We start from the raw sequence: 72,089 nt of genomic DNA, 5'->3' as shown, positions 1-72,089 counted from the left end.
CAATATTTGCAACTACAGGGGTCCCATGTGCAAACATTGCTGCACTCAATTCAGGCATGTCTGCATCCAATGTAAACATCCTGCCCTTCTTCTTCCTCCCTTTTGCTATCAAGCAACCGTTATTTTTCATATCCTCAACAAAGCATCCATGAGGATTAAATATGACTTGCAAGCCCTGCTCAACCATTAGACCAACAGAAACTAGATTCTTGGTGATGTTTGGGACATGAAATACATCAGACAGGTATTTCTTTTTCCCATCCTGCATAGACAAAGGAATTTTACCAATCTGCACAATAGGATGTGCAGTATCATCACCAGTCTCCACAAATCCTAGTTTTTCCATTTTCCTTGCATCCTGCATCCATTCTGCATGACTTGTCATGTGGTTTGATGCACCTGAGTCAACATACCACACATCATTTCATTCTTCTACACTTGTCATAGAATTGGTCATGTGTTGCACCATAAATAGATGCTCATTTCTGTCATCACCTTGTCTACTAGAAGATGCATAATTACCTTACTGCAATTTTCCATTCATAATGTCATTCTGCTTTTTGTAGTAGTCCTTAGCCATATGACCCATTTTACCACAGTAGTAGCATTCAACATTGTTGTTTGCATTTTGGCCTCTCTGCCATCCACCACGGCCTCTTTGGCTCCCCCTGCCTCTAGAGTTACCACATCCTCCATAGGACTGGTTTTCTTGAGTTTGCTGCACATACTGATTTCTACCACGGCCTCCTCTACCTCTGCCTCTACCTCTTCGAGCATTTGAGTAGAAGACAGTTTCTTTTAAAGTTCCTCCTGAAGAAGATGCACCCCCATTTCTCTGCTCTTCAAAAATTAGAAGAGCAAACAACTCTTCAAAATCAAGAAATTTTTCACGGAGGGTAATGGATGTCTGGAATTGTGCATAATCCTTTGCTAGACCATTCAAAGTCATAGAAGCTAGATCATCATCTTCCACTGGCGACCCAATGGAAGCAAGTACATTTTTGTCAAAGTATCCCTCGCCTCCTTCGGCATGCTTGCATCTTGAATATGCACAATCATAGAATCTGAAATACTGATAGACAGCCAGTACATAACTTTTCTGGCTCTCTCATGCCAACCTTTAAATGCGTGCAACTCTTGTTGATTGGGAACATTAGGAATAACCGGTTCTTGTTCAGCTCCAGTAATGAACTCCCAATAGCCTTTTCCCTTAAGGAAATTCGTCATTCTAAACTTCCATGCTTGGAAGTTGTTCTTGTCAAGCTTTTCAGTGACAATCTGTGAAAGAGCATCAGACGCCATTACAAAACACTGCAAAATATTCTGTCACTGCAAAAAAACACAATGTCAAGCTTGACCTTGAGAAGGTAGAAGCCATCCTCAAGCTCTCCCCACCAACAACCAAAGGTCAAGTACGCTCATTTGTCAATCTAGTAGGATACTACCACCGCTTCATTGATCAATATGTTGCTTTGACACGACCCATGACTATGCTAATAAAAGATGGGATTGATTTCTCTTGGGATGAGGATTGTGATCATGGGTTTGCACAAATCAAGAATGTTCTGGCTTCAGAACCCATTCTACACAATCTTGATTGATCAAAGACTTTCTATATCAATCCTGGGTTTGGTGAGCACACTCTAGTGGGTATTCTTCTCCAGCAAGGGGAGGATCAGTTCATGTATCCTATTCGATTTGCTTCTCGACAATTGCTCGAAACTGAATGATGCTACTCTGAGGCTGACAAGCATGCCTTGTCTTTGGTGTTCTGCATTGAGAAATTTAAGCATTATGTGGCTGGAAAGTCCTTCATTATAATCTCTAGCAATGGTCTTGCGAAGCAGGTTCTTCAATCACCAAATCCCATGGGCCGGTTGGCCAAATGGTTGGCACTTCTACAAGAATATGATTTGTCTTTCAAAATTGTAAAAGGGGGTTGTTCCAAATTGAAGAATGCTTTGATTGATCTAGAGGAGTTCCTCGATGTAACCCTTGTAGCAGCCATAGAAGTTGGGGATCCATGGTATGGTGGTATCTATAGGTTTTTGATTGCTTTCTCCTTTCCTCCGAATAGTACTTAGTCTAGCTATGAGAGAAAGAAGATCCAAAGAGATAGTAGGCGCTACACTCTCTTTGATGGGGTCTTGTATCGTCAAGGCATGGATGGGGTACTAAGACGGGCCATTGATCCAGATGAAGTGCCTAAGGTATTGAAGCATTATCATGATGGATTTTGTGGAGGCCACTATGCCACTGACTATACACCTAAGAAGATCTTACATGATGGATACTATTAGTCGACCTTGTTCAAGGATATCACTTTGTTTTGCCAAACCTGTGAACCATGCCAATTCTTTGGTAGGAAGGATTTGTGTCCTAGGCAACATCACCCAGTGATGTCCATCCATCCGGTTCAGAAGTGGGGAATAGATTTTGTCAGGCCCTTGCCCATGACTGCCCACAAAAAGAAGTATCTTTTGGTAGCCACTCAGTATGTCACTAAGTGGGCTGAAGCTATCGCCCTCCCCGCTGCAAATGGTAAGGTAGTTTTAAATTTCATATTTGAACGTATCTGCACAAGGTTTGGGACACCCATGGAAATAGTATCTGACCATGGGAGTCCATTCTTAAATGAAGTAGTGGAATTGCTCATGGATCGCATGGGTATTGATCACCGCACTTCTAGCATCTATCATCCAGCGTCCATGGGACAAACGGAGTGGACCAATGGCCTCCTTTGTAAAACCATGGGGAAAATGGCCATGGGGAACATGAGCCAGTGGGATCGGGTCACTGAAGCTGTGTGGGCTTACAACATCACCCATAAAACGTCTATAGGTCACACTCCTTTGAGTTAGTGAACAGTACTGAGGCAATTTTACCACCAAAGATAGAGGTTCCAGCCTTGAGATTGGCACAAGAGTAGATGATGATAGAAGATGAATATGTAGAGGCCAGATTGGTACAACTTGAGAAGTTAGATGAAACTTGATGCCTTGCAATACACCAAACAGAGATCCAAAAGAATCGACAAAAGGCCCGCTTGGATGCTAAGATTTGCAAGGGATGGGAAAGACACTTTGCTCGGGGGGGTCACTATGTATAAACCCTCTATACCACGTGCGTTCAAGGCCTATTTCTAAAATCCCTTACCTGTAAATTTTTCATTAATAAAATGTACCCCTTTTCTATACAAATCTGTGTATATTTATTTCTGTAAATTTTAGAAATAAAAAATATCCTTCTGTTGAACTCACGTGATAGGGTTACATATGATGAGTGACCCCCCCTGAGACACTTTGTTGAGGGGGATGTTGTGCTATGCTTTGATAACATATTAGACCACCAAATGGATAAGAAGTTTCTGCCACTGTGGACCGGTCCATACAAAGTCATCAAGAAACGTAGCAATGCATCTATACAAGTTCAGGAGCTGCATGAGCCATATGGCAAGAAGGTGATCAACAAGCGTTATCTCAAGCCCTTCTTTGTGCGTGATGGTCCCAGGCATGGAAATGCTGTGCATTCCCTACCTGGGGGGAAACTGTTATGGACAAATTTGACCAAAGTAAAAAGGCATAAATATGAGTGTGTGCTTGTATAGCAATAGTATAATAAAATATGGAGTGCATAGGGCCCAGGGTTGAGGTGGCAGGGCATGACCATGTGCCACCCTTCCACGTAAGAGGACCCATAAGGTGTGTTGTACATAATCCATGGTAGTAATATTATAAAATGTTAAGGTGGCATGGCTCCTCCATGTGCCACCCCTCCACCTAGGGGGTCCCATGCCTGCATTTCGTGAGATATGACCCAAAGTCCATGGGAGAAGTAATATAAAATAGGTGGAGATGGATATTATATTGGGTTATTCCCTCCATATAGGATAGGCCCATGTGGGGGAGGTATAGAAGGTCCAAGAGTGCAAGTTACATAATGGGGAAAGTAGGATGAGGTGGCAAGATTCCTTGTGCCAACCCTCCACTTGTCCTCCTAGATGTTTGAATGTATTATAAAATTAGGAAGAGACCAAGGGAGTATCATAGACTTGGGATATGGGAGTTGATATATGTGGAAAAATGTGGCCAAGCATTATCGCACACAATTGAGAGTGCGTAACCGCCTAGCCCACATGGGAGACTCTTCTACACACACCATGCATGTGGGAGGATGCATTTATTGGGAGAGACCCTCTCTCTTGGCTATAAAAGGAGGGGGCTATTCCTTGATGAGACACTCTCATTCTTGTAAATTCACCTAGCTAGTACTTTGATTTCCCCTTCCCTTCCTTTCAAATAAAGCATGACCCTATTCCCTTGATGTCTCCATCTCTACATTCCTCCTCCACCCATGTACATACTCCTCTTTCCCCTCTCCCTCTCCCCTTGTGCCATAGTCTCCCTCTTCTTTTCCTCCCCTCTTAATCACTTTTTCCCACCCATGTTAACGCTCCTCCCCTCATGTTCCCTATTCCTCTATGGCCCTCGAGCGTTATCCTCTAGCCTCTTGTCTTGATTTCTTTTCTAGCTAATAACGCACGCACACATCTTATACATGGACACCCATGATGCCCACAAAAATTGCCCCTCCTGAACTCCCACTCTAACACACACACACACACACACACTTCCCCTTGGGGTCCCTTGTAGTTTTTTAGTATGCATACTCATCCCCCTGGGGGACCTATGTAAAGTTTATGCATGAGAACACTTTAGAGGAAGAATTTGGGATACATTATTAGCATCGTCCCCCACAAAAATAACTTGGACTTGTGATCGGGGGGTTAATCATGTTGGAAAAGGTTATGACCAAGCATGCATGATCATGGTCATGGGAAGATCCTTATGAGCAACCATGCATGCTCATGGTCATGTAGGGCGTCGAGAAGAATGAGCCTTAAGTGTGGAAAGTATTTCATCAATGTATGTCTACTAAAGCATTGCTCTTTTGCAGATGATGGATATTATTGGAAGTTTATTAAACCCACTTGAAAGGAGTTTGAAATTTCAAATGTAGTATATAAAAATATGAATCTTTCTTATATTTATGATAGTTGGACTAGAGCTCATAGGGCTTACCTTTGGTGGCCTCCCCCCCTAAGAATATATAGGACTTACTTTTGATGGCCTTTCTGCTATGGAAGTATGAGCTTAGCCCTAAAGGCCTCCTTGTCTACTTCTTACAATTTTAAATGATTAGTAATCGAAGGCATACCTTGAGGACCACGCCTTCACCTCTTTCATGAGACCATAAAATTGAGGAATTTCCTACCTTGTAAATTCGTGAAAAATACATGATTTTTTTGGAAGGAATCCTATGTGTAAGGATAGATAATTACATTATATCTATCCTAGCTATAGGCAGTTCAATGGTACATGTGCAGACATGAATACTACTTGATGGGAAGTACACGGTGGGGACTGGCATTAACTCTTGTGTGTACAAGCTGGCATTGGCTCTCTCCATCACGCTCTCCAGTACACTCTCTTGCTCCATCTGAGCCTCACCTCGCCAATGCCTCCAACCCCTTTCACTCCTCTCCTACCTCCTTCTTACTTACCTCCAATCATCTCTCCACAAAGCGAGACTAGAGCCACACCGGAATGGGGAAAATTTTATTGTGAGCTTTTTAATGCGAGCTTTTTTTGAAATTTATCAAAGTTTGCGAGCTTTTTTAGAGTCCCATAAAAAAAGACCTACTAATCAAAAAATAACAAAGTAATTACATATTCTATATCTATGGATTTATCTTAGGAAATACCAAAGCAATTAGCAATTCTATGGACTAAAAAAGACAAAGCTATTAATCCAAGTAATTTATATTGCAAGTCAGTAACAAATGATATCATATATAAAAATGAGCCATCACAATACTAGCAAATATGTATTATGCATTCAAGTCTATGGATTGTTGCTAAGGCAACAAAGGGTTAATAAAACTTCAAGTAAGCATATGCCAATTTTCATGTAGTTCTATTATTTGAAAAGGCCAAAGCAATTAGTAAAATGTTCCACGTTCAGAACATTGTGTTGACTCAACACAACAAATTTTGAGCAAAAAATATTGTCACATAAAAAAGTGGGCTATCATAACACCAACCAAGTTTATATTTTGCATTCAAGTCTATGGATTGATCGTTGAGATCCTAGGTCGGCTAAGCACTGATGAAACATCCATAGTGGAAAGGGTTGGTTGATGAATAAGTATGTGTTGATTTGGATCCAATCCCAATACACGGATGAAGATGTAATAGATATGTTTGCATGCCAGGTAAGGTTTTTGACCCAACTCTCTTTTTTGAAAATCTGGACATGTACACATGGGTTCAGTCTTGATGTGCACATCGTAAAACATCCCAGCCTTGTCAGACCCTGTTGTTCTCAAATGGAAAATACTATGATGAAGAAGCTCCACTGTCATTTCTCCCATGACAACAACGTGCATAGATTGAGCACTAGCTATTCTTTTTGTAGCCTCCTTAGATATGCCATGCCTCCATTTTGTGGTTCTTACCGATGTGTGTTGAGCTAAATTCCTTGGTATGGATGCTGACCCTCCATGTGCATCACAAAAATTAGTTGGCATTGGTGCTGATCCTTGAGGTACATTTGGTGTCCTCCAATTTACATGGGCTTGATCCACTATTTGCAGTCTAAAACCAGCCTTGATGAGATTGCCTATCTCCTCACTTGTGATGTTTGTTTCCACATCCACCTTCCACACAGATGAACGTTTAGGAACATGCATGATATTATGATCTGGGTGCCATGTATGAGTTACATCATCATTAAAAAACCACATCCATTGTGCTTTTGGTCCTCCTACCCCTAGATGCCACCGTTCAGAGTAGAAATAGGGTGCCACCACTGTTGAGAGTTGTGGTGCCATGAGCACTTGTAGAGCAAAGGTATGAGCAAAGGACAAGCTGCCACATGGCATGGAGGAGATATCCCACATGTGAGCAAGCAAAATGGATGTAAGTACCCTCACCTATAAAAGGGAGGTTCATTTGAAGTAATATCAATCAAGCACTTTGCACTATCTCAAGATTCTCTTTATGAGTCCAAGTTAATCTATCTTGGAACCTAATTGACTTGAGATACATGTCATGAGCACTCTCTTCATTATGCTTGCACTTAGGTTGCATCCTCCGTAGATTAGTGTTGTATTAGGATGTTGTCTTAGTGACTAGGAGAGTAGGATCCTCACTTTGTCATGGTATCAGAGCTTAGGTCTAGTTCTCCTAGATTAGTTTTTAGATTGAGGTTGAGTGTTCTCTTTTAGTGTTCATTCTTTCATTCTCCCGTTGAAAGAATTCCGTCCATGAGAGTTGAAGATTTCCGTTCTATTCTTTTGTGAGAGTTCATTGTGAGCTTGAGTGTTTCTTGCTGAGAGAGGAATTTCCATCCATTCATTTGCCAAGAGAGAGAGATCCTTGACCTTGCTTGAGAGAAAGACTTGTTAGTATTATTCATTCATTTTTTTGAGAAAGAAAGCATTGAGCTTCTCCCTTCATCAAACGAAGCCAACCTCTCTGTTAGCCTACAATAGCAACGGCCCTGCAAGCTCCAAAGGGAGACAACGACCTCCAAGATGAGCTAGCGCTCTCGCTCCAACAACAACAAGCGACACAACGCGGTCTCCTGCAGCAGATTATTCATATCATAACGCGGTCTCCTGCAGCGACACAACACGGTCTCCTGTAGCAGATTATTCAACAGGCTATCCGCCTTCACAAAGCAACGCCAACACCCTCTTCAACGAGTAGGCATTTAAGGAACAACAACGAGCTGCAGCCATCGCCAACAACCAGCCGTCTGAGTTGCGAGCTTCTCTCGGTTGAGTCGAGCTCCAAAGCCATCATCGACGAAGGCTCTTGCACAGCTTCAGTGCCATCCAAACGAGCAAAACAACCTACAAGGGACCCCTGAGCTCCTCTCTAACGAGCGCGCGCTATAAGCCCAAGATCTCCGTCGCACGCCGTCGTCGTCCCTGCAGCTTGTAAGTTTTTCAAGCTAAGGTTCACCACATTTTGACACGTGGCAATCAAAGACGAAGACACGTGGCAGATAAGCCACTAGTCTACAAAGGGCCACGTGGCAAGATAAGGTGGTAATGTTAACTGTGGTTAAGTTAACTGTTCAGGTCAGTTAAACCTTGGTACAGTCTAAGTAACTGTGGTTAATTAAACTGGGGTAATTGGTCACTAAACTGCCACCTAAGCACACAGCCCCTACTAAGCACAGTTTGTAAGCAGCATGTGAATCTATGTGCCACATCATCAAAGGCCCCTCTTCTTCACAAAAGCTTCAACAAGCCATAACTTCCAATCCAGGAAGAATTTGGACACACTCCAAAAAGGAAAAGTGATCGTCTTTTCAAGCTCTACGCACCTGTCAACTCAGATTTTCTGTATGCAATTAGACACTGCCAGATTTGAAAGTATCATCAAACTGGTAAGACCTTTGCAATGGCAATCCGCACTCCAACTGTTGAGAAGTTCACCGGGGATGGATTTCACACATGGTCTACACAAATGAGATATCTTCTGATGCACCAAAAGCTTTGGAAGATTGTAAAAGAAGATATACCCACTGCACAAAATGATGCTTGGAAGGAAAAAGATGAAGCAGCACTATCACTCATTGGATTGCACTTGGGTCCAAACATAATTCATCATATAGACTCTAAGGATCATGCCAAGGATGCATGGGATGAGTTGAACACAGTGTTTGGTGCAAAAGCCAAAAACCAAGAAATCCATCTTAAGATTGAATTCTCTGGTATGCACATGGGCTTCAATGAATCCATGGCACAATTTGTCAACAAAATCAAAAGCATTATGACTCAACTAGAGGGCATAAATGCAAAAGTAGGAGAGAAAGATGCACTTGCAATTCTCCTTAAAAGCATGCCTGCAGAGTATAGTGCATTGACAACCACTTTGAAGAATTTGCCAGATCCAAAGTTTGAAGAATGTGTATCCTCTCTTCTCGAAAAAGAAAGAGAGTTAAAGGCATCGACATCGACATCAACATACAACAGCTATAATGAAGAACAAGCACTATTCAGTAAAACATCAGTGAAATGCTACCATTGCAGAAGGATGGGTCACTATCAAAGTGACTGCAGATTGAAGAACAAACCAAAGTGTCACCATTGCAAGAAGCTCGGACACAAGGAAGAAGATTGCAGATTAAAGAATCAACAAGTCAACTACGCGGAGTCATCATCAAGCCATGAGCCAAAAGGTGACATCAATGGAATGTATTGAAAAGCAAAAAAACCTTGCCAACCTTGCCTATGTTTTGTAATCAAGCCTGACCACCTGAGAGTAGCTATGAAAGCACCCAGGGGAGGTATTGACATGTAGAAGCCACACTTGACCACCTTAAGTAGCATGCATGCACTAAGGGGAGGTGATGGATTTGTAACTCACATCTGACCACCTTGCAGTAGCCAAAGGATCATGGCACTAAGGGGAGGTGTTGAGAGTTGTGGTGCCATGAGCACTTGTAGAGCAAAGGTATGAGCAAAGGACAAGCTGCCACATGGCATGGAGGAGATATCCCACATGTGAGCAAGCAAAATGGATGTAAGTACCCTCACCTATAAAAAAGGGAGGTTCATTTGAAGTAATATCAATCAAGCACTTTGCACTATCTCAAGATTCTCTTTATGAGTCCAAGTTAATCTATCTTGGAACCTAATTGACTTGAGATACATGTCATGAGCACTCTCTTCATTATGCTTGCACTTAGGTTGCATCCTCCATAGATTAGTGTTGTATTAGGATGTTGTCTTAGTGACTAGGAGAGTAGGATCCTCACTTTGTCAACCACTCCTTGTGAACTACTTTGTATATATCGATTACACTTAACCTTTCCATCTATGAATCCAAGACACTTCACTTTAGAGTTTTTGGAGGTCCTTCGAATTGCCCAAAAGGCACGGTGGATAGGCACCTGAACAATAGAGAGGCTACTAGGAAGGCCTCCTTGTCTCATAGTTGGAGCCGTTGGGGCTTGTTCTCTTGTGGGCATGGTCTCATTCTGAGCTCCTTCAGCTTCCCCTACCATTGCCATGTTTTTCCCATGATGTTTTTGTAGACTCCCCTTGAACTCCACCGTGCTCCATTGTGGAAACCCTAACATCCACTGGTTGGGTATTACCTTGTGGTTTTATTGAATGCCAATCTCCACCTGTCTCGAACCTAATTTTTCTCGGCTGCCCTCTTTGCTTATGATTTCTGGTCTCCATCACATACCCTGGCTTATGTGAGGTGTTTTTTAAATGTATACTTGATGGTGGATGGGGTGGAAGAGTGTATACTATGCACAAGGGGGGGGAGGATATGAGTGGCAATAGGAGGCAAAAAATTATGGAAGATATGTCCATATTCAAAGTAGAAGGGAGGAACTATGGGAGACATGTACATTTTAAAAGTGTATAATTTGAAACTTTTGACCTCATATTTGGATTCCTCGTCGAATTCTGGTCATTTTGAGTACCAACATGACCATATTCTAATAAAAATTGGAAAAATGGTGTTTTTGTCATTTTGGCCTGTTTGGGGCCTGTTTTGAGTCTGCGCTAGAACACCATTTTTCCAATTTTTATCAGAATATGGTCATGTTGGTACTCAAAATGACCGGAATTCAAAGAGGAATCCAAATATGAGGTCAAATCTGTCAAATTATACACTTTGAAAATAAACAAATTTCCCACATGCTCTCCCTTCCCCTTTACATTTAGTAGATGAACATAACTTTCACATTCCTCATCCTCTCTCTCCTCCTTGCACTCCTCTTTGCATACCTTATAAGTTCCCCCTCTACGTTCTCCACTATGATAATGAATATATGTTCCAACTCCCCTCCCCTCCCTTCTCCATGCCACCTTACCCATGCGCCCGTCCCTCCCCCTTTCCTTTATCTCCCCTCCCCCCCTCTCTCCTCTTAACTGCAACCACAACCCAAACTTTCAACCCACCCCACTCCATGACCCCCCCCCTCTCTCTCTCTCAGGTGAATGAAAAGCTCGCAATATTCATGAAAATTGAAAAAAAGCTCATGACAAAAAGCTCACCAAAAAATCACACCCCACCGGAATGTGTGAGACGAACTATCATCTTCTCGCGTAGCTCAAGACATACTGTGGTGTGGAGAAAATGGCGAACTACATGAATGAGGCTCACTTCAATCCAACTCATGAGCATGGATGAAAACCATGTCATTATGGCCTTCTCTCGGCCTTCTCCCATTCAGCTTCCTTTCATCTTTGCCTATTAACTGTGTATACTCTAGTCTAAAGCTACTATTTGTAATTCGATGCTCCAGAGAAACCTCACACAAAGCTCACATAGTCTAGCTACACACTTTGGATCTGACTGAGATCTCTCTAGTTGGATCTTTTTGGTTAGATAGTTGTGGAGGCAGCAAGCTAAATTTCCTTAGACTGAGGTAGCTTAGCATAATCACGATGATCACAACCCACAGTTCTTCACCAAAGCTGCAAAGCCAGTCCTGTAACTTCATCGAAATGCTCCTTTGAATTACGTAATTTTTCATACGGTTGACAATCGAGTGACAAGCTCTCCATCGATCTATCACGCTCCCCAACAACTACTATTAAAAGTTACTTTGGACACTTCTCGGCCAAACTCATCACTTAGGGGAGCTTCCAATGCTGCGTATTATAGCTATGTAGATCTTGGCGAGATATACGTAATTACTTACAGTGGTTCAGTCCACCACTATGCATAGCACTAGTACATTTTTTATAATTCACGTCATGTATATGAGATCGCAGGGACATGTGGGAATTAGAGAATCTCATTGTCTGTTTGGAAGCCGTGAGCACTGTTATCTTGGACTCACAAGTCACGTAGATAGCTACGTGACAGAGTAGCATATTACATTGGCCAATCTACAGACATGATATAAGTGCATGGTCTGCCAAAACAAGGAAGATAAGGTGCCCTACCTAATAAGGGTCTCATTAAAGGTCCCCTACCATTGGATTCTCCTTATATGGTTTCCTAGCCGATCGCCTAATTTCCTAAACTGTTAAGTATATGCATGTGGGGAAATTTTATTATGTTAAGAGGGAAATTTCACTCTTGAACACTTTGTTACCACAATTTGTTACTTGGGAATCATACACTTGCACTAATGCACCCTTCTACTTGGGATTCCTATACTTTAGACATGAAGTCCATTGCTTGAAAAGAAGAGTATAAAGATGACATTTCCTTTATTATAGAGATTGATGACTTTGTTAGGTTTAGGATTTGGGTGACTTTGGTAGGATTGTATTTTGCAAAAGTACCTTTGGAATTCCCCTTTGGAATTTATTTCATTTTCTTTGTTGAGGGACAAGTTCCAAGGTTAAGGAGGCATTTAGCCTAAATATTGATAATTGGGATTCTATAACTCCTCATTTTCATGGTACTTCCCATTGTTATAATTTTGATGTATGCATAAATTTAATTATGATACTGGTAGTTAGAAAATGTCAACACGAAATCAAGAAAAGGTATAAGTATATAGAGGTTATATCTGGATTTTTTGACCTTGGGAATTCCCTTGGACTTGGTTGGAACTCCCATATTTATGGTTTATTTGAGATTCCCACTTATTACTTGGATTTCACTAACATTTTATATACATTTCTTCATATCTTTAATTGCCCACCTTTGATTACTATTGAATGCTAAAATTCTAGGATTTGATTATGCTAATCTAGATCGAGTGACATGAATAACAACTGTGTGCTGGCATTGAAGCTTGCAGTCCCACAATTCATAGTGTACATTTCTAATGTGCTATGTTTGTGGATGGGTGCAGGTGAGTTGGCATACCTCTCCATCAGATTTGCATTGAAAATTCTAAGGCATGAAGATGGTGTTGGCAACTTCAAAGTGTACTCTACAACGGATTATTTCCAAGTACTAGTAAATAAGATTGAACATTCTATTGGTGCCTAGCCATCAATATTGTTGTACTTCTTGCAATGTTTTGACATGAATGTGATTATGCAAATTGACTTTCACTTTGTAACTTTTTCAGAAGGAACGATATGATATGAATTATACTCACTTAGGTAGTATTAAGAGATTGGTTAACAATGGATTACTCTCAATGAGTGTTTGAAAAAGACAAGAGCGGATGTTTGCAATTGATTTATTTTAACATTGGAAACTGGTCCAGTAGTGTAGTAGGATAGTTGTTTGATAGGAAAAACACACACTAGTATGGCCATTGTAAGATTTAAAAAATCTTATAACTAATGGCTATACTTGGGTCGACTTGTTTCAACGGAATTAAGTTTCAGGCATGATTGTGGCATGGGGACCATGGGACCAAACCCTTCCCCTAGTTTCTAGGCCATGATGCTTGGACCAACATCAAATTATTGGACGCATCCATTGCCCATGATATGGAAAGTCTAAGAGAAGATGTAGTTCCTCTTAACATATATGATATTCACAATTAGTCTCCATATATGAGAGATAATCTAGCTAAAAGCTCAAAGTGTTTATTCTCATAAGAAGATTTTTCTTTAGATACTCGGGATTGATACCCTCGACAAACTGGTCGAGCGTCTTGCACTTGATACAATCTATGAATATCCCTGACCTACTGGTCTAAGGACTCTTCCATGACTATGGAAATTTGGCCACCCTCCATGGACTGGTTAGAGAGGAGTGATACTTTATTTACTTACTTTTCATTTACTCGTTGGAGAGGATTAAGACACTTGTATATCCATTCAAATTTAAGTTTATGGTTATGACTTAATCTAGGGCAGTAGTCTGACCCAATCCATTGTGATGGGCGGACTGCTGCCCTCACTTGGATTGTAAGTCAGACCTTCGAGAATGCGGTCGATGGGAAATACACACACACACACACTTCCCCTTGGGGTCCCTTATAATTTTTGAGTATGCATACTCATCCCCTTGGGGGACCTGTGTAAAGTCTATACATGAGAACACTTTAGAGGAAGAATTTGGGGTACATTATTGGCATCGTCCCTCACAAAAACGACTTAGACTTGTGATTGGGGGGTTAATCATGTTGGAAAAGGTTATGACCAAGATGCATGCTCATGGTCATGGGAAGATCCTTATGAGCAACCATGCATGCTCATGGTCATGTAGGGTGTTGTGAAAAGGAAAGGAATGAGCCTTAACTATGGAAAGTATTTCATCAATGTATGTCTACTATAGTATTGTTCTTTTGCAGATGATGGATATCATTGGAAGTTTATTGAACCCACTTGAAAGGAGTTTAGAATTTCAAATGTAGTATATAAAAGTATGAATCTTTTTTATATTTGTGATAATTGGACCAGAGCTCATAGGACTTACCTTCAGTGGCCTCCCCCCGTAAGAATATATAAGGCTTACCTTTGATGGCCTTTCCACTATGGAAGTATGAGCTTACCCCTAAAGGCCTCCTTGTCCACTTCTTATAATTTTAAATGATTGGTAATGGAAGGCATACTTTGAGGACCACACTTCACCTCTTTCATAACCATATACATGAGGAATTTCCTACCTTGTAAATTCCTGAAAAATACATGATTTTTTTGGAGGGAAACCTATGTGTAAGGATAGATAATTACACTATATCTATCCTAGCAATGGGCAGTTTAATGGTACATGTGCAGACATGAATACTACTTGATGGGAAGTATACAATGGGGAAGTTCATGTGGAGACTGGAATTAACTCTTGTGTGTACAAGCTGGCATTGGCTCTCTCCATCACACTCTCTTGCTCCATATGAACCTCACCTCCTCAATGCCTCCAACCCCTTTCACTCGTCTCCTACCTCCTTCTTACTCACCTCCACCAATCACCTCTCCACAAAGTGAGACTATAGCCACACCATGAGGGAGGAATGTGTGAGACGAACTCATACTGTGGCATGGAGAAAATGGCAAACTACATGAATCAATCCAACTCACGAGCATGGATGAACACCAGGTCATTATGGCCTTCTCCCGTTTGGCTTCCTTTCATCTTTGCCTATTAACTGTGTATACTCTAGTCTAAAGCTACTATTTATGATTCGATGCTCCAAAAAAAGCTCACACGAATCTCACACAATCATGCGCCCTAACTACTCATAGCCTTCTTTTGTTACATGCATGTTCCGGCTGTCCCGCTACCCTGGATGTCCTATTGCTTGCTAGCCGTCCCACTATATCGGTAGCTGCCCTGCCCTTTCAAAGTATAGAGGCCCTCTCTCTCTTTGACTTTGTTCAAAAGAGAGAAGCCACACGATTGTCGGTGACTGTGCCCTCATGTAATTTGCCTCCACAATGTCTACATTGGATGTAATTGCATGCCCGCGGCCAATGCTTCTACCTTTGTGGGGATGGACTTGTAGGTCCTTTATAATTCATTTATTAAATCTTTTTATGACCCTTCAAACACCCCTCCCTCCCCCCCCCCCCACACCCCTTTTTCCTTCTTTTCTAACCTTTATCTAATTTCTTAAAAATTTATATAACTTATATACTACCTACACTACCTACTTTTACTATTATTTTCATTACTATAATCATTGCTTTTTGTCCGTCTCTTTTGTGACTTACCTTTTTCTCTTTTATATGAAAAAAACATCAATGTTTCATAGGTTGTTAGGAAAACCATTGTTACTTCATACACTACCTTAGCAATTAATTTTCTGGTTAATGTTTTAATTTTATTTAGATTTTTAATTAATATCTAAAATTTTAGTACTTTTCTACGCTTTGTTTCAAAATGAATTCATTGATTCCCCTTTCTCCTCCTTTAAAAATTACATGTACGAGGTTCCAAGTTAATTTACTTTTATTCAACACTCTTCTCATAAACACGTACTTATTCCATTTATTTATACACTTTTTAATCTACATCAAGCTTGATAAGTTTGTGTTTTGGCTTAGATTTTTATTGTGACCCCAATAACAAGGGAGGGGTGTTTATGACACTTGTCTTCCCAACTAAGGTTAAAGCTGGTTCTCACCAATTTTCTTGTTGGATGGTGGTAGGTAGGCAGACTCCCCTCTTCAATTAAAGTGATGCTTGCCAGGACTATCCAAGCTCAACTTCTATATAGTTTCCACAAAGTCATTTCTACAAAATGGCCCACTACTGGTTTCCTTTATAAACAGGGATTCACCGACTTGTACAAACTTTTCCAATTAGTCCTATTCCATTGTCTAGCTTTGCTCTTTTGTCTTTTCAATATGCAAAGGGGTGTTGTATAGTCTTCCATACACGTGCGCGCGCACACACACACATACACACACACACATGTACACACTATTAGTCGGAAAAGAAATCAGGACTAGAGGCTAGAGGCTAAGCATGGCGACGCTCGAGGGCCATAGAGGAAAGGAGAACGTGAGGGCAAAACGTTATCATGGAAGGGGAAAAGGAATTAGAAGGGGAGGGAATGAAGAGGGAGACTATGACACAAGGGGAAAGGGAGAGGGGGAAGAGAAGCATGTACATGAGGGGAGGAGGACTGTAAAGATGGAGACATCAAGGGAAGAGGACCATGCTTTATTTTGAAAGGAAGAGAAGGGAGAAATCAAAGTACTAGCTAGGTGGCTTTACAAGAATGAGTGTGTCTCATCAAGGAATAGCCCCCTCCTTTTATAGCCAAGAGAGGGGCTCTCTCCTAATAAATGCATCCTCCCACATGTATGGTGTGTGTGGAAAAGTCTCCCATGTGGGCTAGGCGGTTACGCACTCTCAATTGTGTGCGACAACCCTTTGCCTCATTTTTCCACATAAATCAAGCCCCATATCTCAAGTCTATGATACTCCCTTGGTCTCTCCCCAATTTTATAATATGTTAAAACCTCTAGGAGTACAAGTGGAGGGTTGGCACAAGGAATCTTACCACCTCATCCTACTTTCCCCATTATTTAACTTGCTCTCTTGGACCTTCTATACCTCCCCCACATGAGCCTATCCTATATGGAGGGAATAACCCAATATAATATCCATCTCCACCTATTTTATATTACTTCTCCCATGGACTTTGAGCCATATCTCACTAAATGCAGCCTAGGTGGAGGGGTGGCACATGGAGGAGCCATGCCACCTTACATTTTATAATATTACTACCATGGATTATGTACATCACACCTTATGGGTCCTCTTACGTGGAAGGGTGGCACATGGTCATGCCCTGCCACCTCAACCCTGGGCCCTATGCACACCATATTTTATTATACTATTGCCACACATACAAATACACACACATATTAATGCCTTTTTCCTTAGACAAATTTATCCATAGCAACTCTCTCTCTCTCTCTCTCTCTCTCTCTCTCTCTCACACACACACACACACATATTCTAAAATTCAACTAAATATTTTCATTTATATGATTGACCAAGATACGATTTTCTATTACCTTTACTATTATCTAGAGATTTACTAGATCCTTGGATAAATTTTGCACATTTTACCTTGATCTTGGGTCCCATCATTGGACAACAACAAGGGGTATATTATGGGATATGGAAATACAATTTTTAAAGCAAGAGAGCCCAAGATCACACACACACGTACACACACACACACACACACACACACAAAAATTTTGCTTAATAAATATCTCATGTTCACACACAAACACACACACACATACAAGCTTTTCTATAAAAATTTCCACCCTTTTCCTCCCCTTTTCCCCCCCATTTTTTTCGCTTCTATGTTTAGTATTTTTAAAGTTTTTTTAAAAAGAAAATAATTAATTTTAATACTCCCTCTTTAAATTAGTATCTATTTCCCCCTTTTCTTTCTTTTTTACATTTTAATTGTTTCAATTTTTACATTTTATTAAACCCTTATTAAATTTATTCTATATTTTATTTTACATTTAAACTTTATCCCTATCCCTATTATTTTCATTTTAATTATTCCCTAGTTGATAAGTTCCCCCCTTTTCTAGCCTGGTTTTCTTAGTATCCCAAAACCCTTTTAATATTTTCATTTAAAAGTAATTTTCCCTTTTTCCAACTCCTTGTATTTTTTGATTTTAACTAAAACCTCCTTTCAAAATCCCTCTTAATGTTTTTAATAAAAAACCCTCTAAAAGAAACTACCCCCACATTAAGCTTCCCATGCACCTAACCAACCCCTTACCTTACCATTAACGCATTTTTCCTCTAGCCCTAACTACCCCGTGCACAACTGCATTTAATCACCTCTTAAGATTATTGATGTATAATAAAATACCATATTTTATCGCTATCAAGTTGGTAACTAGCGCTCTAGGGCATCTACTTACAATGTACTACTTAGTCTACTTACAAGAATGAGCTAGAATGACCAACAATTTAAACTATAAATTCTCTTGTATTTTCATGTTGTTTATGGGCATTTTGGCTTAATTTAATTGGACACGAAAGCATTTTTTATAGTTGGTAACGACTCATTAAGACCACCAACCTTACACCGTTAGGCACCGCCACACTTATGCACTGCCACCTTCTTTTTTTCTAAATAAACCCCACCTCTTACCCCACACAAACTTGGTCATTATAACAGCCACGGTTTCCCTTATCTCTCCTTACTCTGCTTTTTTTCTGCTCACACTCTCACTTGGGCTCTCTTGCTTTGGCGTCCGCGCTCTACTTGTTCTAGCTCCTTTCAACTCCCTAGAAGTTTGCCATTTTGTGCCACCTTTACACATGTTCTCATCTTCAGCCCGCCTTATCCTTCCCTCAAGTTCTTGTCGCCTTCGCCTTTTTCTTGCTTCTCCTTACGTTTCGGCTGGCCTATTGAACAGTACACGGCCTGTTCAAACTTTGACGTTCTTGGACTGCTTGATCTTTCAGGGTTTCATTTAGATCATCTTGTTGTTAGTCATCTAAGAGAAAGGTAATTGCCAAACCACGTCTTTGGTTTCTCTTCTCTCCCGGTCCTATTGTGCACTGTGTTTCTTTTACTCATGGCCGGTGTATTCGCATTGGTGGCAAGCTTGCCACCGTCCCTCTGAGCCGACTTGCTCTTTGCTTTGCCGTAGTAGTTATCTCACGGTACTTGCTCTATGGTGTTTCTACACTACTTTACAATAGTGAGCTTGTCTCGGAGCATTTGCTTCAGCTAGGGTACGTGAAGGCCGTTTCCAAGTCCACTTTAGTCTTGTTTCTTCTTTGAGCGTACGTTTCTTATCAGGTATCATGCTCTTGATAAGTCGGCTCCCACTTTGCTTGTGCATGCAAGACCTGGTTGGAAGATCATGGTGCATTGGGCCCTGTGTTGTACCTTTGTTGCCCTTCATTGCTCGTGCTTATCTTAACAAAGCGCGCAACCGGCTTGCCTTATTTGCATGCAAGTCTTGGCCACCCCTCTATTTCAGAGGTTTGTCTTTCATCTCACAAACCACTCACGACCTTTTTTCCTTCCTCTACTCACTTGGGTTGTTTAACTTCATAGCCAGCTCTTCGTCTCTACTCTTGCCTTCACATTCCCTTACTTACTCCTCTGCAATCTGCTACAAGTTTCAGGCTTGCATGTAACTTACTTACTTAACCCCGACGTCTAGCTTTCTCCTCCTTTGACTCCTTGTCTTGTCGCTCCCCCGACTCTTTGAGTCTTTCCATGCTTTTCCTTCTAGGTCTATTTACGTACAAAATTTATTCATGTTAATCGTTACATTTTACCCCTCTTTTTTTATTTTTTGCTATATAAACTTTTTCTTACTTATTATTACTGCCTTCTCTCTCTCTCTCTCTCTCTCTATATATATATATATAACTTTGCTTTAAGTGCTCTTGTTAAGTAACTTTTTTTAAATTTAATTTACTCAAGATAATGTGTTCCTTTGAATTTGTTCTTCTTGTTATATTTAGTTTATTTCCTTTAATCCTATAAAAAACGTGATTCAATTGGCTTATATGGTCCCTTTTTCAAGATCTTTATTTAATTTGATGCAATCTGCTTAGTTTCTTTACACTTCTACTAACTAATCATTTAATGGTTTAAGTAATTATTTCGTTGCTTAAGTTCTTCTTCTTTGTTTATTTCTCCTAATTGCATTTTATTTCTTGGTTCATTCTTTTATTACTAATCTTGGTTTGATTTGCCCTTGTCATAATATTTACCATTTTTCTTTACTGTAAAATAAAGTGTCTTAGGATTTCTTTATAAGTTTTTTCTAATAATTTTTGCTAACATTTTTGGAATTATAGGACAAAATGCAATGATTTTCGTGGATACCTTGCTAAATAACCTATTGGTTTTATAATAAAATGTTGAAGTTTTTTCATGAATACCATCATGATTCATTGAGATAGTGGATTACCCACCTCATCAAGTTGCTTTTATAATTATTTGCCTTGGTAATTATTGTCTGACTATAGCAATTTCCAACTTTATAGATGGTTTTATGGTCCTTGACTATTAATCATGGGTGCGAAATAACCCCTATCTATATAAACATGGTTATGGACTACCCTCCTTGGTGATGAAGTGTTTTTAATCTAAACATATACATATACCTTTTACATTAGAATCTGGATGTTTGTCTTAAGTTTTTAGGTAAAGCAATAACAAGCCAGGGTGCACACGCATTACTTGTCTACCCATATCAAGCTATGTTGTTCTAACACATGGTTTGTTTGGATGGTGGCAAGTAAGTGAACTTGACCTCAGAGCCTGGACTACTGGATGGATTCTACACTTTTGTAAACCTACCTGGTTTGGCTATAATACCTTCGAAATAAAATTATATCTCATTTCTTTTAAATGTCTAAATCTCCATATTTGAATTATTTTTAAATTTTAATTGTTTAGTTTATGGCCAATCTATGATTGAATCGATTGTATGGTTCAATTATTGAGGGGATAATGAATTCTAAACACACACACACACATACACTTCCTATTCACTTTTTCCCTTACAGTTACTTTACATTCTTCCCTCCCTCCCCCCCCCTCCCTTCTTACTCTCACTCTCAGTTCTTTCTCTCTCATTTACACTCTCTAATTTCCCCATTCTTACTAAATTTTCCCTTAATTCCTAACCCCTTATTAAATTTTCCCTATTTTCCTTACTTTCCTATCTTTTCTATTTTCTAATTACCCTATTTTCCTATTTTTTCTATTTTCCTATTTCCCAAATCTCCCTAAATTTCCTATTTTTCTAAACCTTTTTTCCTAATTTTTCTAATTTTCTAATCCCCCTATTTTCCTATTTTTCCTATAATTTCTATTTTCTCAAGTTCCCTAATCTCCCTAAATTTCCTATTTTTCTAAACCTTTTTCCCTAATTTTTCTAGTTTTCTAGTCCTCCTTTTTTCCTAATTTTCCTCTAATTTCTATTTTCCTAATTTTCCTATTCTCCCTATATCTCTATTTCCCTATATTTCCCTTATATCCCTATATATTTAAAAAAAACTTAATTTGTCTTTTCCAAAATTTAAAATTTTCCTGATTTTCTCTCACCCCACCTTTTTTAATCCTAAGTGCCCCTATTCCCCTTACTGCACAGTCCTTGTCTACACCTTGCATTGCAGTCTGTGTGCATCGTAATGTTGCCCCACCATCCTTTCCACTTCCTCTTCCTCGGGCCCTTCACCTCGTGACTCCCCCTACCCTGACTAGACTACATATATAATAACCCTCCCTTCATGCACTACGTACTACTCCCACTCTAAAACTCATCTACCCACACTCCCTATGCATTGCCTCACCTCCCTCTACTATTGCTACTGGTGCACCCCTGCCTCTATTGCTGCGCCGCTGACTTGCCTCCATTCTCTGCATCATGTACTAAGCTCTAAACACCCTGGTTTTCCTGCTGCACTCTTCACTGTGCACTACTCCTCTATCCACTCACTCCACTACCTACGCATCATTACTCCATGGTCACCACCCCTCCTCCACTGCCTACGCATCATTACTCCATGGTCACCACCCCTCCAGCTCTCAAGAAGTATGGGGGTCTACTGCTGATTGCCCCCCGCCGTTGTCGTACCTTTCTTCTTACGACTGCTCCTTTCACGGGTGTCGCACGAGACATGGACTATTAGGTCCCTTTCCTTTTTAGTTCATTTTTGGTTTATGAAATAAACCCCCCTCTTATCTTGTTTAATCCCCCCCCCTCTCTTTATCGTTTCTTTAAATTTTCTTTTAATGGTTTCCCCCTTTCTTTTTTTCTTTTCTCTTTTACCTTAAAACTCTCCCTCTATTTGTCTCCCTTTAAATCTTCCTCTTTTAAACCTTATTCTTTTTATCTCTATTTAATTATCACTACTACACACAAGCCTTATTCCGACGGTTAAGCACAAACGTTTAGCGTGCGCAGGGTGCTAATCATCAGTATGCAAAGTGAGCTTAAAAAGTGTCGCTATATAGAGACACTTGCTAGACTTGTATAAGGTCGTTATATAGCAATGTTTTACAGAGTGTGTTTTTCTTCATACTGACCTTTAAAGATAGTTTTACCCAATGACAAAAAAAATTCTTTTCATACATGTTTGATCCTTTGAAAGAATAAAAGTACAAGAGCATGTACATCAAGTTTGAAGCTCATATATTCATGTCCACATTTGAGATGAAAAAAATCAATGAAGAGCATTTACATCAATGGCTTTAAGTCTAGTGTGCCAAACAAGTCTATCTCCAACTCTATATCGAGTTGATCTCCTATATCATCATCGTACTCTGGCATCGTACGTTCACCATAGACTTGATCATCTTCTTTAATAAAGTCGGGTTATTCTTGATGATCGTCATCTTCTTCCTCAATATCGTGATCTCCATCTTCCTCCCGTATGATGTCATTATGCACATCTTCCTCTTGGCTCATATTGTGATCATCATCTTCTTCACTAGATCCATCTGGATCAATTGGATCTAGCATTGGTAGTGGCATTTGCATATCCACATCTCTATCTTTAAAAATTTGCTTACTTCGTGGTGTAACTTAGATCACGTACCAACCATCTTGGATAAGAACGATCCAGATGAAAAACCACCTATATTGAAGATGGGTGCAAAATGCCATCAATTATATGAAACTATGCTTAAGTACATGTACCAATTGATATTTAAAAATGAAAGATTCAATTAATTAAATCATTGATATATACCTACTCACAATGCTCGGGAAGAACAAAGACCGTCGTAAATAGTTCTAAACCATTTTACATCAAGAATGAAAATACTAAATCATCTGAAATCAATTTCATAGATTTCGTGTATGGTCCCACAATAATCCAACCAACTGCAAGGAGAGAAAATTGGTACCCGAAGCACTTGCTCGGCTATCTTGTGTGAAGTTAGCCATGACTCCACAATCATATGCGACTCTCTTTCAATCGATGTGTTCCACACAAATATATCATTGGTATGTCTAGGAGCTTTGGAAATATCAAAGAGCTGCACTCCTGTCCATAAGATTTGTAACTCCTCTATCAAAGGTACCATGTACATGGCCTCAGACTCGTCGGACATCACATGCATTGCCCCTAAAAATAGAATCCATCATGTCCACCATACCCTCATCATTATCTGGCACATTCGGGAGACTATACTCCTTCTCAAAGTGTGAAGGTATACGCATACCACCCTCGCCACCCTCCTCATCCTATCTCAAGGTTTCATGTAAATATAAGACCTTGTCTCAAGATTTCGTATCGTGTACACATGCAATATTAATCATGAACTCAAATAGCATTGATTTTTCGATGATCCAGTGACCACGTGTACCACAATGGTGGGTACTAGTTTGGGATCCTCCCCATACATCCTCAAGTGGCACATGACAATACGGCGTTGATGTTGTACTTCTTGCTTGCAATGAGTGCAATGACAATACAACCTCTCCGTAAGCCACTCTGCATCTCGAGCATTGGCGCATCATTTGACAAGCTTCCACTCATCCCTTTCATCTACACACCTCCAAAATCACAACACAAAATGCAAGGAAATCCATTAAAGTCCCAAAAATAGCCACCCATGAGCTCCTTCCCTCTCTTCTTAGATCAAGTGTCTTGAACCATCGCTATATAGCGACGCTTTTAGGGTATAAGCCTTAGACTTGGACATCATGTGCATTGCCCCTAAAAATAGAATCCATCATGTACACTATATCCTCGTCATCACATCAAACACATTCGGGAGACTATACTCCTCAAAGTGTGAAGGTATATGCACACCACCCTTGCCACCCTTCTCATCATGTCTCAAGGTTTCATGTAAATATAAGACCTTGTCTCAAGATTTCGTGTCATGTATGCATGCAATATTAATCATACGAACTCAAATAGCATTGACTTTTCGATGATCCATCACCACGTGCACCACCAACGGTGGGTACTGGTTTGGGCTCCTCCCCATACATCTTCAAGTGGTGCATGACAATATGGCATTGATGTCGTACTTCTCGCTTGCAATGAGTGCAATGACAATACAACCTCTTTGTAAGCCACTCTATGCTCCCGAGCATTGGCGCATAATCTAACAAGCTTCCACTCGTCCCTTCCATCTGCACACCTACAAAATCACAACACAAAATGCAAGGAAATCCATTAAGATCCAAAAAATAGCCACCCATGAGCTCCTTCCCTCTCTGCTTAGATCAAGTGCCCTGAACCGTCGCTATATAGTGATGCTTTGCCCTATTTCGTTTGCTATATAGCGACGCTTTTAGGCTATAAGTATATAGCGACACTTTTAGGATATAAGTGTCACTATATAGCGACACTTAGGGTATAAGTGTCGCTATATAGCGATAGTTTTAGGGTATGAGTGTCGCTATATAGTGACACTTTTAGGGTATAAGTGTCGCTATATAATGACTAACCAGTGTTGCTATATAGTGATGCTAGGGGACTAAAACCCGAAACCCCTGCGATGCCGTCTTTCACAACTCTATTGTGAAAAAAGCAAAAATCTCTCCTCCCACATTATATTCGACGACCTCGCTTTCCTCCTCTATTCCCCACACTCCTCACCCTTACCAAGCCCCTCTCCCATTGACATTTGTGCTCCCTCTCCATCCTTCTCCCTCTCTACTTGTGTGAAACTAGGAAGTTTTTCAAGAAGGTGTGTCTCTTTAAGCAATGTAGGTTCATTTTTTGTGAGATTTCATTTTGTGAATGTTGATTCTCCTTACATTGCTAAGCCTATGTGCTAATTTTCATGCTTGATTTTTAGAGATTAAGGACAAAAAATGAGATTTGGTGAAAGAAAGAAGACTTACCTCTTCTCTTTTTGGTATTTCTCTTCCTCGTCTTTCCCTTCCTTTCGTGCTTTCTCCTTGTTTGTAGGCTTATGCTTGTCCCCTCAATCCAATCCCTTTGGAAGGTTGCTTCTCCAAACTCCTCCTTCCTCTAACTAGTTATCTGAAAAATGGTATGTTTCCTCTCTTTTGTACACAACAACACAAAGCAACTATAGACGCGCAAAATAGCGGGCGCGTCTATAGGTGTTGCTTGAATAGAGAAATTACGGGCGCGTTTAATAGCGCATCTAATAGCTCATCTATTTGCATGTGTATTAACACGTCTATTTGTGCATCTACACTGAGAAAATACGGGCCCGTCTAACATTGTGTTTATCAGCGTGTCTATTTGCACGTATATTAGTGCGTCTATTAGTGCGTTTACACTGGGAATTAGGTGCGTATTTAGATGCAAAACAGAGAATACAAAAAGTGAGATTTTGGTGTACATCATTACTTTACAAACATTGCCCATGATTACCAAAGCACATAATTTTAACAAAAACATCAATGCTTTTTTGCAAGCCCACATATACAAGAATGAAGTGAGGTGAGGAGAATGAGACAATATGTAAAATAGTTTTTCCAATATCAATAATGGGCTACGGTTCAATCTCATCCTCAATGAGATCAACCCTTGCCAAACTATCTACTTCAAAATCCAAACAAGTGTTTAGATCTACAAATACATTCAACCCACTACTACTTGTGCTACTCATGTGCTCATCGAAATCAGCAGCACCAATGGTAGGCTTGTCCTCACGGGTAATGGCCTCAATATCTGTATCTCCTATCTCATGATCATCCTCCTCTCTTGTATCACGGTCATCATCACGTCCATGGCCATGATCATCCTCCATATGCTCCATATTAGTAAATGCACTATACATCACTTTGGAACATGGCATAATAGGTATGACATGCCACCATCTATTATTATCCACCATTGGTTGATAGACAACCTAATTCAAACACAAATACAATCATGTTATTTTCCTTGCATCAAATATTTAAAAGCGAGTATTTTTTATGTGTGCACAGTACCTGTTCACATTGTTGTGGTAGTACTAGTGTGTCCTTCCTACTTTGCCAAAACTTTGTGGAGTCAATAGTTACAAAGCCACTTGCATGGCATTTGATTGTTGCATTAGGGCCTCTTTCCACCACGTCCTTAAACCACTTTACATCCAAAACATACACAAAGAAGCGTCAAAAGTCAAGCTTAATAATATCTTGGATTATGCCACAATAATCACCCATGGCTCCATTGGCTCCCTCAAAGCTAGCAATGACGCCGCAATCTTGTGTGTTTCTCTTATCATCAATTCGTTGTGTTCGAAAATGCTTGCCCTCACACCATATAGCATTGAACATAGTACACTACACCAAGAAAAAATCAATTAAATAAGCAATCTAAATTATTGAAAGCTCCTAACTTATGCATAACATTCTATATACCGACCTTGCTCATGCATCCCCTAGCATACTCCCATTCTTCCATTGTGATATGCATCCCCTTGTCTTTCTCTGCTTTCTCCATTTCATCAAGTAGCCAATCCACATGAATATCCTTTGGAAGTGCTCTTAGATACTGAGGGTATGGCACACGAGATCCGTGGTGTGTACGAAAGAGGGCCCTTTCTTTTTGTCTTCTTGCCTTTGCATCCTCATATCTTATCACCCATCTTTTCATCACATCACTATTAAGCACGCAATAGAGGTTGATACTATTATGCACTCCGTGTCTATTACTTTGTTGCGTCCTTTCCCTTGAGGCACAATAGAGGTCATCCTTAGGTCCTCATCATCTCTCCATAGTCGTGGGAGAGAGCTATCCACATCAACAAGAAACTCAGAAATATATACAAGTGACTCTTGTACCAACCAACCCTTGGCCATGCTACCTTCGGGTCTTGCATTTTATCTCACGAAGCCCTTCAAGGTCTTCATGAAGTGCTTGAGGAAGAACAACCATCGTGCATGTATAGTACCACATATAGCAATCTCATCCACCAAATGCACTATAAGATGTAGTTGGCTTGTGAGAATAGAACGTGGAAATGTCTCCTCCACTAAACAAACCGCCTCCATTGACATAACTCAAGCATTCTCAAGCATGGTGGGATCTATTTCCTTTGAGCTCACATACCTAGAAATGAAAAAGTACACCATATTAGCAATATGAACACCTTGCATGGAGTATTGATACGCATCATATTTTGTATCATGTAAAGTACCTCACAAGCTCGCCCATCTTGTAAATACAATCTTTCACATCCTTCGATGCACTACGTGAAATGCTAGTGGGTAGTATGAACTAAACCCACGAGGAGGTGGTTGATTAGTTACTTATAATTATTCACTCACAAATTTGAAAGGAAAAAGATATTATGCACATTAAATACTTACTTGGAGCATCTTGTGCCAATCATGAGATTTCAAGCCATATAATTGCTCTACACCTCTTTTCTTGCTCTTTGTAAAGGCTCCCTTCAAACACCTCATGCATCCAGTGGGAGTACGAATTGTAGTAATAGCACACTTCACCGCCGCCATCTCTAGCTTTGATAACCTCCACGGTGCATGAGGTAAAAAAACACACCCATTTGGTCTTTCTTGTGGCCAAGCTTCACGCATCCTCCCTGTGGTATGTAGATCCTCCCTTATGCCAATGGAATCTTGTGTCCCATTCAAATGCTTGCAAATGGTAGATGCCACATTCTTGAAGATATGCATGGAATCAAGCAGGTGATTGATCTTGAGGTGGGACCAATATGGTAAATGATAAAAGATGGAGTATCTAAACAAAATAAAGTGTTAGCGGGCAATCTTTATTTCTAGCCAATATAGCACACAATAGTTACAAACCCTTATCGGCTCATGCCAAGTGGTGGAGGAGTCATGGAACCATCCCAAATTCTCATCCAATCTCCCGCGGTGAGTGATTGTGGGAGGACTTCATTCCAAGGGGCAACATATCTAGGATGATCAGGTGGGAGAAATCAATGGTGATTCTCATAGATGACCTTATTCAATGCATCTAACGAAGGACACAAACAGGACATGCATGGTAACCCGATGTAGTGAGACCTGAACAATAGACACAATTAAGAGTTGAAGGTGGGTTTAGGGTGCCACATCCTTTGCCTATTCATAATTAGAAGTGCAATGCTTACCTGAACACTCGCCATAGCCTAGGAAGTCATGCATCGTCCACATCAAGACTGCTTTTTGCAGTTGAAGTCTCGTGATGAGGGAGGCCTGCTCACATCATGTACCTCGATACTTCTCCAAAGTATCTCTAGCTCATCAATCAAAGGCTCCAAATAAACATCAAGATTTTTGACTTTATGTTTCCCTGGAATTAGAAGGGACAGCATAACATGTCCTTTCTTAATAGCCATAGAGGGTGGAAGATTATAACTCACCAATATCACTGGCCACACACTGTAAGAGGTGCTTTTGAGACCAAATGGGTTCACACCGTCCATACCCAATCCAAGTCTCAAGCTCCTAGGTTATTCCTTGAAGCTTGGCCATGTGTCTTCAATATGCTTCCATGCAGGAGAGTCTGCGGGAGTTATCCACTTGCCATCGATTGATCGATGGGAGAAATGTCATGACATGAGCTCTACAATGGATTTGCACTTGAACATATGTTGGATGCGAGGAATTATGGGAAAATGTCATAGAACCTTACGAGGCACGTCCAAAGTTTTGAGATTTGCTCTATATCTTGTCTCTCCACAAGAAGGGCACTCTCTTGCATCCTTATGTAGTCCATGAAACAAAACGCAATCGTTGACACATGCATGGATGCGCTTGTAATATAATCCTCCAAGAGAGATCACATGTTGCCTTGCCAATATCTCTTGAGGTCGGTAATTTATTCTCCCTTTAAAGCATGTTACACAATAGCCTACACGTGAAGACCATAAATGAGGAAAACCATTCGAGTAATTGACCCACTAGCATAATTCACCATGTTTGCAAATAGACTTTAAAGCTTACTTAAGTAATGCATTCAAACTTGCATTGCTCCATCCATAGATGGTTTGCAAGTTTAGTAACTCAAGGGAGGCACGTAGAACAGAGAATATGCACCCCTCACACAGTGGAGTCGATGCTGCAGTAAAAAGATCATCCTACTCCATGCTATCATCCCTCCCTTGATGGACATATAAATCCTGCACCATATCATCAAACACCTCCTCCTCCATGGCTTCATGAGGTAATGGTGGAGGGCTACTATCACCATCACTCCATGCATCCGTAACGGTCCCTCTTGAAGATCCCACCTCATATCGCCGATGCTTCACCTCCTCACAACGAGCATAGGGCAACATATGTGGGTGTGGCACTGCATCCTGTATCAAATTAAAACGGGATCATAACTCAAACATATGAACACCCATAGGTATCTCAATCAACCTTAACTCTTTAACACTTACCATGTTTATGGTCGCATCCCATTCTCCATACTTTGAGATGTGATTGAGTGTAATCCTGCATGCACGATACATGTTTCCTCGACATTGATCACACATACATTTGATTTTTTGCTCCAACCACATTTCGCGATGGTGGATACAGAGGGATTCATCCTCACTGGAGCTACTTATTGAAGATGGACATCCTACAAACAAACAACCCAAAAAATTTTGTTTTTCTTCAAATATTTAATTTTAAACTCTGTGGCATGTCTAAAGGCACGTCGAAAACCGCGTCTATCTATTCTAAGGTGTGCGTCTACAAGTGCATCTAAAATTGCGTCTGTCTATTCTGTGGTGCACGACTACAAGCGCGTCTAAAACCACGTCTACTTGTTCTGTGGTGCGCATCTACAAGCATGTCTAAAACCGCGTATGCTCTGTGTATTTAGATGCATGTATAGATGCGCTATTAAACGTGCCTATAGACGTGGTTTTTAAATCTACTTTAAGCACGCTCGCTTTGCTTTTCTTCACATTACTTATACTTCACGTGGCTTGCTTGCTTTGCTATTAGCAGATCCATAGTTTCAACGCTTAAGAGGAAGGCACCCACACTTACTTCCAAGCTTACACTTAAGAGAAAGGCACCTACACTTACTTCCAAGCTTAAAGGAGAAGAGGGTGAACAAGGAAGAGAAGCAACTTTGAAAAAGGAGAAGAAGCTTCCATACCTCTATCCAAGGTAAGTCTTTTTACAGTTAATCTTTTTTGGAAGTTTGCTCTCTTTGGATTTGTACCTTCTTGTATCCAAGAAATGCATGATTTTGGTATCAATGTTACGCTTTTGTGTCAAGCACATGTCCTTTTCCACTTTTTAGAAAAGTTCGTCTGTCCGAGCGCATCTATAGGCGCGTCTCAGAGCACGTCTAAAACCGCATCTATAGGTGCATTTAGATGCACGTCTAGCCTATTTGCAGACACAGATAGCCGCATCTATAGACGCGCTGCTATACGTGAAAATAGATGCACTTCTTAGATGCGTCTATAGACGTGCTCTGATAGTAATCTTTTCTTTCTTTCCTCTTTCTTCTCAGCTCATCAGTAATCGTCTTTTTTTCTTTTTTCCAGTTCATCATGTGGCCAGGAAGCTCTTTGGGCGCACCTGATCTTCGGGAGTCTATTTTTAGGGACTTATATAACCTTTTAGGGCACCCTCCTAGTCCTGCGGAGTTATACGGGTATATGACGGGTACTCTAAACACCCCCCAGGAGTCGGCACTACAGACTCCAAACCACCCCACACCAGCTGAGATTACCCCAGCAGAGTTAGTACAGCCCAGCCGGCTACATAGTCGAGGCCCTTCTCCCATGCCGTCTTATGCCCCTTCCCCCATGCCGTCTTATGCCCCTTCCGCCATGCTATCTTATGCCCCTTCCCCCATGCCGTCAAGAGGTCCTTCTATCTCACAGAGCTGTCGGCGTACTCCTGTGCAGTCGAGACTCGGTTCTCTAGCTACGAGTGGTCCACGTAGTCCCATGCAGTCTCCAGCTACGAGTTGCTAGCGTACTAGCTTAACACGACACAGTAGCAGGTGTAGTAGCAGGGAGAGCAGTGGGGGATGCATGGCACAGTGCTTTGGGAGGGGTGGTGGTGGGGATGATGATGATTCAGATGATTTAGACATGCCTCCAGGTGATGGTATGATATTCTATGACATCACTCAGACAGGAGGCATCTTGATGGATGCACGAGGGAAGGACATCATGGCCTTCATGCGCTCTGTAATTGCTAACAATTACAGAGATTGCTTTATCCACTACAAAGACCAGCCAAAGAGGTTGGCTGATGAGACCCTCGCTACTGTTCGCTCTAGGTATCCTAACCCCCCCAATCGTCAGTTCACAAATAAATAGGCCAAGTCAAAGATTGTTACGATACTTGGCAATAAAAGATCTTTGCTTAAGAGGCAGGCACTAGTGGAGCTTGCCAGGCTCAAGGGAGGTCAACCACCAAGGGGCCCACCCCACACCGCTCACAAGCGTGAGTGGAAGAAAGCAATGAAGTCAGCGAGGGAGGATCCCAGTCTGCAGCATGTGGAGGCACGAAGGATCTAGATGGAGCAATATGGAAGCATGCATTTTGGAGCAGGGGGTGTTGAATCATGGGAGGCCCAATTTGTAAGTATCGATCTCAAATTATATTCCTTATGTAGTTTATTAGGAGGTTGTTTCTTTGTACTAACCCCTCCGCAAATTGTGTCGTCTTGCAGCTTGATATCGTGGGCAGATACCCTACTCCTGTCGAGACAGCCTACCACCGCCACCATCGCAGAGGAGATACATGGAAGCACTTCTATCATGACGGATTGATTACTGAGGAGTAGTATATCCAGGCTGGAGCAGCCCCCGAGGTATTTAAAAGTAATTAAATAATGTCAATATTATAAGTAAAGATTCGATTTTTCATACATTGATATATGTTGTCCCTTGTTTACAGGTCCCTGCACAAGAAGGAGGTGGAGAAGGAAGCGCAGAAGGAAGTGCAGAAGGGAGCGTGGAAGGGAGCGAGGATTAGTCATAGAAGTAGTGCTAGCTACTCTTTTTTGTACTTAAAGCCACTGGCTTGGCTTCGTGCCTCTTGTATATACACTCCTCTTATTTTTTGTACTTGAAGCCACATGACGTGGCTTAGCTTCGTGCTATATGTACATACAAGCACTTTTTGAGCTTTCAATTTTATTGCGTTTTGGAGTTGTAATGTTTTATTTGGAATTGTAATTAAAATGTGGTTGCTGTAAGAATTGAATTACATAATGTGGAAATGGGATTCTTGTACCTATATAGCATACACGACATACACAATATTCTGTAAATTTTTAAAAAAATATTAGCGCATCTATCAGTGCATCTATAAACACATCTATATACGCATCTGTCTGTTTGAGAAGCATCTATTTGCGCATCTATAAACGCATCTATAAGACCGTTTATAAACGCATCTATACATGTGTTTAACGATGCGTCTGTCTATTTTTTAAATTTTTTAGTAGAGCATCTATTTACGCGTCTAGATGCACATCTATACGTGCGTCTGTCTACTATATAGATGCGTTGTTAGATGTAGGTCTCTAGACATGCAAATAGATACTAGTTCAGTAAACACGTTTGTGTGCGTGTCTGTGGGTGCTTTGTCTTGTTGTGGTAGGGCCAATCCACGAAACACCGAGCGGACTTTTCGAGGTAAGAAAGTGCTTCCTCTTTTTTCCTTTTTTTGTTTCCATTATTTGCATTGGCCTACAGCTAGCGCTCTAAGCACTAGCTATAGTGATAGGTGTAGAAACCCTTTCTTCCCCTCTCTTCTCTTATTTCCTCTTCTTCCTCTTTTTTCCTCTTTTCCTTCCTCTTTCCCCCCTCTTTCCCTCCCTCTCTTATTTCCTCTTCTTTCTCTCTTTTCTTCTTTTCCTCTCTCATTTTTCATTCTCTTTTCCCCTCTTCCTTCCTCTTCCTTCTCTTATTTTCCCCTCTCTTATTTTCTCTCTTTCATCCTCTTTCACTACAAGGCATAGGCCCTTTTCCGACAAAAATACCAACGCTTTTTACATTTTAAAAAAAAATTTCACGAGTGTAAACGTCGCTATAAAAGTCGCTAAAAGCGTCGGAAAAGAACCATTGCTATAAAGTGTCACTATATAGCGACGTGATAAACGTTGCTATATAGCGACACTGTTAATCGTCGCTATATAGCGACGATTAACAACTTTAAAAAAAAGGATTAGTGGGGCTAAACAGGGCTTGCTATGGCCCTATTCAGCCCCATTAATCCTTTTTTTTTTTTGTAATTACAAAACAAAGGTTTTTTATAACAAAATTTCCCTTGCGAAAAGGGTGATACAAAATCGCTCAAATGAAATGATCGAGCAACAAAAGCATATACATGTCGAATATATACAACATTGTTTGTTACAAAATTACCCTTTCAAAAGGGCGATACAAAATTGCTCAAACGAGCGGATATACAAAATGACATACAGGGTGAAGAAAATGCTACTACCACTACTACTACTACTACTCATCCGAATCCGAATCGTCCTCGTCTTGTTGGCCTATTCCTTGGTCCTCGTGAGCTGCGTCTTCTCCTGGATCCTCGTCACGTGCATCTGATCCTTAGCCCTGTTGATCGCTCGCCTCCGATGATGGGACGCTTGAGCTTTGACCCTAAGATTCAACCATATAAATCGAAAATTAGATTGGAACTTAAAGAATAAAACAATTTAAAAATTGAGATTACAAGTAGGAGTAAACTTATACCGTGCGAGCAGCCACCTTAGCCCAACCGACCGTCGCTCCCATTGCCTCTTGCTCAATAAACCATGGCTTTGTTCCTATTCGAAATGTGCATTGCGTCTCTGCATCTGTAGGAAGACGACCCATCGCAGCTTGTTGTGGATCCAATTTACGAGAGTTAGAGTTAGCTTAAGTGCATGTAATATGTAGTAAAACAAATAGAACAATACATTAAATGAGAAGTAGACTTACCATGGTTGCCTCGAATGGCAACCGTCCGCCTGCACCAAAGTGCGAAGTACCTATGACATCCAGTCATCTCTTCGCAGCCCTCCTCTGACCCTCAAACAATTCGGGATGGTCCCTATTCTACTTCTTGAAGAACTTCCAATCAGCTTTGTCTGCCCAGCTGGGTTTAGCCAACCCCTTTATGATAAAAGTACGCAAGGTTGATCTACGATGCTTCAAGACCAAACCCATGCGCTCTCGCATATAATCCTTATTAAACTCCCAATTTGGCAGGTTAGGATATTTTTGTTTTGACTCATTAATGACCACCTGCTTCTTTTGGCCATCTGGATATCGCCAATTGGTAGCAATGCCGCTCTTGAAGTGATGGCTCATCAACCGCCTCATGGTGGCCATCACTGCTTTGCCCTTTCTATCTTCTATTATCTCTCCGGCAGTTGTGATTTGATAGGAGAGATCCCCTGATGAGTAAGGAGGATTGATGGTAGCAGAGTTAGAAGGAGTGAAAGCTGTGTGAGTGCTTCCGGAGCAAGGAGTAGCAGTGGGAGTAGGAGAGGGAAAGGGACCTGATTGATACTATGTCTCCGGACCAAGTGGAGACCTGTAGAAACGTGAGTGTGCTGACATAAGCTGCCCTTCCTACTCTTCCTTCCCTTACGAGAGGCATGCGCAGGTGATGACCCCTCGGTCGAAGGGGCATGAGGGAAGGACTGGGCAGTACGTCCAGCCATCGGTGTAGGGGAGGGAATTGCTAAAGCCCTCTGAGATAGCAGAGAGAAGAATCTCACTACCTCCTCATCGCTCATCTGTGCTACAAACTCGTCGAGACTCCCGACAAAGCCATGCGCAGCTAGCAAAAGAGTTCCCCGAGGGGTAGTCGCAATGCTACATGGAAGAGGAGTCGGACCAGGGGTAGTCATAGTGCTAGGTCCGAGAGGAGTCGGACCAGGGGTAGAGTCCTCGGGGTAGTCACCTGAGAGGAATCAAAGTCCTCTGGAGCATATAGATCATGAGCTCTCCTCCTGCGAGGTTGTCCGTACTCGTTGGATGAGCGACGTGATCCCATGTCTAACATAGACACAAATACGAAAAAACAAAACAAAAAAACAAACATAAGCATAGGCATACGCATACGCATAGGCAAAGAGGGAGAGAAGAGGAAGAAGAGAAAGAGGAAGAGGAAGAAGAGGAAGAGGAAGAAGAGGAAGAGGAATCTGAAGAAGAGGGAGAGAAGAGGGAAAAGAGAAGGGGGAGGAGAAGAGGAAGAAGAGGGAAAGGAAAGAGGGAAAGAAGAGGAGAGAAGAGGGAAAGGAAGAGGAAGAAGAGGAAGAAGAGGGAGAGAAGAGGAAGAAGAGAGAAAGAAGAGAGAAAGAAGAGGGAAAGGAGAGGGGAAGAGAGGAGAAGAAAGAAGAAGAGGAAGAAGAGAGAAAGAAGAGAGAATAAGAGAAGGGGGAAAGAGAGAATAAGAGAAGGGAAAGGAAAGAGGGAAAGAAGAGGAAGAAGAGGGAAAAGTGGAAGTGGACGAGAAGAGGAAAGAGGAAAGAGGGAGAGAAAGAGAGAAGAAGAGGGAAAGAGAAAAGAGGAAAAAAGAGACATATGCTCATGCTTATGCATGAGCATATGTCTACTTCTCTTATGCTCATGCATAAGCATAAGCATGAGCATATGTCTCCTTTTCTTATGCTCATGCTTATGCTTATGCATGAGCATAAGAGAAAGGGGGAAAGAGAGAATAAGAGGGAAAGGAAAGAGAGAATAAGAGGGAAAGGAAAGAGAATAAGAGGGAAGGGAAAGAGAGAATAAGAGAAGGGGGAAAGAGAGAATAAGAGGGAAAGGAAAGAGAGAAGAAGAGGGAAAGAGAAAAGAGGAAAAAAGAGACATATGCTCATGCTTATGCCTGAGCATATCTCTACTTCTCTTATTCTCATGCATAAGCATAAGCATTCTTATGCTCATGCTTATGTTTATGCATGAGCATAAGAGAAGGGGGAAAGAGAGAAGAAGAGGGAAAGGAAAGAGGGAAAAAGAGGGAAAGAAAGAGAAGAAGAGGGAAAGGAAGGAGAGATTGGAAAAGAGGAAAGAGGGACAGAAAGAGAGAAGGGGGAAAGAGAGAATAAGAGAAGGGGGAAAAAAGAGACATATGCTCATGCGAATGCATGAGCATATGTCTACTTCTCTTATGCTCATGCATAAGCATAAGCATGAGCATATGTCTCCTTTTCTTATGCTCATGCTTATGCTTAAGCATAAGCATAAGGGAAGGGGGAAAGAGAGAATAAGAGGGAAAGGAAAGAGGGAAAGGAAAGAGAGAAGAAGAGGGAAGGAGAAAAGAGGAAAAAAGAGACATATGCTCATGCTTATGCATGAGCATATGTCTACTTCTCTTATGCTCATGCATAAGCATAAGCATTCTTATGCTCATGCTTATGTTTATGCTTAAGAGAAGGGGGAAAGAGAGAAGAAGAGGGAAAGGAAAGAGGGAAAAAGAGGGAAAGAAAGAGAGAAGAAGAGGAAAAGGAAAGGGAAAAAGAGGAGGAAATAGATTGAAGGAGGGAAGAAGGAAAGAGATTGAGGGGAAGAGAGAGTTCCTACGCCCATCACTGTAGCTAGTGCTTAAGGCGCTAGCTGTAGGCCAATGCAAATAACAAAAATAATAAATGGAAAAAAGAGGAAGCACTTACCTGAAATAGTACGTCCTGCTCAGTGTTATGGACTGGCCCTACAAAAGAGAGGAAACAACCCATTTTTCAAATAAGATGTTAGAGGAAGGAGGAGATTACAAAAGTAACTTCTTGAAAGGAGGAGATTGAGGAGACAAGGAGAAAGAGAAGGAAGAGAAATACAGAAAAGAGGTGTCTTATTTCTTTCTTGAAATCTCGGTTTTTGTTTCAATCCTTTGAAAACAAGCATGAAAACTAGTTTACAGATTTAGCAATACAAGGAGAAGCACTCACAAAACTAAAGCTAATAAACAAATAACCTACATTGTTGAAACAAACTCACCTCTTGAAGAACTTCCTTTCAAGAAACCAAAGAGGGAAAAGGGTAGAGAGGGAGTACAAGAGCTAGGAGAAGGGTGAGGAGTGGAGAATAGAGTGGGAGGTTGTCGGAAATAGGTGGGAGGTCATCGAAAATAGGTGGGAGGAGAGATTGCCTTGCTTACTTGAGAGATTAGAGAAGGAGATAAAGAAAGTGCCATGCAACGGGAGTCTCGGGTTTTAACCCACAGCATCGCTATATAGGTACGCTTTTCCGTTGCTATATAGTGACGTTTTTAATTAAAAACATCGCTATATAGCAATGGAACAGAGGAAAACGTCGCTATATAGCGACGCTTTAAGTCACTTTTTGTTGTAGCATGAAGGGAAGCTCATAGATGCTATTTCATAATTGTTAATATCTCTTCTTGCAACTTATGTTGTGATTTTATAAGTGTAGATGGAAGGGATGAGTGGAAGCTCGTCCAATGATGCGCCAACGCCCGGGAGCACGAAGTGGCTTATGGAGAGGTTATACTGTCATTGCACTCATTGCAGCAGATGACAATGCAATTTAAATAAGATGAGACTTATAGGCTTTGAACACTAGTTTGGCATAGTATACTAGACTTAATTTGCTACTGACAATCATGACCAGGCACTACAAAACACAATTTAGTCAATTACAATAATTGCAAGGAAAAACCTTACGCGTATACTAAATATAACTAAAGACAATCCAATTCTGAAATAGTTCGTCAAAACTTGAGTAGATATTGAGATGCAACGGTTGGTTGGAGACATCAAAACATGAATCAAGTGGTATAACTACGGTCAATTAGGCACAAATGTCCAATTTGTAACTGGAATGTACCTATGAAATGCCATGGGCCTGGAACAAAACACAGGTGGCTGTTCGGGGATTTTTAGAACAATGCAAGCATTAGCATCTTGGATCACAACTTTGCAAGTTATGTAATTCTGAGAGGACAAAAGGGATTTGAACAATGCTTTAAATCACACAGAGCTAGAATAGCTAAGAGAACTAGTTGATGATCTAATTCGGATCAATGCATAAAGGAGAGGGAAACTTAGAATTGTCAAGCAACACTGATGCTTAACGATCAGGAGCAGAAAATAGATTTGAAAAGTACGATCAAAATCTAAGGCCCTATATGATCGCCATTGAAGAAGATGAATGAAGTACTCTTGTGTTCTTACCCAATCTAATAGACATTTGTCAAATTTGTCAGCTCTAGGTAAGTCGATCTCCCCTCTTACCAAGTAGCCGATTCCCCTCTTATAACCCTTCTTGGTTGATTGCCAAGTCTCTGGTCACTCCCATCTCCACGTCAAAGAGCCTACACAACCATCCCTCTTCCTAAGATCTTCTTCATGATTCATAGGTGAGAGGCATGGGAGGTAGAAATACTATGGCAGGGAAAGCACGAAGGGCTGAGGACCACTAGAGAGAGAGAGAGAGAGAGAGAGAGAGAGAGGGGGGGGGGAGGGGGGGGGACCTACATGGGGCTCTATGGGAGTGGCAAGGGAGGAGATGAGGGGCAAGGGGCTGAGGTGAGCATTAAGGGATCAAAGGAATGATGTAAGGACACAGGACTGGAGCATGACGGTTGGAGAGAGAGATGAAGAGGGAGGAGAAGTAGAGGGGCATGGTAGCAACAAAGAAGGAGGAGGTTTGCAATGATGGAGCTGAGTGAGATATGCCATCAACCCACGTAGGAGAATTCAAAAAAGGGCGGGATTAATGGACTATTTTCCTTAGGTGCGGGACTTAAACTAAATGACACTAATGACAATGCTAATGCAGGACTTGGAAAGGGGCTACAACATGTATATGAGACCCCATGATGAGATGGGATATAGCATTGAGAGCTATTGCCCTGAGAGCAAGAGGCTAGTCGATTGAGGAGAAAAGAAGAAAATGCATGGAGGACAGTCAGCTAATCAAGATCCGCGTAATTCACTACGCTTGGCAGTGGAAGCAAACCCACAGGACAACACAGGACAACATCATCTCCACATGCTTAGTAGAAATTGAGGCAACTGCCTCAGCTCGAGAGTTGGAGGCTACTCAAGAAGCCTGGGTGAAGAGCAGGCTTAAATGGTTACAAGTTGGTGACTGCCCCTCTAAGTTGTTCTTTCTTTCTTGTCTTGTATTGGGGTAGCATCTTCTGCTTGGGAAGTGCTAGGTTCCATATTGGAATTTTTCTTTGGTCGCTTTGGAAAATCGAACCACCATCTATGGTCACCCGTGCAGATGGTACAAAGTCCTTTTGTCTTGGAGTTGTTCTTCTTGTCAATGGCTGCACCTTTATGTTGGTGATGAGACAGTCATGACTTTGGGAAGAGGAAGAGGCGCGATCCTTGGAGGAGTGCTTCGGTTGGGATCGAGCATACGATTTCTGAGACTTGTTGGGATCTTGAGACTGTTGCTGACCTTGATTACCCAAGTTTTTTTTGAATTTGGGGTTATCATGAGGGCGAGCACCCTTGGCCATAGTAGAGTTCTTTTTTCTATTAGAACTCTGCTTCCCTGTGTTTTGAAAATCTATAATGTGCTCTGCATAAGCAATAGCGCCAGCTGTGGTGGTGATGTTTGCTTTGAGTACATCAATGCATAATGAGGGATTTAGGCCTGAGATGAAAGCATGAAGGCAATCATCATCAGTAGCTAAGCCATCGATCTCCAGCACCAATGCGGTGAGCTGAGAGATGTAGGAAGACGGGGAGCCAATTTGTTCCAACTGTCAAAGTTTTGAGCATGCTTGGAAGTCCACATTGGCAGGTATGAACTGCTTACGGAGCACGTGTTCAAAACGTTCCCAAGTTAACACACTTTTTTCGTCCTTTACATGTCGTTAACACCATAGGAAAGTTGTATCTTTGAGTAGGGAAGATGCCAAGGCAATCTTTTTGCCTTCAATGAGGTCGACAATATCAAAGTGCATGCGTAGTTTTGCTAGCCATTGGTCAATTGTTCGGCGATTTCGTTGACTAGTGTAGGCTTCTAGAAGTTTAATGTCAAGTCTTTTAGTTTTGGAAGCTTGGAGTAAGCGATAGAGGGCATGGAGTTCAGTGTTTTCTACCTCTGGTGGGAACGAGTCCACACATAGTCCTCCAATGGCATCACGTCATCCTCTGTATGTGTGGTACTCTGCGAGAATCCTGGAGTTGTTGGACTTTCTGGACCCAGTCGAAAAGGATGTCTTGAAGCTGATAAATTTGAAGTTAAAGTAATGCTTTGCCTTGTATGTTTACTTTCAAGGTCTTTTTTGGACTTGAGTCTCTTATCTCCAAAGAGGCTGCATGCGAGCGGCATTGCAACGTCTGAGGTCCTTATGAGAAGAGCACGAACCTACGCTCTAGTTTGTACCATTCCTGGAAGAAGGTCCGAGCTACTCTCTGAGATTGCTCATGTTGGAGGGGCAGGTGAGGTAGGATGGAACCACCCGTGGAAATCTGGTAAAGGAGGTCTTGTCTGAGGTAACACTGGTGATGCCAAAGTGGGTGTTACTGCTCGTGAGAGGACAGAGGTGGGTTGCAAAGTCCACGGATCTAAGAAGGGATAAGGAGCTGATGTCAAGAGTGGAGGATATCTAGGAGAAGGAGTGCCTTCAGTGTAAATACTGTCTTGGGGAAGGTAAAACCTATTCAGGAGGATATCTAGGAGCTGAAGGAGGTGGAGAGTACCTTGGAAATGCTAAAGCTAAGGGGTAAAAGTTTCTCCAAAGATGGGCATCAAACTTATGAGGAATATCGGGTTCTGGGTATCTACGTGTCTCATGAAACACAACCTGGGCTGTGCTGAGGAAGTAATGTAATTGAGGTGCCTCATGCACCTAGGCCTGCAGCATCAATGATTCACTTTACTACTTGAATTTCATTGATGACTACAGCGGATATTGTTGGGTCTAGAAACCAGATACGCAAAAAGATCAAAGTCATGAGATCAAATAGAGGAGGTGAATACATGCCTTCATCATTCATGAACTTTTGCAGAAGTCACGGCAATTGAAGACAATTCACATGTGTAGATACTCCTCAGTAGGTTGCAAGAGCTAAAAGAAAGAATGATACTTTAGCAGATAGTGCTAGAGCTATGCTCAGTGAGAAGCATCTTCTGAATTAATATTGGGTAGAAGCAATAGCCACTACAAACTACTTGCGTAATCGGCTTCCAACCAAACTGATTCAAGGTATGACACCTTATGAAGCATTCACTAGACACAAGCCATGCATTGGGCATCTCTGCATATTTGGTTGCATAGCATATGCCCACATACATGACGATCATTGTAGAAAATTGGATGCAAAGTCACGTAAATGCATCATGGTTGGCTACACTGAAGAAAGCAAAGAATACAAGATGTATGATCCCATCAACTGCAAGGTCATTATCTCTAGAGATGTAATCTTTGATGAGGAATCAGAATGGAAAACCTCAAATACACAGGAGATAGATGCACAAAACACACAATCATCTATAGAAAAGGTTGATGAAGAACAGCGAGAATTGCGAGAAGCACCCCAAGAAGAGCCACACCAACTCAAACAGACTACTAGAGAAAGAAGACCTCCATCCAGATTGACATATGCTCAAAAAGGCAAAGCAATTCAGGTTGAAAGCATTAACTACACTGGTCAACGCAATCACCGAATAATTGACCAATGGCTCGCAAAAATGCGCATGTATTTTGATACTGTTGACCTCACTGAAGGCAAAAAGATCGCCTTGGCAGCCTCCCTCCTCAAGGATACAGCTTTTCTATGGTGGCAAAGATGCTTAAAGGACGGCAAAAGTGTGTTAACATGGAAACATTTTGAACACGTGCTCTGTAAGCAGTTCATACCTGCTAGTGCAGACTTCCAAGCACGTTCAAAACTCTGACAGTTGGAGCAAACGGGCTCCCTGTCTTCCTACATCTCTCAGTTCACCACATTGGTGCTAGAGATTGATGGTTTAACTAAGGATGATCGCCTTCATGCTTTCATCTCAGGCCTAAATCCCTCGTTACGCATTGATGTCCTTAAAGCAAACATCACCACCACAGCTGGCGCTACTGCTTACGCAAAGTGCATTATAGATTTCCAAAACACAGGGAAGTAGAGTGCTAATCGCACACAGAACTCTACTATGGCCAAAGGTGCTCGCCCTCAAGATAACACCAAGTTTCGAAAAAACTCCGATAATCAAGGTCAATGACAGTCTCAAGATTCCCAAAAGTCTCAAAAATCGTATGTTGGATTCCAATAGAAGCACTCCTTCAAGGATCGTGCCTCTTCTTCTTCACAAAGTCATCACCGACATCCCCAACATAAAGGTGCGGCCACTGACAAGAAGAACAACTCTAGCACAAAAGGACTTTGTACCATCTGTACAGGCGACCATAGATGGTTCAATTGTCCCAAGCGACCAAAGCAAAATTCCAATATGGAACCTAGCACTTCCCAAACAGAAGATGCTACCCCAGCACAAGACAAGAAAGGAAAAGTTGTTCGAATGGCAAATACCATCCACCTAAGCCTTGCCAGCAACCCCGAACCTTCCTTGGCCACTCTCTTACGACTACCATCATGGCTATAGAAGAGGGAAGGTGTAGAGAAACCATGCTTGACATCATGTATTTTGATATATGCATAGCACTAACCCAATAGAGTGCTATAAAGGAAGGGTTAGATGCCCTAACCCTAACCCTAAAAGGGTTTGTATACATTCTATAATTTCAACTAATTCTAGTGTACAAAAAGTTATTTGCCGTGTGCTCTCTAGATGTGCCCTCTCTTGACATCTTCCCTCTTCATATTTTGTCATTGTCCTCTCTGTTAAAATTTTTTGGACCTTCCCCTTTGTGATTTTTTTGGGCCTCATTGTGGTTTCTTGAAAGTTTGTCATTATTAAGCCTCAGCATTGCATTTAATTGGGAAAATGGTTTTGTGCATGTTTAAAAAGAAAAGCTAAAAATGAAATATATATACGTGTTGCACAATGAAGATGATACGCACATATAGACACAACTATATTTACTTCTATTCTTTAATTAAGTGAAGAGTTGCCATGTGGTAGCCAAATGAGAGAGTGAGCCTAAATTTGTGTGTGTGTGTGTGTGTGTGTGTGTGTAAGTCTCCTAAGCTTGAGTGTTTTTGTGTGTATGTGTGCATGTGTGCATGTATAAGGGTTGTGTGTGTGTGTGTGTGTGTGTGTGTGTGTGTGTGTGAGTGAGAGAGAGAGAGAGAGAGAGAGAGAGAGAGGGAGAGAGAGAGAAAGAGAGAGAGAGAGAGAGAGAGAGAGAGACACGCACACACACAGTCTCTAACAAGGATGTGAACGTGTACATGAGAAAGGGCACAGGGGGAGCTGGTTGGGTTGGATGTCCATCTTTAAGTGTTCGTGTGTGTGTGTGCATGTGAGGAAGACACTCAAGGGAGAGAAAAAATAGGTGGCCTTGAAACTTGGAATTTTATTTCTTGGAATTAAAGAATTTTAAGCTCCCACCTTGAGACCCAGCGAAGTGGGTCTGTAATGCATCATAGACAGGTCAAGATACACGTTGGTATGAACATGAAGTTAGGCCAAGTGTCATAGTGAACCTTTGCAAATTCCTCTAGCATTACCATACTTCTACTCCCACATAGCAAAGCTGTTGAGTGAGAGCCAACTCTACTTTATCATACCTACCAACCAAGTATCGAAAGTGATGACATCGATGGCCAATAGAATTCTCAACCCTTCACATTTCATCACAATTAGACTCCTTGGATGCCTATGCACTTTGCGTGCAGTTGGGAATGGTGCCATTGCCTTACTCCATTTCTCTGATTTTACACAGTAGGCAAAGAGCGTGTCTTCATGAGAGAAGGGAAAACAAAAGTCCCCCTTGAAAATGTCATGGCCTTCAAACAATGCAAGTGGAGCATGTTGTGGCATATCAATGCCCCAGACTTCTCTCCAGGAACTGGGGCATCTTGAATCGTATACAAACATGTTATGTTTCAAGGGGTTGTATAGCACAAGATGGTAATATTGGTGACCATCAAAAGACAAGAGATGGAATCTGTGGGACATGGTGACTATATCTAAGCCCATCAGTGATCCGCCCCACGCAAAAAAGGTTGAATTGTTGGGAGAAGGAGTGTAGTTGGAGAGGGAGGGGATTGGCAATTATTGCTGGGATTCTAAGAGGAGTCGAACACATGGAGGGGTGCACGCAATCAATCATAGAAGGAAATTTTTGCAATGAGACTACCACCACCATCGACGACGGACCTCTCGTAGGGAAGAGGCTCGGGACTAAGCGCAAAGACGAGACCATAGTGGCATTCAATGATGTCCATGCTGGGCAGACAAAATCTATGGCGATGCAATGGAAACCAGTTTTCGATTCTACTGGTACTTAGGATCATCATGAAACAAAACACCAAGGGCCAAATATTGTCATTGGGATCACCACCATCAACATGATCTGTGCGGTCATGATTTGTGAGGGAAGTTGGGGGGGGAAGAGACCATGACCCAGCAGAGAGAGGTGATGTTGCGCTGCGACCAGAAGTCTAAAAAAGTGATGGTGGGGAGTGCAAGAAGGCATTCTAGGAGCGAGATACGAGGCACCGGTGGATGTGGTGAGGAATTAGAAGCAAGCTTGCCAAAACATGAAAGGCTAGATCCATTGGCAAAACAATCTTCTTGGCCAAAAAACCATGTCTGCGCTTCTTCCTCTTCTTGCATCATCATCCCACAAACCATGTCTGCGCTTCTTCCTCTTCTTCTTTCATTTTGTAATGTTTTCCCTTCCTTTCATGTCAAAGTGCAAGCAAGTGTGCAATGGGGAGCCCTTTAAGGCCCTACCTTTCAGAGTGTCATTATAGGCCTAACTGTAAAGAAGCTTGATAAATATTTCCAATAAATTGTAAAAGGGAAATGATAGGTGTAAATTAGAAGGAAAGGAAAAGAGAAAAAGCAAGTGGAGGTGAAGGAATATGGGGAAAGGTAGATGAATGAAAGAGAGGAGAGAAAAGAGGGAGATAAAGGAGGTGTGTGGACCATTAAATAAAAGTGGGGACATGTCTATTTTAGCAAGAGTATTATAAAGGTGGTGTCATATAAGAGACAAAGAGAGCCTCCATCTTTAGGGGGGAACACCTAACCAAAGATAAAAGCATTTAGGATAAAAGACAAGAACATTTAGGAGCCCCACAAGCAAACAAAAACCTTAAATGCTAAACACATTAGAATTGTTTGTGACTACAAGGGTAGGATTCTCTATATCTGTCCATGATGCCAGCTCCCCAAGTTCATTATGAAGAGGAGGCATAGGCTTTCTTGATGTTGATTAGAATTTCTCATTATTTCAATTACAAGAGCACCAACGTCCTCGTATTCATTGGGTAGCTCCAGCACGCCCTTCACACACATTTGAATGAATGATGCTTGTATCTCATCTTTCCCAAGTGCTACACAAATTCTCCCACTCTTGATAAACAAGCTACTATAGTACCTATATTAATGAATGTAAATATTTAGTAGAAGATCTTATACTACCTACTCTATATAGTTTTAGAATGCTTATTTACAACTAACTAAGCAAACATAAGACTTATAGAATAGCAAGATAAGTCATACCTATTGAGGATGGTGTAAATTGCACCATACCTTAAGGGCATTAGGGGAAAACCCTAGCCCTAGCCCTAACCCTAAGGGATTCTCATGTATATATTCATGATTATGTTCAATATGACATAGTGTACATGTAGCTATACATGTGCACTCCTCTCTCTCTCTCTCTCTCTCTCTCTCTCTCTCTCTCTCCACTTTATCATGGCATCAAAGTAGTGTATTATACTTGTGCCTTTGGCCCTAGATTTTCAGCCCTTGGATCGCTCTATCCACATAGTCATGGTGATGCGAAGGGCCAGAGTGAGTACGATGGGGTTATAGCCTATCAGTGTGCCATAGGATTCTCTCCAAAAATGGCCAAAAAAAAAAGGTGACTTACCACTCTAATCACTTTTAGGTCAAGCTACTAAGGTATTCTTAATATAAATATATGTTGTCATAGTGATCAATGTAGTATGCATAGGATGAGGACTCTAACCATTAAGAGGAGTAATTAAATAGTATGATACGATCCGTGTATAAACTAGCTAAAAAAAGATGGACATGTGGACCATTGTGAAGGTTGAAAATAGTAATGGACTCAGCCATTTCTGAAAGTAATCAGCTAACAAATAAAACTTATTACTAATTCTTTGAACATGAGAATATCAATAATTTTGATTGAGACTTTGAACATGATTGGACCTTCATAGGGCCCCTACAGGAATCTATCAAAGGGTCTTGGGATCACACTTCCCATTCAACTTGAGTCTTTCATGACCTTAGAGTCCCATTACTTTCGCATTAGAGTTCCCATCCAACTTGAGTCTTTCATGACCTCAGAGTCTTATTACTTCCACATTTAATGACGTTGCTTATTCTAATCATCATCAGCTAAGCCTCTTAAACCATTGAGTACAGGGAAATAGAGTTGAAGGTACGTGAAAAGATGCAAAAAGACAAGGGTTGGTTCTTTGCAAGTGTGAGTCAATTGACCAATTTACTTTCCTATATGGAATATAAATATGTAGCCTCTCCACGTTGCTATCATTTTTGGACTACCCCTTACAAATAGGACTTAGCAATGGCATTATTTCTAAGGGAAAATTAGTTTTTTGTTTTTGGTCCATTTTTTGAGAATTTGCTGTGATATTTAAAAAAAGAGAGAGTGTGCATTTGATGTTTGATATTATTTTTGGAGGTTAGTAATAATAGCCCGTGTCATTAGTGAATAGTGGAGGAAGCCACTTGCATGGCGAGTTATTAGTTATAAAATCAATATTTTCACTCTATTGTTTACTCCAATATGGGCAGCCTTTGGAGGTAGCTCGCAATATCAATGAACAGTGGAGGAACCTTCTCACACGACGAGTTATAAAATCGTTTTATAGCATCATTCCCCTTTCGCTTCAAAGGCATCCTCATCCAATACCCTTTTTGGCATGACCTGTATGGGAAGGGTATAGGAATGATTCCTCTCCTTCCAAAGGTAAAATATTTTATTTTTGAATTTTTTATGCTTGCCCACGTGGAAAATTTGATTAGGTTTTGCATGCATCTGTTAGTTGAGGTTTTATTGAAGGATTATGATTTTGACAGAGATGCAGAGGTGGCGTTTCTTGATGGCGCTCTGTTGTCACTTACATTTGTGGTGCGTGCCTCGAACCTTATTGAACATCCCTTTTGTGCTTTCATTAATTACAGGGCATGCCTCTTGAATGATAGAGATCATCCACCTTGTTCTTTCGGGGAGGCCTTTCACCTTGTTTCATTTTTCACTCAATGTTAGTTTTCCATGTCCAAGTCTCTCGAAAACTTTCAAGTGTCTTTGTTGATAACCTTCACAGCTCACACATCTTATGTTCAACGATCACCACAGACTTCGCTACAAAGGAAAGGTGTGGCCTTTGGCTTGTACAACTCATGGGTCCACCATGGGATTGAATGCCTAGCCAGGACAAAAATGGAACTAATAGTCATGGGGGCCATGCATTCAATGTGGATAAGAGCAAAGCATGTTTCTAATCAAGGGAAGGATAGTGGTAACCGAGTGACAAGAGAGTGTAGTAAACTATTAAAAGTCTAGTTTCCAAATGAATCCGTTAGGTTGAGGTGGGCAGTTGGAATTGAATCAAAACAATAAGAGAATGGGGGGGGGGGAAAGGGACACGCCACTTAATAAGTATACCTAATAAATGATAATACGTGTGGCTACAGGAGGCCTTAAATAAGGCACGTGTGAAGCTTTAAATCGGAATTAGGGTGAAATGAAATGAAAACGAGGTTTAGATATGCTGACGTGGTACGGGGAAATCTAATTTAGATAATGAAAATGAAAGAAATGCCTGGAGTGGCGGCACCATAAAGGGCGGTGACGATGACGCGTCGCCCAACGTGGCATGCCCAGTTTTGCCACGTATGCGCACGCCCCTTCAAACAAATACTGAAATGACGGCACTAACGATGACGCGTCTCCGTACGTGGCTTGCCCATCGTTGCCACGTCTATGCACGCTCCTGGAGGCTAATGCTTTCTCGGTCCCAGCGACATTGAAGGCGAGCCAGGAGCTGGCGGCAGTACGTTGACCGGCTAGAGCCCGCGGCTCGAGGCGGACTGACCGGTAAGAATAGAAAGGCGTGAACGTGGCAGGTCGGTGGTGCCTGCTGCCGCGTCTGTAGCTTCACCGACGTGGCCAAGTAGACCGGCACGTGGAGGTTCTTGCGACCCACGTTGGCGGTGAGCGCCGCTAAATGTAGCGGCGCCGTTAACCGGTAGCGGGAATCCCGGAAGACGGCGCCAGATCTTCTAAAACTTTAAATATACTTGAAAAGCTCGGAGTCATCATGGTTCCTTAACCCTCGCCTTATATTATTCAAACCATACATAAGAAATCATTGTCATTGGGTGTTTTCTTTTTCATTTACAAACGCTCTCGAAAAAATTTTATCAAATGAAAAAGGGCAATGGGGAAAATTTTTGTCATTTTTATATATACACAGGAATTTTGGGCCAATGACAAACCGAGGATCAATACTGATTTTCTTTAGAAAAGGGAGGGCGGTGCTGAATTTTTGTCCCTGGTGGTGGTTCCTGCTCAACGATCATTCATCCTCGACACCGCCCACAGATCATGGGCAAGCAAGAATGCCCAGCCCATGGCCCGAATGCATTCAATGCAAGTGTGGGTAGCTTTAGTATGTAAACACCGAACATTTGTGATGGGCACAGGGAGCTTGTTCATGCGAGTGCTATTTCCCTCCATCTCTAACAAAAAAACCTCTGAACGATGACCAAAAAACTTGAGATAGGATTGCTTGATCTCTATGGGCCCCAAAAATGCCCATGTGGAGATTGATTTTTCAGTCTGTGACAAGGTGGTGCAGTGCCAGATTTCCACGAGGCATGGGCACATGGGAATGGGTTTACAATTGGTAGAGCTGGATGGCCTCTTTTTTTTTTCTTTCAAAAAATTAAAATAAAATTGCCTGATTAGGTGGTCGGCCTAAAAAGAAACGGCCAACATACATTTTCTGGCCAACTAGATGGGCACACTGCCCTAGGACAATGCTACACTAAAGGGGATAGGAGAGGGAGCGTTGTGTATCCGCGTCCTTTCTCTTACATACAAGACCCGGGGGGCAACTACTTAAGCAGAACTAGAGGGTTTTTTGAAATCTATTTTAAGCAAGTAAAAAGTGGCCGACTGGCTAAATACTTGCAACCCAACCACTTTCACATTCTAAACCTCTTAGGTTGCAACATTACACCCAACTCAATAAGACACTTGTTCACCTCATCTTGCTTGAGCAATAGATGTTTTTGCCATTGAATTCGACACCTGGCCCTAATGAGCTTCGTTGATTGTTGAACTCATCATTTTAGCGATGTAAGTTGACACGTAGTGCAAGACTTGGGGCATTTGAATAGATAGTGGAAGCACTCACCTCATTGCATTTGGATGGATGGGGATCCATAAACATTGCATTTGAGATTCCTATCATGAATGTGATGCTTGCGATGGTGTGTGTTATCTTTCAGGAAACTTTTTGGCCTGCCCTCCGGGTAGCCTTAGCGACGATGCAATTTTGGCAAAGCAAAAATTAGGCATTTTAAAAAATTTTGGAAGTGCATTTTTCCTATTGGCTCTTCTTCATTGGACTTCAATGCAGAGTTTAAAGTGGTTGACTTTCTCTCTCTCTCTCTCTCTCTCTCTTCCCTTCTTTATCTTCTCAGTCTTCTTACTCAGGATCTCCACCTTTTCTCCCACACCCTCTCTCTCTCTCTCTCCCCCCCTCTCTCTCTCCTCCGGTCTTCCTCGACACCATTTCCATTGGATTCCTTTTTGTTTACTTTTTTGATCTTGGGCAGGTCTTATGAATGATTGAATATGATTCACCTTGTTCATAAATCAATGCTCATATCACATGAGAGATTACCCTCCCCCAACCCATGAACTCTCCATGATGTTTACATGAGAGTCATCGTTATCGTCAAGTTGTATGAGTCAAGCCACATGCTACATTCAATACAAGAGCTAGAGAGTCCTTGGATGCACACTATCTTTATGGTGGCACCTCTATTTTTGGAAGGCTTATTGTCTTACTCATAGGGACCCCACCAGTGGGCACTTCTTAAAGAGATTGCTGACTAAGTAGCACAAATGAATGAGCAAGATTGGTGGGGGACCTAGCACAACAACTTGTGGTTGGACACCATTTTTGTAGTGTTGAACATTTATAGCTTCAAAGTGCCATCAGAAATAATCAATTGATATCAATGACAGCAGACTGGAGCATGCAAATTGCAGCAGACTATGTAGCTATCTGTCCAAAGTAGTGAAGTACAAGAAGAGTATAGGAATTGACATAATATTAATAATCAAACTATGCATTTGATGACACATATGAATGTGAAGTTTATTCGCTTTCCATTGGGAGAATGCGTGGTACCTATTTGAAAAATTGAAACTTTGTGTGCGCTTATTGGAATTGGATAAAGCTTCTTACACTAGGTAAAGAAAGATTGCCATTGAGTTTCTTTGACATCTAAATGCTCCCAACTCAAAAAAATATTGGACTATGTGAATGCTTTTCTAAGATATATGAATGCAAGTGCTTTTCTAAAAGGTTGCTTCAAGGCAAAGTAGGAGATCGTTTTTTTATTTTAAATTGCTTTTCTTATCTGTAACATGTTGTGTTCCAAAATCAAACTTTAACTTTGTAGACAAATCAATGGAGATCAAAGTAACATATATCAGAATTAGATAATCTCTATGATTTAGTTCTAGCTATAGAATTGTTCTCCTAGAATAGATGGGGGGATGTACTAGATAGAGTAAGATTCGATATAGATGGGGGGACATACTAAATTGCTATGAGTAAAATGTCAAGCATAGCCGTACTCAACTTGTAGTCCAAATGCTAAAACCAACAACAAGCATTGATGAAAGTCCATATAGAATGCAAATTAAGCGCAGAGGTGAATAAATATTGATATAAGAACTATAGCTACTAAGAAATGGTGTACAAGAGTAAAATATCATCAAACAATTGTCAACAGCGCGGTGAAAGTTGATCTATAGAAAATGAACTACTTGATGAGCGTGAAGATTTCTGAAAGCATTAGTGAACAGTATTCAAGATGAAAGCATCAATGAAAAACACATCAATTAATTCATTTGGAACATGGTATTCAAATCCTCCCTATTGATGTTTCCATCAACTAAGTAATAGATTACTTTTCAACCCTGGTCTAAGGGATCACATCAACTAAGTAATAGATTACTTTCTAAGGGATCACGCTATGTTCAACGCCCCTTTCCATTTTATGGGAAAGTCAAGCCCATTTACTATTTAGTAACTTGGCCTTCTATTTTTGCCTTTTTCCCATTTGTTCACATTACCTTCTCCCCTTATTCATGCTGAGGTGGAGTGGACTTGTCATTAGCATCCGCATCCCGCTAACTCCCCATTGCTTTGATTTCTAGCAAGGGCTACACTCATATTTATCACCTTGTTTGCAACATTTCGGGTGCCTATTTTCTGATCATGTGGTCTTTGAAGCACCCATCTTGAGCACTAGGAGACTCCCAAGGGGGGTTGTCATAACACACAAGGGAGGGGATTGTAAAGCAAATGCAGGTATAGCACTTGTAGCCTGAAGCCCAAAACAGTGACTCTGGTGATGGTAAACCACCCACAAGTATTGACATGATGTAAAAATGACAAGGCAATAAAAGTAATGCAATTGAGGCAAGCTCAAAATGTGGAGAGGAGCAACCTGGTGTAGGGTTGGGGAGCATCGTTCACAAAATACTTGCAAAATATATACAATGAACTTGCAACATTTTCAGTTTTATATGCAAAAAATATTTTCTCAATTTTGTTATATTTTACCTTAGTTTGTACCCCTCGATGTTGAAAAATGAAAAATTCCCTATGAAGCAGTTTGCAGACTCTCAAGAAAAGCCTTGAGAAATTCGAAACCCCTAGTTTTGTGATCTGTTGAGAAAAATGTTTTCTATGAACCGATGGGAAGGGAACTGAACCAAAGTAGCCAAACAAGATTCTCAGGAAAAGGTTGGCATATGTTTTAGCTAAATAAAAATTTGCATATTCTCAAGAAAAACCTCAAGGAATTCGAAACTCCCTAGTGTTGTGTGTTGATAAAAAAAAAAGTTTACTTGGCTAGCACTAGACCATTTTGTCCAATTATGAAGCACGTGTACTTTGTACATCGTTAGATTAGCTTTAGAGCTTTTCTTAGCTTCAGGGTGTTGTTTCTCTACTTCCTTCTTGCTTACTTCTGTGGCGTTGCTCCTCCGACTTCCTCACACGTTGGAGTGATTTGTTGCGTTCCTCCTTTGAGTTTCTCACACGTTTGCTTCTGTGGCATTCCTCCTCCTCCCTCCTTCGACTTCCTCACACGTGTGAGATTTGTTAGCACTGCCTTCCAGGCATTGCTCTAGTGACACTTTCATAAAAAAAGTGTCCCACGTGTTGCCACATGGGTTCTTTCTATTTTTGTGAGTGCACTGTCTCTCTCTCCCCCTTCCCTTTCCCTCGCCCTCCCCGCTCCCTGCCGAGTCGTAAAGGCACTCCTTCTCAGCCTCCCTCTCTCCCTCCTGTAGTAAAGGCAGTGCTCATGCTCACGAAAACTTGTACTTGCTTGTTTCTCTACTTCCTTCTTAAGTGAACAAATGGACTGGCTCTCAAGTGTGCCTATTCCGACTGTGCTCAAGCACGGACGGGTTGTGTTTCTCTGGAGTGTAGAGTGTGCGACTGGTCGGGTGGGAAGGTTGGGACCCAACCAGAGGGAGGGGGAGAGAAGGAACCAGGGTGAGGGAGAGAGGGGGGGGGGGGGGGGGGGGGGGGTAAGGGGGGGTTTCATCGTTTTCATGTAGAGAATCAGTATTTTGTGTAATGAAGCTTAGATCAGCCATAGCCAACAGAGCTTTGCATCCGCCATAGCCATCGCTGTTTCCTCGTACTCCCGAACTCCCCCATCTTCTTCTTCTTTACCACAATCACAGTTCGCACCTCCTTGTCTCCTTTCTCTCCGAATTTTTGTACCGCAGATTTCTTTTCCTTGCCTCGCCTTCCATTTCGGTTCTCCTCCCCCGGAGCCAGCTTCTCCGACCATGGTCGACGCATCCTCTCCCTTGGCGTTGCCGTCTTCTTCCTGAATTCGAACGGAGCTCCCTCGCCTCTCCCGGCTTGGCTTTCCACGTCCACCATTATACCGGTTCGTCTCCCTCCCTGCCCCTTCGTTTTACCTCCGCACTGCTTCCCTCGCTGTTGCTTCAAGCTCTCCCGTGTCCGTCTCTTCCATCACGCTTTGCTGTTTACCGCTGCACCCCATAATGCGTCGGCATCTTTGCTAATTCCTGCGTCATATCGATCTCCTTAAATCCTACACTCTTTTGTTTAGCTTTTATCGGTGCGTTTCGTGTGTCGCCGCTTGTATGCCTCTATCAGCATCCTATTGCCCGAATTGGCATCAAGCAACGCTTCGAGGCTGGAGCCTTCTCTGCTCGTACGTAGGTTGCCCGGGTTGGTCGTTGCTTAATGTGAACGCTAAAGAAGCTTAGTATGTTTAATGTAGATACATGTCGGCATTCTTAACCGAATGCTCGTAGTCAGAGTGTATGACGGCAGTGGATTTGAAGGCATATTTGTCTTGAGGCCGTATTGTCGAAACCTAAGCCATCTTATTCGATCGTTGCGGAATAGTTATAAGTCCGCATGCATAGCTGTTATCTGCAAATGATCTAAGTGTAGTGCTAAGCATACGTTTAAGGTTCCGAATATCGTTTCGCAAAGTAATAGGTGTTCATTATTTACATTTAGTGCCATGTCTGGTGTGGGGAGCCTGCGCGTCAGTGGAAGCTCCGAGAAGGGAATAGTGCTGAAAGAGATGCTAGAGCAGAAATAATTTGCTATCTGTTTCTCACGTGAACGATCTTTTAACTGGATGTGGCTTGACAGTAATGGAAGACGTTGCGAGAGCTCCAGTCGGCACATTGGAAGCGGAACATCATCTCAACAGTTTTCCAGGTAGCAACTATTCTTCCACACCTAAGGCTACCTGTCCGCGGATGGCTTCGTCGCAACCTCTTCGTCTGATGAGCTCTGGCACGGATGGCGCTTCTCTAAGCCGGGACGCTGAGCCAGCAGTCGCTAGTTGTAGAGACGAAGACAATAACAGAAGTATCGAGACCCCTGGTCGAGTTTTACCCTCCGTCGGAGCTTTTACTGTGCAGTGCGCAAAGTGTTTAAAGTGGAGATTGATTCCTACTAAAGAGTTATATGAAGAAATTCGACAATTTATCATAGAAGATCCTTTCTTCTGCAGCCGTGCCTCTAGGTGGCGTCCCAATGCTACTTGTGATGATCCGCCGGACCTGTCTCAAGACATGAGCCACCTCTGGGCAATCGATAGACCTAATATTCCTTTGGCTCCGACGGGGTGGGAGCGGTTGCTTGTCTTAAGAGGAGCAGGATCCTCAAAGTTTGCTGATGTGTAAGTCTTTTGATTTGTTTCTAGTGGTGTTGAAACTTTCGACATACTTTTTGAATCGCGTAACATACTTTTTGAATCGCGTAAGAGTTCTTAAAGACGTTTAGTCTCATACACAGTCTTAATGCATTGCTGGGGCACGACTGAAATATATTTTATGAGGGCATAGGCATGATTTTCCTTTTGCTAAATTTGTTTTTAGGGGGGCCTTTGGGAGTTAATAGCTAGCCATTCGTGCCTGTGATGGTGTAAACTCAAGGGCTGCTTGAATTTTTAAATTGAGGTGAAGAATGTGAGCTTATGTGATGAAGCATTGAGTCGGTAATGACTTGATCGTTGATGCTTTGTTCTGCTTATGTACTGTTGTGTAAGGATCAAGTCGTGAACCGTTTACATGGTAAAATGTTTCAGGTCCTGCCTTGTGATATATTAGTTGTTCTGCATGTCTTCTAGGGGTTTAATCATTGTCGTGGTTGCATATGCTAGTTCTGCATGTGTTACCAGCAAGGTTCATAACAGTGGAGAATTCAAATTGGACTGTTTTAGCCATGTGAACTGCATTTGGGGTGTGAACTGCATTTGGGGTCTGATGATACAAGTAAAAGCTTGTTTACTTGCTATGCAGGGCGAATTTGAGCATTGACTTTGAGATTGTGAAGTGACTTGTTGAGAGTGGCATTTGTGGTGTAATTTATCTCAGTTTGGGGGTGCTTGGCCAGTTTTCCTCTAGGTTATTGATAGTGATTTTGGTTTGAAGTTAAACTTTCTAGAATGATTGCTTAAAATATTCGGTGTAATTGTTTTGTTTCCTGCAGATACTATAAGGCCCCATCAGGAAGGAAATTACGCTCTATGCCAGAGGTTGAGCGGTATGCCATATACTTATGCACAATAGATGCGTTGTGGGTTGTACATGAAGCTATCGATTATAGATTCTATGTTAAGGGTTTTTTACTGTATGCTTACTTGAGTTTTCGTACTTTCCACTTGTGAAGCAAGATGTTTATAAAGGGCCTAAAACTTGTAACATTGTAACTTTAATTTTCTAGATCTTTGCAATAAAAGTCATCTTTTGGTGCCTCAGATTCTTGGCAGAGCATCCTGAGTATGTCAATGCTGGAGTCACTCTAAGTCAGTTTTCCTTTGTCATCCCAAGACCTCTTGATAAAGACTATGTTAGAAAAAGACCAATAGTTGCTCCCTCTGAAATGAGAGGGAGTATCGTTTCGAAGAAGCCCCGCAATGGCAATGTAGGACCAAATCGTCCATCTTTTAGGCCATCCTCTTCTAAAGAAAGGTCGGAGAAGCTAACTGCCCGCAAAAAGTCCCTCGCTCAAATTCTTGGAAGTGGACAGTCACAGGGATTGCAAGGAGCTAGCCAGGGTATGTTTTTGCTTGCTGGAAATGAGACCTACACTCAACAGTCATCTGGAGCTTCAAATAGTTTTCGAGTGCCTCAGGAGGTTGAAGTTTCCAAAGAACCTGTTGTGCCAAGGGTCCAGGAGGGTGGCAATGTTGTGGACCCTCAGATCACGGGTGATCAGTCACAAAATTGGGCAGATATGCAGAATTCTGTTGATGGAAATTCGTCTTTGGTGTCATCAGTCCAGGAAAATAAGTGTACTGACATTATCCAGGTCTTTCCAGGGTTAAGCACATGTACCGGTTTTGATGATAGAGTCTCCCCTGTTCTGGAAGGTAGAAATGTTGGTGGTGGGGGGAATGGTGTTAGTTTTCCAGAGCCAGAGATTCAGGACAATAATTGGTGTACTGACTCGATCCAGGTCGCAGCAGAGTCCAGCATTCCTACTACCTCTGAGGCCTTTTCCACACTGGAAAACGAAGGGTTCATTTGTGATTTAAATGGTATGCGCAAAGAGACAAGGGTTGATGTTGAATATGCCTTGCATTCTGCTCCCAGGGAGATATGTGGTAGTGTGTATGGTGTCAGTTCTCCAGAGAAAGAGAGCCAGGTCACAGCAGATTCAAGCATGCCTAATGCTCTTGAAGAGAGGTTCATTTGTGATTTGAATGGTGCTAGTGTTGGAGACAAAAAAGAATATACATTGCATTCTGTCTCAGGAAGCAGCTCCTGAGATACCTGAGGTGGATCCTTGCATAGTTTCCAAACATATAGTTGCAGCATTGCTCGACCATGTTTTCCTTCCTGGTGGTATCTATACAAGCCTCCTTAACTGGTCATTTGAATTGAAAAAGAACATGGTTAGTTGCCTTGCTCCTGAAAGTTTGTAGCAGTGTGCAAATAGATCAATGAAGCTTATAGTTGAGCATACACTTCTGTGGCAGGAACTGAATCCGACTTTCATCGGATCAGGATAAATATTTTTGGAACAAATGGAAACATAGTTTATGGTTTTTGCTTGGAAACTTGAGGAAATGTGAAAACTATGCAGCAGTGCTTTCTGTCCTGTGCGTTAGGCATGTTTAAGCATACAATTTCAGTAGTCTTTTGCAGCAGTCTCGTGTGAGGAAAAGACGGGAAAAGAGACTAATGCCAAATCAAGGTACACAGTATCCCCTTGTACTACTTCGTTTCTGAGAAATTTCAAGTTGGAACAGGATTAGCAACAAATTAGAGTAAAATGAGGATCTGCTTAGAATAGACATTTGAGTATCCAACAAAAGTACAGTGAATTAGTGATTGCAACTAGAGTTCATGAGTTAAAACAATGGATAGCAAAATAGTACAACATAGTTACTTTGTAAAGAATTGACAGTCATTTCACAACATTCTCCATCTGCCCATCTTTTTATATACTGCTGTTACTACCTTTACAATGTAAAGAATTGAGTCATTTCACAACATTCTCCATCTGCCAATCTTTTCATAAAAAGCTGTTACTACCCGTAAAATGGATGTCAACCACAACCCCATCTTCCACGCACCACCTATACTATACCCTACCCCACCCCTACAATACATGTCACCCCCACCCCCTATCAATATGGCTCATCTCCATTAAACAAACTGCCATTATGAGAACTAGCAGAAAATGATTTGACAAAGGGTGGCTCTCTTAAGCTACAGTGAATTCAACAGGTTGCTTGGATGAGCATCACCCACTCCACCCGTCCCTATCTCACTTCCATATCTTGACAAAAGGATATCTGCAAGCAAATGAATAAAATTCCCCTCCAGCTAATTGTCTCAAGAAAATGAGATGGGAAGTTTTATCCTACTTATTCTGGGTGACCTAGAGGGTGCCATAATATTCACAACCCAAAGGCACTAGCACCAATCCCCGTCAGTGGTTGCTGCTTTGAATGCATGCCCACTCCACCCCTGCTTGCTACACTACCAACACGTTTGATTGGACCGGTCTTCCCCTCCACTTGGTTGCTTGACCTCGTCTGTCCCTCTGGTTAGAGCTTGGGCTGTGTGCCCGCTCTGCCTTGCTTGCTACATTTCCCACTCCCTTTCTCGGGCTGCCCCCTCCCAATGTCCCTCTCTCTGGTTGCTGGTTGAGCTTGGCTGCATGCCTACTCCACCCCTCTGCTGGAGCTGCACGTCCATTCCACCCCTCCTTGCTGAGTTGACCTGCTCGAGCTGCAGGCCTGCTCTACAACTGCTTGGGCTACTGAATCATCCACCCTCACCCCCCTGGCTGCTTTGGGCTAATCACATACCCTGCCGCTCCTACATGCTTACTGTCACTCCTTGCTTGCTACTTCAGCAGCATTGTCCGTGCCCCATCTGGCTGCCTTTTCTGCTTGCTGCCCAGGTGAGTGCTGGCACCTGCAACTTGGTGCCACCATTTCCCAGAGCAGCAGGTAAGTAAATAGAAGAAATATTTCCGAAGTCATCCCAAGAATACCAAAAATCCTTGATACATCGCTCGAAGAGATTGCTGGCTGTCAACCTCAGACAACACAAGATCCTCTCCACAGGTCTTTTTAGCAGCAGCGTATAAGTCTCTTGTGACTTTATGATGGATCGTTTTAGAAGATTTGGGTGCACAAGCAATCCAAGTAAATGATCTCACCAGTAGAGGTGAGTTTCTTCTATTCGGCCTTTTCTTTATGAATGTATATAGATCTACTTTGAAATATCGATACCCATGGTGTCTTCAAGAAACAAGACGGTCAAACAAAGGGGAGAAAAGGAGGATTGGGGGAGGGAACACAGACCCATCTGCAATGCCATTGATTTATGACAGTTTGAGGTGTCAAGGAGAGGGTGAGGAGATGAATATATATATATAAATATACATATTTAAACAATTGTGTGTCTAGAAGTTTATGAAAGAACTAAAAATTCTTGAATGTGTATGTGCTCTCTCTCTCTCTCTCTCTTTCTCTCTCTCTCTATCTCTCTCTCTCTCTCTGTCTTTTACACCATATATATATATATATATATGAGGGAGAGGGAGATGGAGAGGTGAGATTTACGTACCTCCACTTCATTGATACATCAGTTGATGCAAAGATAATTCAAGGGATTTTCCTACTCAATACATGATGGTTGTGGGAGAGGGAGGGGGAGGTGAGATTTACGTACCTCCACTTTATTGATACATCAGTTGATGCAAGATAATTCGAGGGATTTTCCTATTCAATACTCGATGGGTGTGGGAGAGGGAGAGCGGAGATTCACGGACCTCCTCTTCATTGATACATCAGTTGATGCAAGATAATTCAAGGGATTTTCTGACTCAATACATGATGGGTTGCTCTAGATTATAAATCTTTTCCTTGACTTCCTTTGAATTGTGTAGTGATTTTTTTTTGAATTGTGGAGTGGATTTGCAGTATGTTGTGTGGCTACATCGCCAACAATGCATATCCAAATTTCCAAGTCTTGAACAACACCCGTACCATGGGTGAACATGGCAGCCTTCAATTCCGGTATGCCTGCAGCTAAAATTAAGATTCTTCCTTGTCTTTTGCCTTTTGCAATAAGTTTACAGTCATTATCAAATTCTTCAATGAAACAACCATGCTTATTAAATCGCACCTACAAGTTTTGCTCAGCCATTTGCCTAGCAAACAAAAATTTCTTTGTGATAGAAGGCACATGCAACACATCAATCAATTTCTTAGTCTGGCCATCATGCATAGCCAAAGGTACAACACCCGTATGAGTAATGTCATGCTGAGTATCATCAAACAGATCCATGCAGCCCAGGAGTCATCTGTTCAAACCACTCACCATGTGGTATCATATGGTTAGATGCTCCTGAATCTATGTACTACACATCCTCAAAGCCACCATCAGAAGGCTTATGATCTTGTACATACATCATAGCAAACAACTGGTCTGCGGGTGTGTCATGTGTATGACTTGAAGAAGCAAAATGACCTTGCTGATTCACCCTTCCTCTCTAATTCGCTTGCTTCTTGAAGCAATCCCTGGCAATATGGCCAATCTTCCCATAGTAATGGCATACCTTATCCTTATTGGGCTGATCCACATGGTGAGGTGGCTGCCAAGCCCCTCTACCTCGATCCAGATCGCCCCCTGCCTCAGAGAGATCCTCCTCCTCTATGAGGCTAATTTTGATTGCTCCAATTATGGGCTTCAGCCTATGATGTATATTTTGACATCACCTCTACCATGAGAGGCACTCTTGCCTCTACCACCTCTACCTCTCTGATTAGAGTAAAACATAGCATCTCTATTTCTGGAGCTACTAGCGTCAATATTCAGCCCAAGTTTCACTTCTTCAGGTATCAAAAGAGCAACCACCTCATTGAAATCCGGCATATCTAGCCTCACCGAAATGAAAGTGTCAAAACACTTATATTCAGGACCAAGTCCATTGAAAGTGACTGCAACCATGTCATCATCATCCATAGAAGCATCAATAGAAGCTGATTGATCAGCTATCGTTTTGATTTCAATCATGTACTCTTGTATTGTTCTACCCCGCCTTGACATATTGTTGAACTTTTGCTTCAATTGAATTTTCCTGGCACTTGTAGTTGTGCCATAATATCTTGTCAAGATATCCCATGCATTGTTGGGAGACTTGCAATACATAATTTGCATAACCATGGCATATGAGATAGATATTGAAAACTAGTGAAGCACCCTCCGTGCTCTTTCCAGCCAAGCTTTATGATTCTTAACTTGTTCTGCCATAGCATTTCTTTCTGGCAAATTAGGCTCTTTCTCATCACCTGTAACCAAATCCCTATAGCCTTTTCCAATCAGAAAGTTCTCCATTCTAAATTTCCAAATGGGATAGTTCTGGGGTAATCTAATTTCTCACCAACAATCTGGATGATATTATCAGACCCACTTGCATTTGCCATAATTATAAAAAAACATATTCCTATAACTTTTTACTGTTTTGGACTGTCAATATCTTTCACACCTTAGCTTGGATGCAAATACTGTCAAAGCAAAAAAGTAGCCAATGCATGGCTCTACAAACTTCCAGTTCAGTGCAAATCCAAATTCCTTAAGGATTTTCTGATATCTGCTACTGAATACAGCCACCTGCACACTTTTGACTGCAGTCCAAGAACTTCCAGTTACCACTGCACAACTGATCAACTGGAATCAAAATGGCACTTTGCTCCTTTCAATGGCAAGGCAAAGTAACACACCAACCGATAATGGCAATCAAGGTGTCCAATAATGCCTCACAATATTCCAATAGTCAATCATTAGCAACTCATAGCATGAGCAAACAACAATCAATATGTAGCCGAAATCACAACTGCTTGCTAGGCATCAAGATCTTCAAACCAACCACTGTATCATAGCAAGATCAAAGGCATCTGATCCATTTCAAATATTCAAATATCACTGCAAAATCATGCATCAACCATGGACCATATTAGGCCCCAAGATGCATCCACCACCAGTAGTATGCCACTAGCATAGGATCACCCAGCAATATGACAACAGATAAGCATAACCTCATGCATAGTAAGGCATCAACCACTGTATTTCTTTTTCAACTATAAGTGGCAACCAATCTCTTGAGAACCTTCAAGAGGTCTTCTTCCCTCAGCCTCCAAGCTTTGAAAGATAGTCTTTAACAGACTTGAGCAGATGCAACTTCCATAGCTTCAATATGTCAGATTTCTTCACAGGAATTTTAAAACGGCAATTTGGGGATGTAAATGTCGAATTTGGCCAAAAAATAGAAGACCCAAGTCTAAAGGACCTGAACTTACTCAAAGCAACGAAATTGAGTAATGTAGAGTATTCGTTTATAAAATTTCGACGTCATGACCAAAAGCTGCCTGTAGAAGGGAGGACAAGCTAGGAATTCTTCAACACAGGCTTAGCACATCTCTCTTATCCTCAAAAACAACCAGGGTTCTGCCTCAACACACCACTCTACCACAATAGCTCACCCATAAGCATTGAAGTGCTCTGATACCATGTCAAAGAAGATAGGGTAGCGGAAGCGGGAATACCTAGGTATGAGGAAGAACACCAGGAGGGCAAGCAACCTCCAACACACAGTCTATTCCATACTAGAAGGAAAAAGACAGTACATCAACCAAGTGAACACACTAAAAAGAACTAAAACCACAAGATAAGACCTAATTGGATGGATAAGAACTAACCATGGGTACGAACCATGGTCTGACTACTACTAACTACTAACACACCAATCATAGTGCTGATAGGCATATCTAGCTATCTGTAACATATTTGTGGGATATCATACTCGAGCTTGTCTTGCAACAGCAAGGTGCCCCCTTCAAGACCTTCTCCCTCAACATCATCATAGGCTTATCTCTCCATTCATCGATGTTGGCAGTGTAGGTCGGCAAATTGGTCGAGGGACAATAATCCTATTATTTTCTATTCACCCTTTAGCTGTTTGGGTGGTTCTTCTTGAATGAGTGTGGCTTTGTGCAACTCTGCTGGCAAGGGCTATGCAACACCTGTAAAACCTTGTGGAGATTTCACGATAGATGTTGGATCTCATTGATGCTTATTTTGGTCTCAAGTTGCAATTGGTTGCTTAGTAGGCCTTTATTCAAATGTTGCCATAATATATAAATGTATGTAAATATATAAATATATAAATATAAATAAATCAATAAATAAAAATATATATATATATATATATAACAATACTAAGTAATATATAATGTATAATATTATGTGTGTGTGTCTGTGTGTACACACGCGCATGTTAGCAGCATGTCAGATTGCTTTAGAATGCGTGAGATGCCTGTGCTTTTGGAGGTGGTGGCCTTCACCCCTCAATTGTGCATGGAGAAATGCTCTCCCTCCCTCCCTCTCTCTATCCTCTCAATTCATTTGAGTGTGCAAAGGTGGTTTTCATAATCCCAGTTTTGCTGGCAAAGCTTTGTAATCTTACCTTAGAGCCTTATGCTTTTGATGATGGCATGTGGCTTCCAAGTCTCGGACCCATTGTCAGTGGGTTTTTTTCCTTTCCTTAAGGGTGTTCACTTTCTGCTCAGCCTCGGTGGGCTGCTTTTTATCCTCCTACTGTAGCATGCTTGGCCTTAGCTTTTTTGTTTTTCTTTGTTTTGGGGTTCATCTAGAACCCGCAAAAGTGCTCCATATACAACTTCTACCACTCTCAGCACTCAAAAACAGAGAAAATTCCAACAGATAACTTTTGAACACTTTGCAATGATAACACTACAGATTGCATAAAACATCACCATTGAAACATAATCCATAAGCTTACAACAAAACTGAATGGTAGATAACAGATCAATGAACATGGAATCAGAAGTAATAAACATCTTCATGATTTAGGAGAATATAATAGCTTATAGCAATAGTAAAAATCTACCATTGCAATGACAACCCCCACACATCCCAATCCTGACTCTAATACATATCCATACATGATCATGACCCTTTGTATATGTAAGCAATAAATATACAAAAAATAAAATAACATACTTATATGGATATTTTTTGCCTATCACTAGCACACCCAGTGTGTAGGAATTTGGAACAAATTCCTAGACCTGAATCCACCAAAATGTTTAACTCCAAAAGTCCTAAGGATCTCCAGGTAAGCTCTCTTCATGAGGCAACATCTCCTCAATCCAAGGCTCAGTGTTGTAAAATAGAGTGAAGAGCTTGGTGTAGTACCAAGGTTCAAACCACTTCCATACAGAGCTGCTTACCTAAGTTACAAAAAGAATTTCATGATCCCAATGTTATTATACAATATAGTAGAAACCTAAAACTGCATACAAAATTGAATCATGACAGTGTGCTTCATCACAAAAATTGAGGATGTAAATTACATTTAGTGCTTCATCATGACTTAGTGTTCCTATAATATTGTAACCAGGCTTATGGACTCCTCAATCCTCATATGTTCTGAAATTGGGTATTCCAATGTCATCATCGATGTTTCTTTTACTTGTAACCACATATTCTTCATGTACTCATGGAGTTTCTTATGCAAATCTTCCACAGTTTTTCCACTCATGAAAACCCCCTTAATTTCTAATGTAGCATCATCAGACACTAACTTTATTTGATTTTCTACAACAATCAATGCACCTAGCCTTCCTGAATGGCACGGATCTTTGCTGGATCCATCTGTATCCCATTCTTGGATATTATATGCCCCAGATAATGGATCTCTTGCAACAATGTGTTCTGTGTTGACGATTGTGCATTCCCCTCCATTAACTGGCTTAATTACTCCCACAAAGTATTTTTGACTTCTGATAGTCACTTCTTCACATCTTGGACGATATTAGTTTTTGCATCCAATTGTTGTTGCAATTTCTGTGTCTTCTCAAGAATAAGGGCATTCTACTTTTGCAATTCTCCCAAAGCCAAAAAATTTGTTGCTTCTTTTTCCTGTGCTTCTTTTTGCTTCTACAATAAGTATTCCTTTTCTTGTATCCAGACTGTTTTCTATTTAGTCATTTGCCTGATATCTATTTGATGTCTGGTTATCTTATTACATACATGCTTTTTAAAATTTTTGTGTCCCTCTCTAAATGACTTGTGCATCAGTCTTTCTATCTCCAATTCCTCTAACAAGATTTGGGCATTTTGTGATTTGACATTCTGTTGTTGATGGCAAGTAAAAATAAAATTCAAAGAAGAAACTAATTGGCTAACAGAGCCAAGTCTACTTGTTCCTTAGAAATTACTGTAGCCTCTCTTGATGTTGATAGCACATTGAGATTATTTAGTACCGGCATTTGTTTTGACTGAGTGCTCTGCTGGTCATCTTGCTTGTCAGATGATGGTATGATGATAAGTTCTTGAGGTTTGTCTTCTTGCTTCACCTCAATTGGTCTATCAAGCATTTCTTCCCTTGGCTTGGCATTCTCCTTTTCAGCCTCCTTTTTCTCTTTTTTATGCTTTTGGTTTGCAAAACCAGTGCTTCCTCATCCTTAGCAGGTGAGTCCTTGCTATCCATATCATTTTCCCCTATTGGTTTTGTCTTTACTCCTCCTTGCTTGAACCTTAGCTTCATTATTTTTCCATTTGAAGTGGCATGATGGGGTGGGTGGAGATGGGAGTATCTCTTTAACCACTTTGACTCTTTTATATGATTGGTCAATGTTTTAGTTTGTGTACCCTATATTCTTCATCTCCTATCTTTTGTATTCCATAATGGATTTGTTGGGAGCTTTCTGAACATCCCTTTGCTCTCATGGGCCTTACTGGTTGTGTAACTATAATGGTATACTCAAATAACTCTGCAAGCATCTGTCTTAATTTGATTATGTTATGCTCCTTTTTTCCTTGCCCAAAGCTTTGCCCATAATTCTTGAATGAACTATTCTAGCCCAATTGTATTTTCATCCCTTTTCAACCGACATAATAAGAGAGTAATTAGCTTCCAGCATATAGTTGGACTTGGTGATCAGTAGACTAGTTCCTATTCTACTAGATGGTTCTAGCAACCAACCTGCTAAGATCCTACCTAGGAACCTTTCAAAAAGAATATGATCTCTAATTAGACCGTATTTCCAATGACCTACCTCGTACCCTTGCCACTTAGAGGCCCATTGCTTGCTTGGTTTCTCATTGAGGCAACCAAGATACCTAGTTGCCTAGTACTTCGTTCTAGTTCCTTGTTGACCCAAGGTCAACACAATCGTTCAACATGGAAGCAACAAGAGATTATTTAGCTTGTCACATAAGGTCCATGAATGTGTGCTTGATATCATGCCTTATGAACTTTAGAGGAATCCCAATGCTTAAATCCATCCTATGAAATTTGTTTTGCTTCTACCTTAGAATTGATAAGAAACAGATGCATTTTCCATGCCTTTTTCTTTTTTAAACCAATGCGTCACTAAGGAATATATTGGGACGAGAACCAAATGCTTAACGAAATAGTGTATTGCTAATAGGATAGGTCCATAGGAGCTCTAGGTAGAACATTTTTTTGTTTGTTTGTTTACGAACAACTAACACACATGCATCAGTTAAACGACAAAAAAGGTTGGATCTAACTCAACTAGATTGTGAAGGGTTACAATAGCGGGATAATTCCAATTCTTGTAACATCCCTCTTGCTTGAGACTATGTGATTCCATGCTCCTGTGTGATCACAGTGGGGGTTTTAGAAATTAGTGTGAGCTTTGAGGGTGATCAAACCTTTGTGATCAAACACACCTAAGCTTAGTGAGATTTGAATTTGATGGTTGTAGATTCTATTCCTTGATTTAGAGAGATCACTGCTTTGTGAAGAATATATGGTGAATGTTGGGTTGTCTCTCCTTTGTATTGTCCCTCTTGCGTGAGACTATGTGACTAGATGCTCTTGTGTTTGATCAAGTGGGGATTTTAGAAATTAGTGTGAACTTTGAGGGTGATCAAACCTTTGTGATGAAAATCACCAAAGCATAGAGAGAGCTAAATTTCATGGTGGTAGATTCTATTCCTTGATTCAGAGAGATCACCGAAGAATGTCCAGTGAATGTTGGGTTGTCTCTCTGTTGTATTGTGCCAATATTTGTGAGTAACGTATATAATGAAGTGTTTTTATAAACACTTGTGTCGTCATGATGCTGGAGAGAGAGAGAGAGAGAGAGAGAGAGAGAGAGAGAGAGAGAGAGAGAGAGAGAGAGAGAGAGAGAGAGAGAGAGAGATTTCTATATGTTCATGATTATCTTTTGTTTAAGTTGTTCTCTATGTGTGCAATTTCATTGCTTATGAGCATGCAAGTTTGCACATGTGGTAATTCAAGCACATCATGGTAATCTAACGTGTGATTTTTAGTCTCATCACATGGTTCAATCATTTACGCGAAGCCTTTAATTCTTGGTCAAAGTACTACCTATGTGTTGAGATACATTTTTGTATTCCATTAAACATAAGTGTACTCTACATTCATATTCCATATTCCACATTCTATAGTCTATTGTTTTTTTTTTGTTTAAATGGCATAAATAAAAATAAGGGCATGTATGGATAGAAGCAAAACAAATAAAAAACATCTTAAAAGATGATTGAGCATGAAAAAGTATATATTTTCTCATTCTATTTTTACAACATTGGAGCAAATGTGACCCCCAACTTCACATTAACACAAAGAGTACAAGGTTTATGTACAATCATAGTAGCTTCTCCTTTCAGTTTTTCCCTTATTTGTCCTCATGACATAGTTTGTTTCTGGGTCTAATTTTGCGTTGATGACGGTTTTACGAGGGAATTTTGGCCTATTTGTCACATAACACCACCTCCATAACCACTCAATACCTTTTGTTGTTAGGATGCTTTGCAGTTGCATAGGTTTCTAACTTATTGCCTTTCGAATAATGAAGCACAAGCTAGGATTTTTCCACGTTAACTTGTAGGGGATGTCATAAAAAATGAATGTATTATAAGAGTTCAAACTAGAAATTGGTCCCAAATAGAGTTCATATTCTTGTGGAAGATTGGTTTATGGCTCATGACAATGGTTGACTTCTCACATAGTTGCTAGCCTATGGTGTAATTCAATTGTTGTGGTGGTTGGGGATCACATACTCGAAGTATGAAATCCCCCTCTTCTAGTTGACAATAGATCCAAACCTATACTTACCTGAAGTAAAAATTTGCTACGTGGTCAAGTTCTCCACTGGAAATTCAGTTTACAGTTTGCTTTTCTTTATTATAGCAAGGATGGAGGACAAAGATTCTATTGTTGCCTCTTTAGCCCCTTCTCTTCCTTCCTCCTCCAGATTCCTCTCATTCACCATCCCAAACTTCGAAGAGTCAGGGAAACTAGACTGGTCGAACTACCCGATCTGGAAGGTGAAAATCCAGAGCCATTTAGTGGCTGAGAAGTTGTGGAAGCTGACAACGGGGGTGGAGGCAAAACTGGAAGATATGCTGGACAGCAAGGGGAAGATTCTCATTCCAGTCGATGGAGAAGAGCTTGAGAATTGGGAAGAGAGATGCCCACTCTCTACATTAATCATTGGGACCACGGCGGACTATGTCCTTCTGCACATCTAGATGGTGAGGAATGCCTCAGTGACCATGCATGGTAGGTTGGTCATTGTTGTGTTCTCTTACACAATATACATATAGTATGTGAAATATGATATCCCCTCACCATACTATGAATTGATTAATCTAAGATGTAAAACATTCAAGTCTAGAATGAGTACCCCCTTTCTTGCTTCAACAATAGCGCTAGTGATAGTTGTGGTGGTGGTCATTATCATGGCACCAGCAGATGCATCTACAATGTTAGAATCACTAAACTAAGCTTGTACTACACCATATGAAACTACAAGCAACTTGGCTCCATAGCATACACTAAACATTACTTGCAAATCTCTTGATGCCAAGTAACCAAAAACATTTAGGAGTGCAAAGTATTTTATTTTACTAGTTGGGAGAGTTTTGGCTCCTATATTGGTTCTAGTTCTTTGATTGGTCTCGTTCCTAGACTTCTTCTTGGACTAATTTTGTTCTTGGACTAGTTTTTGGAATATTCCTTGCAAGCATTCCTACAAGAACTAGTTCTTGTACTACTTCTTGAACTACTTGGACTAGTTCTTGCAGGCATTCCTGCATTGATTCCTGAAAAATTCCCTTGCTGCATTTTGAAAGGAAACACATAAAAATATTTTAGTGATAAAACAAAAAGTGATTCATGAACAAAAAGTTTGAAACAAAAATGGACACTTCATAGACCGCTGACCTACAATTTTTAATAGATGCATATTGTTGCCTCTTCTAGAAATTGCAACAATCTTACTGCCGCTGGGATGTTCAAAGGAATTATAGTGGGGCAAGCATTGTTCAAATGAATTATCGTGGGGCAAGCATTGCCACATAGAAGACATGCATTCAATGCTACTCAGGGCTTGGAATGGCGAGTGGCCCACTTGAAGAGTCAAGAGATACATTAGCGATTGAAAAAACCTATGGTTGCCTATCTTGCACATTCATTCACTAGATGAGCTAACAACAATCGTTAGTACTACAAATTATCAGGAAAGGTGACAAGATAATGAGGAAAAAGCTAGCAATATTTAGCACAGGTGTAGCAAGGTAGTGAGTTCAAGCAACCATGTATCAAATTAAAGAGACTCAAAGTAGCAAAAGAAGGAGTAGCTCAAACTGCAAAGCAATGAAGCTAAGCACAATGGTAGAGCAATGGAGTGAAGAAAGAAAAATGGGAGGGAATCTAATTAGTGCAATGCAAGCATTGAAATGATATTTACAAGCAAGGAAAGCATCAATTAGTAGTGCAACAAAAAGGAGAAGAAGCACATAATAGCCATGATCAAAGCTAGGCACAAAGCAAGTAGAAAAGGCAACAAAAGGAATAGCAAAACATTGACAAAGGCAATTAAAGTTAGCAATAAAACTATGAAGAGGTGGATGTAATAAATCATTATGTAGTAGAGCAACAAATCTCATAATAGATTTAGACTATCCAATGCTATGAAATGCTCCAATGCTATGAAATGCAACACAATCAACTAAGCAATCAAAGGGCTACTAGAAGCACCTTGTAAGTGTAGAGCATCACCTCAGTAATGTAGCAATGTCTTAGGAGGTTAAAGCCAAATGAAATTAGTATAGGTAGAGCTCAATAGTAGTGCGTGTCAAAATAAGTTGAGTAACAAAGTTAACTAAGCAGAAGCCAATAGAGAAATAAGATTTGGCATACTCAAAGCATCAAGCAACAATAGATCTATAGAAAAAGGAGATTTTCAAATCTACTGCTTCTATTGATGTCTACTTAAAACAAGGTTTTTGAGTAGAAGGTAATGTGAGACCTATGCTTGAGCAATAGAGAAGAAATATTTTTGCTATTATTTTGTTTAAAAGAGAAAATACTGTTGCTATTGTTGGAAATATGGGCCTATGTGGTCCTAACCCCCTCGTGGTACCTTGGAAATAAGAAGTATTTAGAGGGGTATTAGAGCCCCTTGATGCGCAGTTGATACGTGGTAGATTGATAAGGGGGAGAAATCCCATATGAAAAGTTGACTCCTATGGTACTTGGTATATATTGGTGGTGATAGCCCGTCTCTCACATCCTAGCTGGCTCTTTTTGGTGGATGTGGGAGAGGCTTGTGTGGCTATAGGATAGGGGAATGGGACCCCCCTCACCCGGTGCTTTCGATGGTGACACATGGCATCAGCCACGTTTTCCTACATGGTATCAGAGTAGGTTGAGAGAGGCCTATGGTATGGTAGACACGTGTACTGCGTGTGACTCTATGGACCTTGTGAATGACTCTAGCTTGGTGGCAACTAAAAAACTGTAACTGTGCACACATGGGAGTGGCGACCTATGTTGTGTCCCCGAGCTGTAGTGAATGGTGGCTATTTCTTCTCTGTGGTATGGTGCAACTGGCATGGGAATTGATGGCCTATGTCAGTTAGTCAAAAGGTTGTGTGTGAACCTAGCAGTAACATTTGATTGGGCAAGCCGTGCCCTATGTGTGGGTCGTTGCCTTGTGTTTTTGATCATGCCCTATGTGTGGGTGGTTGCCTTTTGTTTCTGACTATGCCCTGTGTGGGTGGTCAGAGTTTTAGGCTGATCTGGCCCTATGTGGGTGCTCAGCATTATTTGGCTAGCCAAGTTCTCTCTCATGGTGTTAGGCCCATGGGGGGGTGTTGGAAATATGGGCCTATGTGGTCCTAACCCCTCATGGTACCTTGGAAATAAGAAGTATTTGGAGGGGTATTGGAGCCCCTTGATGCACAGTTGACACGTGGTAGATTGATAAGGGGGAGAAATCCCATATGCAAAGTTGACTCCTGTGGTACTTGGTATATATTGGTGGTGATAGCCCCTCTCTTACATCCTAGCTAGCTCTTTTTGGTGGATGTGGGAGAGGCTTGCGTGGCTATGGTATAAGGGATTGGGACCTCCCACACCCGATGCTTGCGATGGTGACACGTGGCATCAGCCACGTTTTCCTACAACTACTTCCCCTAAAAAATATAGTAAAAGATTGTTGCTTGGGCTTCACCAACAGCTACATTCTCTCTAAATACCATACCAGTTGTTGGTGGCGGCTTGTATCTTATACATTACTCACAAAGAAATAATTCTTATGTGTTTTAGGTGGTCGGAATTCTTTATACATCTCACTATCAACATCTTTCTTGTAGGCGACTTCCTCCCTAATCAAAGGTAATTGAAAAACCTCGGAGATAATCTCTGGTGTAACCATGAGATTGGGGCTCAACATACCTCCCGATTTTTGGAATGCTTCATATTGCACGAGAGGATCCTGTGGGGCCTTCCAGGATGTCCATGGTAGACTTGTGTACTAAAGTCAGCCTATCTTCTTTAACCATTTCTGGTTTTTGCTGAGATCCAAAGAGACTTTGAAGCTGGCAAAGCTGGCCGTCACAATCTGCTTCTTTAGCAGTGGTTGGGGGGGTTCATCATTGGACTCGATCTCCTCATTTTTTGTGATGGCAATCACCTTCTCCCCGTCTCGGCTTATTCGGGGCTCTTTCTTGCTGAAGTTAGGGACTTTTTGCTTCGACCCATCTCGTCATCTAGCAAAGCAGCTCGGTGAAGGAGCTCGAGCGAGAAATCCTGTGTTTCAGAAGGCAAGGGAGTTGTAACGTGCAAACTATGTTTTGGAGCCATTTGAAGGGAATCTTGAGTGTAGAAGCTGCCATTGACTGGGCTTGTCTGGAGATTCACTCGGAGTTTTGCATGTGCCGGACTGGCAATATGAAGCAGCGACTAGGTGTGTGTACAATCCATTTCCCATCCCTCCTTGTTTATATGAGTTTGCATCATGGGCTCAGTAAGTCATGCGTCAGCGATGATGCTCCTCCTCATGGTGAGGGCATCATTTGTGTGAGCTGCCTTGTCGATTTTTGTATT

At 41.3% G+C, this 72,089-nt stretch overlaps 1 protein-coding gene across 1 annotated transcript; it reads left to right on the top strand.

Moving 5' to 3' along the window:
* The first annotated feature begins 53,241 nt into the window (after positions 1-53,241).
* LOC147883403 (uncharacterized) lies at positions 53,242-57,298 on the top strand. Its single transcript, XM_087399386.1, has 4 exons — positions 53,242-53,553; positions 54,297-54,831; positions 55,644-55,697; positions 55,913-57,298. Exons 2-4 carry the CDS (start codon positions 54,299-54,301, stop codon positions 56,922-56,924), a joined length of 1,599 nt encoding a protein of 532 aa, XP_087255512.1. The 5' UTR covers positions 53,242-53,553; positions 54,297-54,298; the 3' UTR covers positions 56,925-57,298.
* Positions 57,299-72,089: the final 14,791 nt, after the last annotated feature.

Source organism: Dipteris shenzhenensis, chromosome 28 (genome assembly GCF_047967505.1).
Source record: "Dipteris shenzhenensis isolate YYH24624 ecotype China chromosome 28, Dip_SZ_1.0, whole genome shotgun sequence".
NCBI lineage: Eukaryota > Viridiplantae > Streptophyta > Polypodiopsida > Gleicheniales > Dipteridaceae > Dipteris > Dipteris shenzhenensis.
The sequence above is the reverse complement of the archived record's forward strand: the minus strand, read 5'-3'. Positions and strand labels throughout refer to the sequence as shown.

Bases quoted from the DNA above. Each gene is read 5' to 3' on its own strand.
- LOC147883403 (XM_087399386.1), top strand. From the start codon at position 54,299: ATGGAAGACGTTGCGAGAGCTCCAGTCGGCACATTGGAAGCGGAACAT. The intron at 54,832-55,643 runs GTAAGTCTTTTG...TGTTTCCTGCAG, and splicing joins TCCTCAAAGTTTGCTGATGT to ATACTATAAGGCCCCATCAG. The intron at 55,698-55,912 runs GTATGCCATATA...TTGGTGCCTCAG, and splicing joins TCTATGCCAGAGGTTGAGCG to ATTCTTGGCAGAGCATCCTG.